The sequence below is a fragment of the Impatiens glandulifera genome, chromosome 2 (assembly GCF_907164915.1).
Source record: "Impatiens glandulifera chromosome 2, dImpGla2.1, whole genome shotgun sequence".
Taxonomy (NCBI): domain Eukaryota; kingdom Viridiplantae; phylum Streptophyta; class Magnoliopsida; order Ericales; family Balsaminaceae; genus Impatiens; species Impatiens glandulifera.
In genome coordinates, this window is record NC_061863.1 from 48126337 (window position 1) to 48198097 (window position 71761).

Below are 71761 nucleotides of genomic sequence, written 5' to 3' on the forward strand. Positions count from 1 at the left end.
CATATTCTTTCTTCTTATGATCATTCAATGTACATACTGAAGTTACAATTCTTGGATAAGGAATATGAAAAAGTAATTCTTGCATTTCATTGTTTCTTTAATAATTTCAGGAATGAAATACCATCACATTTACATTATTCCGCAAATGGAACATACATAAACATGTTTATTTAATCAATGCATGGTACAATAATTTACATAAAGAATCACATGAGAAAATAAACACATTGCTTAATAATAGTCAATGAACATTTCGTATGATCAAACCCTCAAATATGGTGTAGAGGTCCTTATTTTCTAGTCCAAATATCTCTTCAGCTTTCCTTAGTGTCTCCTAAGTTTAGACATTAACAAAAAATCAAAACAAGTTGTCCCTACAGTTATAGATACAATTCTTTCACCATCATTCTCACTCATTTTGATCGCCTAAACAACAAAATCAAAACAAATCATAGTCCAAACTTTTATCATTGTCAAGAGACGCAATTTAGGTCGCGAGATGCATTCGCGAGACGCAATCGCGAGATGTATCCGCAAGATGCAATCGATAGCTATCAAATGATCAACAATCGCGACCGCTCCGCAAGGCGAATCAACATGAGACCGCACCACCGAATCCAACATCATCAACACCTGCATTCAATCAAGGCGAATCAATTAAACACAAAAATATTAATCTATAAATGATATAAGGGTTAAAGAAAAGAGGAGAGAAAGGAGGCTCCTCTTCGTCACAGTTCAGTTCGCAGTTCACCGTTTGCAGATGTCTTCGCCATTCTGTTCGTCGTTCACATACGAAGAGAAGAGAAAGGCGGCTCATCATCTCCGTCTTAGGGTTTAGGGCGAAGAAGAGAGAGAATGATAAAAATCAAATGAAAAAAAGGGTTTTTATAGGATGGGTTGCGAGACGCACGTGCAGTTGCGTCTCGCGAAAGGACAATTGCGTAAAAAAAATGAAGTGGTCACCAGCGCAATTAATATTACGCGCTGTTCACCAGCACAATTAAGGCATTTTTTAGGGTTATTTGGTCAAATTTATTTTACTAGATGGCCAGAGTGTTTTTAAAATAACTTGTACTAAGGGCATCTCCAACCCTACTACAAAATGGGTTTGCAGTAGCTCATTTTGCTCCAACCCTACGGCATTCTCAGCGGCATTTTGCAGATCCGGCAAATATGGAGAGAGAAGCCGGCAAATTTGGCGTACTACTATTCATCACTGCAATTATGCATAAAATGTAATCATGTCCTCCAACTTTTGTGTTTCTTTTAATTAAGGATTTCTTTATTTATTTTTATATTAAACATTTCTCTAATTTTATATATTTATAATCTTTAATATATAATCTTTTTATATTTATATATAATTTATTTAATTATTTAATAATTTATTTATTTAAATTATATTTATGTGTATGAATTGTTAATTTATAATTAAATTTTGTTTCATAAACAAATAAGAAAAGATTGGGGTTAAATTTATAAAGTTGATAAATATATAGATAATATTAGTAAAGTTAAAAAGTTGGTATAAAAAAGAATATTCTGAGAATATTCTTTTGAGTTTGGAAATGAGTTTTTGGGTTGGAGATGGATTACTGTTTGATGTGATGTTTACTGCATTTTGGAGTTGGAAATGGTGTTGAGGGTTGGAGATGGTCTAAGAGATAAGGAAAATTTGACGAAATGACGTCCCTAATACCTATTTCAAATGAGCGGGTGACCAGCACATAAATTTTATTGCGCTTGTGACCACTTTATTTTTTTCTGACGAAAATGCCCTTTCGCGAGACGCAATTATATTTCACGTGAAAAGTGCTCTTACTATTTAATATAATTTCTCTCATTTCTCCCATTTTCTTTTTTTTTTCTTCTTTGTTCTCTCTTTTCTCAATCTTCTCCTTCTTATCTCTAAAACCCTAAATGCCGAACATCCAGACGACCGAACTCCGATGACAGAATCCCAGCAAAGGCAACCATGAGCACCAGGATGATGTCCGATACTGGTATGCTTCCTTATTCTTCGCTCATTGTTGTTTATTTCATTATTGAACGCATATTGGGGTTTTGGGTTTTTTAATTGATTCCCCTTGATTGAATTCAGATGTCGATGGGGTTCCTGTTGATGATGTTGGATGCAGTGGTGCAGTTTGATGTTGATTCGCCTTTCTGAGCGGGCGCGATTGTTGCTCGCTTGATAGTTATTAATTGCGTCTCGCGGTTGGTTGCATCTCGCGATTGCGTCTCGCGAATCCATCTCGCGGGGTTCAATATGTAGTTTGTTCATAATTTTGCTGTAGAGTTCATTGTTATTATTGTTGCTGAAAATAAAGTTTTATGATAGAGAAAAGTATTAATTGATCTAAGCTTAGGACAAGAAAATTGTACAGAGGTGTTTGTTGACAACCAAACTGAATTTTTTATCTCGAACAATCCTGTTTTTCATGGGAAACCAAACATTTCAACATCAAATTATTCTTTTTTAAGGAAGTGCAAAAAGAGAAGTACTGCAAGATTGAACTTCAGTTAGCAGACATGTTCACAAGGCCTTATTATTGAGGAACAAGTTAAAGTTCTTAAAGGAGAAACTTGACATCTACATCAACTCAAGCAATGATGAGTGTTGAAGTTATTTGAAACTACTGTTATTTCCTCTTATTTTTAACATTTCAGATTTAGTTTGTGAGGTAGTGGGTAATTTCTATAAGAATTTCTTGTAAATCATGTCTATGTATTTTCCTATTTTTAGCTTCACCATAGTCATTTAGTTGTATTTCAACTTAATGAAAATTTACAATGTTTACTCTTCCATCTTTTTTCCACTTTAAAAAAACATTCTTAATTTAAAATAACCAACATACTCATAAAATAACAATATATCTACAGTCAAACATCCATTTTCGATGATTATATATGAATAAACAAACTACAGAATGTTGACGACTTAATACAAAACAAGTTGTCCCAACAATTACAAATACAATTCTTTCACCATCATTCTCACTCATTTTGATCACCTAAATAACAAAATCAAAACAAATCATAGTCCAAACTTTTATCATTGTCAAGAGACGTAATTTAGGTCACGAGACGCATTCGCGAATGCATTTGCGAGACGCATTCACGCGATGCATTCGCAAGACACATTCGGTAGACGCAATCGCGAGACGCAACCAACCGCGAGATGCAATCGATAACTATTAAGTGATCAACAATCGCGACCGCTCCGTAAGGCGAATCAACATGAGACCGCACCACCGAATCCAACATAATCAATAGGGACCCCATCAACACCTGCATTCAATCAAGCCGAATCAATTACACAAAACATTCATCTATAAATGATATAAGGGTTAAAGAGAAGAGAAAGGCAGCTCCTCTTCGTCGTAGTTCAGTTCGCAGTGTCTTCACCGTTGTGTTCGTGTTCGTCGTTCACATATGAAGAGAAGAGAAATGCGGCTCAATATCTCCGTCTTAGGGTTTAGGATGGAGAAGAGAGAGAATGAGAAGAAACAAATAAAAAAAAAGGTCGCGGAAGGGTAAAATGGTGTTCAACTAGAGTAAATGACCATCAATGTAATGTTTATTAAGCCCTAGTCACCAGCGCATTTACCCCTTATTTTAGGGTATTTCATCAAATTTTCCAGAGATGACTCAACTTTGTGGCACATTGGATTACAAATTAATCGATAATTTAAAATGATTTTAACCTTTAACAAATTCAAAATTTACTTATCACTAACCATATATTTGTTGGTAAATTTGAACGAGTTAGTGACAAATCTAATTATCAATAATTGAACTGAATCAAGATAACTCATAAATAAATGGGGGGAAAATAAAAAAAAAAATTTGTTAGACTGCTATTCTTGTAAGTACAATAATTGAGTCTTATTAAATTATTTTATTTTCACAAACAAGATTTATTCTTTTTAAGTTTGTTTTAAGAATTTTGATATATTTGGTTGGTTATCTTTACCCACCATAAATTATTATTGTATTTTCTTATTTACAATATATATATCACTTTTAAAATAAAAAATAATAATAATATTTATGATTATAATTTAAATTATAAGATTGATATTAAATGAAACAACAAATTATATTACAACTTAAATACTAATAATATAAAATGTTAATGGACCATGATTAAAAAAGAATATTGAAATTTATATTACATAGTCTCTAGAAATAACCTCAATAATATAATTGCTAATGAGAAAGAGTATTAAATGTATATATATTATGACAATCCCCAGTAGTTGAAATATGGATTTTATTATACATATTAATTTGACAGTTTCCTTTGACAATGACTTTGATTATAAATATTTTTAAGCAAATAGGTTAGAGGATCTCCATCTCCGATGTGGGAGAAATGAGTATTTTTTCTTGTCGTATCTCGAGACAAAAGAAAGTCAAACTCAGTAGAGAATGAATAATCAGCCAGCCGCAGCAGCAGAAGAAGAAGAATCTGTACGCAAAGTTTTCACTTGTTTATTCTTTCTTTCTCCATCGCCGCCGCCGGAAATCTCGTCCCAGATCCAAAGGAAACACTCGCGTAAACTAGACATTATGTAATCAGTGAAGAAGGAATGGGTCTTTCTTCATTTTCATCCTCAGTTTTCAAATAATCTATATCCCCCCTGCATCCACCTTCCTTGATAATCATTCATTCAAAAGAGATGGCGGAGAAAGATTCATCTTCTTCTTCATCATCTTCATCGTCCTCTGTATCGGATGTCGGCGCTTGGGCGATGAACGTAATCAGCTCCGTCAGTCTTATAATGGCAAACAAACAACTCATGTCTGCCGGCGGCTATGGTTTCACTTTTGGTTAGTACTTTCTAAATTTACTATTCCATGGCGGATTCTTCATCCTCTTTAATTTCTCTCTGTTTATCTCTTCCTCTCTTCAGCCACAACATTAACGGGTTTCCACTTTACAATGACGGCCTTAATCGGACTGATTTCAAAAGCTGCCGGTTATTCCGAATCAACCCATATCCCCTTTTTTGAACTTTTATGGTTCTCTTTAGTCGCCAATATGTCAATTGCAGGAATGAATTTCAGTCTCATGCTTAACTCAGTTGGGTTTTATCAGGTACCATTGAAAATCGTTTTTCAATTACTTTACCCACCCTGTTTCAGTTTAAAACACCATTCTTTATTCTCTAGATTTCAAAATTGAGCATGATTCCTGTGGTTTGCGTAATGGAATGGATCCTTAACGGTAAACATTACACTAAACAAGTCAAATCAGCCGTCGTTATCGTCGTCGCCGGCGTCGGCGTTTGCACTGTAACTGATGTCAACGTTAATGGAAAAGGTTTCTTCTTCGCCCTTGCCGCCGTTCTCTCCACTTCATTTCAACAGATCGTGAGTATATTCTCTTGATCATTACGATTAAAACATGAATCCATGGATTGATTGATTGTTTTCGTTTTGGGTTTTAGTCAATTGGATCTTTACAGAAGAAATACTCGATCGGATCATTTGAATTGCTAAGCAAAACAGCACCAATACAAGCCATTTCTCTCATCGTTTTCGGTCCATTCCTTGATTCATTCCTGACGGGTCGATCTATATTCAACTATCGTCTCTCTTATGGAGCTCTCGTAAGTTTTAAATCTATGATCTTTCATTGTTTAAATCAAATCAAATTATTGAGTTAATTAATTTGTAAAAATGAAATCTTTGGCAGATGTTCATTCTGCTGTCGTGTTTGTTAGCGGTATTCTGCAATATGAGTCAGTATCTGTGTATAGGTCGTTTCTCGGCGGTTTCATTTCAGGTTTTAGGGCATATGAAAACAGTGTTTATTCTTGTATTGGGTTGGTTACTTTTTGATTCGGAATTGACGATGAAGAATGTTGTTGGAGTGGCGGTGGTAGTTGTCGGAATGGTATTGTATAGTTGGGCTGTAGAGGCCGGAAAACAAGATGATGCTCTGAAAACCACCGCCGGCAAACAAAACAGCTTATCGGAAGATGATGTAAAGCTGTTGAGCGAGAGGATCGAGGAGGACGAAGATGATGATGATCATAAGGTAGTTAAAGATATTGAGCTTGGCCAATCCAAATAGTAAATGTTTTTGAATTAACATTTTGTTTCTTCTTCTAAGAAGAATTATTGGTGATTATAAATTATTGTGTAAGAAAAATTGCAATTCAAATTTATTATTTTGCCCTTTTTTAATATCTTATGGTATATTCAAATCTTATATATAAATTAGAGGTGAACAATAAAACAAATATTATATTGTTTAAGAGATTAAATATCTTGTTTCAAGTTTTGGGTTGTATTAACTTTTTAAGAAAATAAAACATAAAAATATATTAATTAAATTTATGATATTGAATAAGTTTTACTAATATACTAATTTGAGATTAAGAAAATTTGTTTTAAAATGTTAATATGAGAATGTTTGGATAGTTATTTTTTTAATTAATATTAAAGTTGATTAAAATTAGTTTATAAGTTATTTAATATAAATAATTAAATTTGTAAAGTCAAATATTAAAAAAAAAAAAATAGACAAAATATATGATACATCAAACCCTTAGAATATTAAGTTTTTATAAAGTTAAATTTTTATAAAGTTAAAATTGTTTATGAACTCATAAAATTGAGAATTTATTATAAAATAAATAATATTAGTAGTAAGAGTTATTATTTTAATTTTATTTTAAATATTTTAAATAAAAATAAAAATAAAAATTATAACTCATGTTAGCTTCCTATTCCTAAGTTAAAATAAAATATATATATATATATAATTAATTAAATATAAAATTAATTTTAAAAAATTACAATATAAAAGAAGTTATATTTATGAAATTAATTATATTAATTTATTTATTTGAATAAATAATATATTTTTTTATAAATTTTAAATATTAATTAACTTACACTTTTTTTTAAGTAAAATGGTATAATATTTATAAAAGTATAGAATTTTACTTTTAAAAAAAATTATAATTATAAGAATTTAACTAGTTTAAATTTTCAAAAAAAATTAATAATCAAGTAACAAGATTTTAACCACACTGTTTTAATAAAATATTATTTTAGACAGAAATTAAGAAATTGTCCTATTTTTATTTTGGGAATTTTTAAAAATTATTCCCGCCTTGTCCTGTTTGTTTTGTTCGATTTAGGAGAATTCTCGTGGGACACCGTTAATAAAAAAAAAAAAATATATATATATATATAATAAAATTATATAAACGATTTTTTTAATATAATATATATTGTAATATATTAAAATTTTATATTATTATAAAAAATAAACTTATAAATTTAATAAATAGATATATTAATATATAATTAATTATGTTTATAGTGTTCGGAATCAGGGTAATATCGAAACGGAGTAAATAATTATCATTCCCGTTTGGTTTCGGTGAAAAATCGTCGGGATATTTGGGTTCAGTTTTCTGGATGGTTTCAAATTGTGATACTTAATTGTACCTCAGCTCACTTTTATACCATTCTTTTACCAAACATGAACTAGAATTTAGTTGTTGACACTAATATTTTATATCCGCAGTATTATATCTAAAACCAAACGAAAAACCATACGGAGGATTAGAAAAAGAATATGAACTTGTATAGAAAAATAAATAAATTTTAAACTGAACTGATTTTTTTAAAAAAAAATAATTATTATTTTTTAATTGAAAATTCATTGCTGAACATGAAGTTTATAAGGGTTGAATAGAAAAAAAAAATTAGAAAAAAACAAGTTCATTGCAAAATGGAATCAAATCAAATAAAAAATAATCTTTATCTGTAATTAAATTATATCTAACTGATTAACATTTGCAAATAATTTTTAAAAATTTCTATTTTTTTTTATATATATGGGGCAGCCTTGAGTTCGTTACAACTTGAAACAGCAGTTGCTTTCCTTCTTCTTCTTCTTCAAACGTAATCTCTTTCTCTCTTCTCATCCCTACCGATCTTCAAAAGCTTGCCGGAATAAGTCATCCGCCGTCAAATCAGCCGCCGTTTCTTTTCTCAGATGATCTAACGTCATGCCGCCGCCTTTAATGTCTGCTTCTAACTCTGCACGGTCCTTCCTCATCTCCTTCAGAAGCTTCCATTCACAATGCAGTAGTAGTACACCACCACAACACTGGTTTTCCTTACTTAAACAATGCAATGCCCGATCTCTCCAAACAATCCAGACGATTCACGCGTTTGCGATCACAATAGGCTGGTGGGGCTTATACTCTGAAGCTATAATTCTTCGTAACAACATCATGTCCGGATACATTGCTGCAGGTAAGTTAGGGTACGCACGCGAACTGTTCGATGAAATGCAAGAGAGAAATGCTGCTTCGTATAACATTATAATTGGAGGTTACAGTCGTAAGAGCGATGAAATGGAGGCTTGGGAGTTGTTTTATGAGATGAGAATGAACAGGTTTTGGCCTACGCAATATACATTTAGCGGGATCTTAGCTTGCAAAAGTTTGGATATAAACAAGGGATGTATCTTACATGGTTTGATTTTGAAAACAGGTATGCTTCAGATTAACGCTTTTGTTGGGACGGCATTGATGAACATGTATGGTATGCATGGTTTCGTAGAAGAAGCTTTTGATTTATTTGTTGATATGCCGAACAAGAACTTGGTTACATGGAATACCATGATATCTTTGTTTGGACGCAATGGATTTCCTCAACAATCCTTCTTTATGTTCAGAGATTTGTTAAGGATGGAAGAAGAAGAAGAACGCATCTCTGAACCTTCCTATATTGGTGTATTATCATCATGTTCACATCCAGACAACCTTGAAGAAGGACATCAAATACATGGATTAGTGATGAAAAACGGGTTTCTCGATACAGTTACACTCGCGAATTCTCTTATAAACATGTACGCTAAATGCTCGGGTCTCCAGATAGCAGAGAAGATCTTCAACGAGATAAAGCCTTATTCGAACGTTGTTTCGTGGAATACAATTCTTGGATTAATGGCGAAAACTGATCAAACTGAAAACGGGGTTAATTTCTTTTTAGAAATGCTACGGAATGGAGTCCGACCAAACCAGGCAACTTTCGTGAGTGCGGTTAACTTGTTTACATCCTTGTGTGCCCCAATATATGGAGAATTCGTCCACGCCAAGATCATCAAACAGATATCGGAGACTGACTTACATGTCGGGTCGGTTTTGGTTGATTTCTACGCGAAACACGGATTGTTGGAAGAATCGCGACGTTGCTTCGACGAGATATGTGAGAAGAATGTAGTTTCGTGGAACGGGTTGATCAATGGTTACTCAAACCGATGCTGGTTAACTTCGATTTCACTTCTGAAGGAGATGATTCTATCCGGTCCTCCACCAAACGAAGTTTCGTTCTCGACCCTACTTAAATCGTTTCTTCCGTTAACGCTGTTAGAGCAGATTCACTCTTCGATAGTAAAAAATGGGTACGAACAGAACGAGTATGTTTTAAGCTCTCTAATAACTTCATACGCGGAAAACAATATAATATACAACGACGCTTTCCATGCTCAGGAATCGGTTTTCGTATATAACGCAATTGCAGCTGTTTATAACAGAACAGGACAGTATCATAAAACACAAGAGTTGTTTACTCGGCTGATGGAACCGGATTTATTGTCATGGAACATATTGATCGAAGCTTGCTGTCGTAACAACGATCTATACGAGGTTTTCGATCTTTTCAAACAAATGCGAAAATCCGGACAGCATCCAGACAATTGCACTTACATTAGCCTCTTGACGGCTTGTACTAAACTCTGTAACCTAGCTTTGGGTAGTAGCCTACACGGTTTCATCGTAAAGAATGATTTCAAACTTTGCGACACGTTTGTTTGCAATGTTATGATAGACATGTACGGAAAATGTGGAAGTCCTTCGAGTTCTTTGAAGATCTTCGAAGAAACAGTGGAGAAAAATGTGATAACATGGACTGCGCTAATTTCGGCGCTTGGACTTCACGGGAAAGGGGAGGAGGCTTTGGAGAAGTTTAGAGAAATGGAGGCGGTTGGCGAGTTGAAGCCAGATGGTGTTACTTTCATGGCTGTGCTTTCGGCTTGTAGACATGCTGGTTTGGTTTGTGAAGGGATGGAAGTTTTTAGTACAATGGAGATTGAACCAGATATTGGTCATTATGTTGTAATGGTGGGTATGCTGACCATATGTGGTCGCTTTAAGGAGGCGGAAAGGTTAATCTGTAAAATGCCTTTTCCGCCAAATGCTTTGATATGGCGGAGTTTTCTCGAAGGATGCAGACGATGGCATGCTGTAAGCAGTTTTATATGAAAATTTTGGATTCAGTTATGTAATAAAAAGAGATGCTGCAGGGTTAAATGTTACAAATAGTAACTCTGATTCTTCTAATCTAGCATTTAAAAACTGGATGGTGTTAGAAAAAAGAGGATTATTAACACTTTCCATAAATTTATTGCACCTTTTTAAACATCTTTCATGCTGAGCTTTATGTTCTGGACTTTGACTGAAAGCTGTTGTTTATGGTCCTCGATATGTTTCAGTACCGATAGCAAATTTGCTCGATAGACTTCACATTTACGGTTAGCACATTCCAATTCATGACTTAGATCTTCAATCTTTTTGTCCATGTCGTCCTACAAATAAGCAAATCATACATTAGATTTTAGAGTTTCCTTTAGTCCAATAGAGAGTCAAAGAACTAACCTCGGTTAATTGCTGGCAGGTGGTTTTTTCATGATCGCTCCCAACAAGAACAACCTCGTAATTTGTCCTGCTGCCATTACTGGCTTGATTCACCCTAAGGCGTCCATTAATCATACTTGTTCTTGTCTCGTTACTTGTGGCAGCAGAAACTCTTCTAGCAGCCTCTTCCAGAGCTAAGAGCGCAACATTATATGATTCAATAGACTGAGCGCCTTCATCCACGAACTTGAATGCCTGATGACGTAAGTTATTGTATCTAAACGTCTGAGATTCTAAGTAATTATTAAACACGTCGCTAGCACGTTCGTCTAAGGTAACCGTGCTCTTGGCATTTCTCGTCCATCGTTTCAAAATGTAATGAGACGGAAGAGTTAAAACATTCGTCACCCGGAAAACTGTCAGCACGTGTCTACATAGAAGACCTGAGAACTCAAACATCTGACAACTGCACATCACTTGCATCTCAAGAACATTAAACTTAACAAAGTGAGATTTGTAATCCTCCCCGAATTTCGCTACTTGATAAGTGGTTACCTCTCCATCCGCCACTTTGGAAGCCATGAAGGTAAGCGTCCCAACCAACTCTTCTTGAAACCTAACGAATAACTTTCTTGTGTATAATTCAGACGCTTGCTTCTCCATAGGAGAAGGTGTCTTCAGAACAGGGGAAGAGTTCAATGTATCGTAATCGGCTTTCACTTCTTTCTCATTCCGACTCTCCAACGCCTTCTCGTATAGTTTGAAGAACTGGCTTAGGTTTGTCGAGGCATTCACATACCCATCGAAGTACGAGTTTATACTAGTAATCGACATCTCTGCAAAAAACGTATCCCTTAGGTAAACAGGCACCCATTGTCTTCTGGCAGAGTAGATAGTCTCGAGCCAGTCGTGATCTCGAAGTTCAAACTTATCCACAATCGACAGCCAACAGGACTCGAACTCTTCGACAGATTCACTCAGATTGACACACTTATGTAAGTCAGCCTCAAAAGTTGGATGTTCCAGAAACACATTGGACATTTTCTCCTGACATTTCTTAAATATGTGCCATTTACAGAAACGATGCCGGGTATCTGGGAAAACCTGCATTATGGCCGACCTGATTATGGTGTCGTAATCAGTTGTTATCGAAACAGGATGATGACCGGACATTGCAGTTAACCATGTTCTGAATAGCCAAACAAAGGAGGCTTCCGATTCGTTTACGAGGAAAGCACAGCCAAACAGAACAGGCTGCCCATGATGGTTTATCCCAGTAAAAGGTGCGAATGGAAGTCTATACCTGTTTGATCTGTAAGTTGTGTCGAATGTTACCGTATCACCAAACGATGTGTAGTTCATCCTCGCCTTCGGATCAGACCAAAAGACATTACCTGTATACTGTTGTTGTTCATCATCATCGCCTTGAACAGCATAGAAGAAAGAAGGATTATCAGCATGCATTTGCCTCAGATAGTCTAATAGAAGCTGGGTATCTCCTTCTAAACTTCTCTGTCGATTATTTCTCATGTAATTCCTACAATCTACTTCAGTAAAACCGACATTACTAATACCTCCATATTCTCTAATAAGAGCTGACATAATCTTCCTAGGACCCATTCCAGCAGCCTGTAAAGTATCAATCAGAGTCTTAGCCGGACCCGAGATTTGTCTATGCGACCGAAGACAATGAACCTGGTCAGGTGGAACAAGCTCGTGATTATGTTCCTTAACGAAACCAGACACAATCCACTTACCAGAATCTTGTATCTTAACCGAAAGCGATGCTTTACAACCTACACGAGTAATAGAACGAGGACGTTTGATCTCTCTATCCTTTGTTCGTTTCTCATTCAGGTTACGAAAACCCTCCTTAGCACAAACGAATGATCTCTGTATGATTGCTCCGTCTTTTCTTGACCTTCTTGAGGAGCTTACACGAGTACTGAAACCAACACGCCTTGCGTAATAGTTATAGAAAGCTTTAGCAGCTTCTTCTGATTCAAATTCCATTCCATCAAAAGGCTCAAGATCGGGGTCTCCTTCAGGTACGTAAATTCCATTTCCTCCACCACCACCACCACCAACTACAATACCGCCGGTAGGAGAACTATCCACCATATCTTCATCGACTGTTATGTGTTCACTTTCCATTCCATCGTCTACGCTTCCAACCCCGCCGGTACCTATGCCTATGTCGAATTCGATTATCTCGTTCTCCATTATCTCTTATCACAGATCATTACCGTAACAAGAAACAAAAGCGATTGAAAATGTGATTTGGCGGTCTAGGGTTTGATTTGCGATGCGGCTAGTGGTGAAAAGAAATTGGAAAAGTGTAGAGAGATTGGTGGAGATCGGAAGAAGTGTAATCAGGTTTTGCGATTTCAGAAATTTGAAGTTATTTTGGTGAAGAATTGGGAGTGTTTGAAGGTAGAAGAAGGAAAGAAAGAAAATGGGGGAAGAACGGGAAGGGATCCTCTGCTGTGGGATTGTATGTTATTATTTACGCATAATACCTAAACGAGAATCGCTCCCGTCTTTTATTGGTTGGTTCATTATCTTACCGTGTGCTTTCTGATTATATAATTTAATTTAAATATATAACATATATTTATTAAATTTTTATATTTTATAAGAATTAAATTTATTTATTTATAATAATATACATTTTTAATATATTATAATATATTATATAAAATATCAAATATAAAAAATTCTCAAAATAGAATAGGTGAAGATTTATTAATTAATAATTAAAATTTGGAATGGAAAGCTTGTGCAAAAAAAATAAATGCACCCGGAAAATTATATTGTGCTCCACTTAAAATTTTTTGGAAGAAATTGCCCTGTTGCTGCGAGACGTAACCGGATGCATGTGAAAAGTCCTTTTGCGAATCATTCAAATAAGGTTTGGGACGTGACGTACGTCCGTCAATACCCTCTCGATTCCATCATGCGTCTTCAAAATTTAAGATAAAAAATCATTCAAATGATTGAAATAATATAAATAATGTCTATAAAAAGTCTTGAACAAATTATCTCTCAAGAATCATGTGTAACTAGTGAATGAATGTTTGAATAACTTGGCCTAGTTAATAGATGTATTAAGAGAGTTATGTGAATGTTTTATGCAATTAACCCAAACTAATTAATTATATCTAAATTAAGTTTTTAAGGGAAAAAAATCAGCAAACTATTAAATTACAAACGAAATGCAGTTGATTGTGACTTTTACCTTCAAGTAGGGCAACAATCTTTATGTTCTAAAATTACTAACCTTACTTGAACCTAAAATACTGATACTTGATTCAATGTTGATCCTTAATCGGAGGACCTGATGAACATTGTTTAACTCAGAAATTAACTAAAATGTTTTTGTTTATGACTTTAGACATAACATCTACATTTGATGCATTTAAAACCATCTGCATTCGGTTTTATGTTCTTGAGAAGAGCTAGCATAAACTACTCTACCCTTCTAGGATAAAATTACATAAATCAGAAAAGACAACGTTACCCTTAAGTTTATAATATCGATCGGTTACAATGAAGATTGTTTTAAGGCTAGTACCCTACTAAGTCCAATCTCATCTTTCTTCTTCACCTATAAGCCTAAATAAAGAAGATTATATATGAATTAGATGATGAGGTTTATGAAGCTCGAAGTACTTCATTGCAAAGAATTATTTCAGTGATTGGTATTATAGTAGATAACAAATGAAAATTCACCATAAAATGCATCCAACAGTATACAATATTCATGTAGTATTCTGAGACAAAAATAGAAGATTGAACAATATATATATCTATAATATAATGTTGAAATAACTCAATTTACCATCATAAATAGGGAATTCATATTGGACCTCCGATAATCTGTCGATCAAGACGTGCATCCTAGAAATGCGAAAAACGTCAACTATAACATGTCTTTTAAACTTATTATAGCACTGAACAACGAATACAATACAAAATTGAAGCCATCCTTATGGCATCCATCTCCTTCGAAATAGATAGGCTAATGCGGCAAATCCTACTCTAATGAAATTCATTCGTAAATGAATTATTTTTTGTAATGAAATATGAGTAAGAATTAATTTTTCCAGATGAAACATGTCATAAAAATTCAAAATAATTACGAGTAAGATGGATCTATACAGGGAACCACGAAAAAAAATATATTTTATGGTAGAAATTTGACATCAACACTAATTTCTTAAAAAAATTCAATGTAATACACTATTTATTTATCTAATTATTAAAAAATTTCAATATAATACACTATTTATTTATCTATGAAAAATGGTAAAACTTACTTTTATTCACTCATTTTATTCAAAATTTTCATCTGATAAGTGGTGAATATTTAACTTAAGATCCTGAGTTCGAGCCTATTAGACGGCAAGTTCTGCGTCTGATTAAGTGTGTTTGCGCCTTTGCGGGCTACATACTTAATCCGTTGTCCCATTTTTTTTATTCAAAATTTCCTCGTTATTTTTTTTTATGTTTACCATAATATTTTTTAAGTCCACCACTCCACCCCAACTTTAAATCATGAGTCCGTTCTAAAGTTGGGTATCGTGCATAAACGTTCGTATTCAGAAAGTCGTGTCGTTCCGTGACTAGAAAAAAGAACGAATTTCAAAAGTAACCCCTAACTACGATAACATACTACACCGACAACATGACAAGGTCAAACTGCGTCTGATTAAGTGTGTTTGCGCCTTTGCGGGCTACATACTTAATCCGTTGTCCCATTTTTTTTATTCAAAATTTCCTCGTTATTTTTTTATTTTTACCATAATATTTTTTAAGTCCACCACTCCACCCCAACTTTAAATCATGAGTCCGTTCTAAAGTTGGGTATCGTGCATAAACGTTCGTATTCAGAAAGTCGTGTCGTTCCGTGACTAGAAAAAAGAACGAATTTCAAAAGTAACCCCTAACTACGATAACATACTACACCGACAACATGACAAGGTCAAACTGCGTCTGATTAAGTGTGTTTGCGCCTTTGCGGGCTACATACTTAATCCGTTGTCCCATTTTTTTTATTCAAAATTTCCTCGTTATTTTTTTATTTTTACCATAATATTTTTTAAGTCCACCACTCCACCCCAACTTTAAATCATGAGTCCGTTCTAAAGCTGGGTATCATGCATAAACGTTCGTATTCATAAAGTTGTGTCGTTCCGTGACTAGAAAAAAGAACAAATTTCAAAGATAACCCTACCTGCGATAACATACTACACCGACAGGCGACAACATGACAAGGTCTAACACCCAAACAAACAAAATCACACTCATGATTGGTCTCGATTGGATATTGGAAGAAAGTTTGAATAAATAAATTTCAATCCCATGTTAAATTTCTATTAAAAACAGATTTTGATAAATAAAAAAGTAAATTTTATTTTAAAAAAAAAAAAAGAAAGATACAGTACACATGTTTAAACTGAAATGAATAAACAAATATTATATATAAAAAGAAAAAGAAGTAGCGAATCTTGTTTTCAGAAATTAAGGTCACGGCGAGAAGGGTTTGTTTGTTTGGTTGGAATCGTCGGGACCGGAATCTGCCGTAGTCGTCGTCTTGAGACGGAAAACATTCGCTGCCTCCATTTGAAGAACATCGAACGTTTTCGATTCTTCCAAGAAATACACAGTTTTTGATACAGGTATCTATCTATCTATCTTCCTTCATTCCTCTCTTTCTTACCATGTCAGATGCAGTGCTGCTCAAATCTTTCTTTCTAGCTTCGTCTTCACGCTCTTCTTTCTCTTGAGTTTGCAAAAAGCCTCCCATTTTTCTTGTTGGGAAGACTGCAGTTTGGATTGTTAGTTTCTTATTTGTCTTCGATAGGGGGTTTTTGGGTTATGTTCTATCTTTGTCAATTAACTAATTTCCCCCTTCCTTATTTGAAAAGCAGTGATGTCTGATTGCGTTGAAGACGATAACAAAGTTGAGGAAACGCTGGATGCCACGATGACTGATGTCCAAGTAGAAGAAGTAAACCCATCTTCCTCTAACGCTGACGATAATGCAAATGACGGAAATGACCCACTAACTCTTTGTGGGTCGAATGAGCTTAGTGATGTTAAGACTGAAGAACCCATGAAACCTAATGGTGGACCTTTAGATGATTCTAAGAACTGTTCTGGAGAGCTTCCGGAGGCTGGTAAAGCTCCTGTGGAATCTGATTTAGCCAGTGATGAGGTGGAGAACAATGCTGAGCGGACAGAGGATGGATTGAGTGAGAATTTGAAGAATCAAAAGACGGAAATGGAGACTGAGAATATGGATAGTCAATTGAGCGATGGTGAGGATGTTAATGAGACAAACATTGATGATGTAAATGGAAAGACAGTAAGTGATGGTGCGCCTGAAAGAGATTCGGTCATTCCTATTGCAACAAAGGAGGAGGCATTGAGCAATGATCAAGACGATGAAGTAAAGGAGGAGGAGTCGAATCGCACTGTTTCAGGAACAGAGTTGCTAGCAACTGGGGAAATGGAATATGAATTTTCAGAACAAAATAAGGATGCTTTAGAACATAACGATGAGATTAGAAGCTCGGGAAAATCGTTTCTTTTGCCAGCTGATTGTGTTGATGCTGATGAGTCAGGATCGGAGGAGGAACAGACTGAATTCATGAAGGAGCTAGAAACATTTCACAAGGAGCGGTGCCTAGAGTTTAAACCCCCAAAGTTTTATGGAGAGCCTTTAAATTGCCTCAAGTTAGTCCTTTCACAGCCTAAGTTTTGAGTTTGGCAGCTACAATTACTTATTACTTTAGTAATTTTTTTTTAGGTTATGGAGAGCTGTCATCAGACTTGGTGGATACGAGCAGGTCTCCTGATTAACAATTAATTTGACTTCATTTTATTATCAATGGTCTTGCTTAGATGGTTGCTCTTGTCTCTGGCATTTGTAGGTGACGTCTTGTAAACTTTGGCGACAAGTTGGAGAATCATTCAAACCCCCAAAGTAAGCACTATAAATTGAGTTATGATCATTTTCCCATTGAATGTACTTTCTAGAGTCGCATGGTTATTGTTCAAGGAGTATCACATCCATGGTGATATGAGATATGGGTAATTATAGTGTATACCTAAGAGAGAACGACCATGTACGGTAAATAATCGATCTCTTATGTGAATAGGGCAGAAGGATTGGAGGAGATGATTAAGCTTTTCCTTTTTTATGCTCATTTGGAAACACTTTCAGTTTCTGGATCCACTGAATCCGGATTCAGATGAGTAATTGCAAATAAATTTGTGAATCTGTGTCCGACTAATTTTTGTTTTCAAATGTGAGATGACAGACAAAAGTGTTTCCAAACGGGCCATTGTTTTACAACCCTTTACTAAAAGTTAAGACTGAAATTGCCTTCTCTTGTACTTGTGCAGGACCTGCACTACAGTGTCATGGACATTCAGATGTTTCTATGAAAAGGTTATTTGATGTTATATCAGATTTTACGCCTCCCTTTTGTTGCATCATCTGTTGCTATTTTCTTTATATCTGACTTACTCAGCATAATAGATTTGATAGTTAAATGACATAGTTGTTTTCATGTACATATTTTGCAGGCATTACTAGAATATGAAAAGTTCAAGTTGCAATGTGGGGAACTTCCTTTTTCTGATGGACATTATGGTGATGCTCCCACTGTTGGTAACCAGGTGACTTGATTTGGATGTAGGAAAAGAATTTTATTTGTTATATAGCTCGTTTTGTTCCTGAACTTGTATCAAAGGCTCGTTTTGTTCCTGAATTTGTATCAAAGGCTCATTTTGCTGAACATTTTTAAACGGCTCAAATTACTTCTGTCATTTCTTGCTTAATTCCGTTGAATTCCTAAATCATCTTTACACAATTGGTGCAGCTTCAAGGTATTATCCTCTGTCTAAAGAAGCAAAACAAGCTTTAGTTGCAAGTTCATGAAGCAAAATGAGTTGTTTTCCTTGTATTGATTTTGTGCCCCCCTTTCGGCCATTGGTATATGTGATGACACATTCTTGTACACTTTTTGTATGGAATTTTATTTAAAGCAGGTGTCTGTTAATCAAGCATCAGGATCTGGTAGGGCAAGAAGGGATTCTGCAGCTCGTGCTATGCAAGGTTGGCACTCTCAACGTCTCCTTGGAAATGGTGAAGTTGGGGACCCAATTATAAAGGTTTCGGAGAACCACCAATGACTATATTTCGAGTCTTGTTTCAAAAGATATCTGGCTACACAGTGAAGCTGACAATGCATTTTTTTTGTTGTAGGATAAGAATTCAACTCCATTGCCTAGACGTGAAAAGCAAATTAAAAGCATTGGTATGATTATTCCTCAACATCTAAATATGTTATTAGTGGTTATATCTGAAACCCTATTAAATTCTTAATTCAGGTTTGCTTAAGAGGAAAAAATCTTCGCCAGTTGATCGATCTCTGAAAGTGGCACGACTAAAGTCATCAAAGCCCCAGTAAGTTCATACTTAAAATGGCAGGCCTTTTGACGTTTAGACAATTGTAAACCTCTAATTCATACATGATCTTCTTTTGAACAGAGTTGATTCGTTAGTTGTGGACATTGGCCCCCCTGCTGATTGGGTGAAGGTGAATGTACATAAAACCGTAAGTTTTCATTGGCAACTGTTCATATGGCCTTAAAATTGTCATTTAGTTATTTTAAACCAATCTGGAAATATAAACACAGAAGGACTGCTTTGAGGTATATGCTCTGGTTCCCGGGCTTTTGCGTGAAGAGGTTAGTAAAAAAAGAAGTCTGTATATAGCTTTGAAATGTATTTGAATAAAGTGAACCAATTTGTTCAATTGTCGAATCAGGTGCGAGTGCAGTCTGATCCTGCAGGACGTTTAGTTATATCTGGTCAACCCGAACAACTCGATAACCCTTGGGGTGTCACACCTTTCAAAAAGGTTTGTGTACATTCTATATCTTTGTAAAGACAAATATATTTCTTTGTTTTTACTTGATGGTTGGGCGCTTAGCAAGGTTAGGTTACTGTTGTGTTTGCAGGTTGTGACCCTGCCATCTAGAATTGATCCTCATCAAACTTCAGCTGTAGTAACTCTGCAAGGGCAGCTGTTTGTGAGAGTCCCGTTTGAACCTTCGGATCTTTAGCTGCTGACATCATCTCCAACAAGAAGAAGACACGGCAAAGACCTTGTGCTAGTAGTAACACTAGTATATACACATTTGAGAGTTTTGTGGTTCAATTTGTCTATCTAATTTAAACAAAATTCTAGTTAGTTATAACTTAGATATTATGCAAACTCTAGATAGTCTAACGGTGCATTGTTTGCTTCTTTAGGTTTGGTCATTTTTCAATTCACTTGTGTCACAAAACTTGGGGATTCTAACTGTTAGACCTTTTATATATAAACAAAACAAATTTACCGTTTTTGAGCATGAAATCTGTTTAATTATTCTCAAGATTGATTTTTTTTTTCAAGGTATTAATTCATTATATATATATATATATATATATTAAATTAATTATTGTGTTTGTTATATTTATTTATATTGTATTTTTGTATCTATATGTCAATAAGCATGGGTCTGAAAACCGTTTCTATCGTCAACCCGTATGTGTGGACTCGTACAAAAATAATCGAATACATACTAATTAAACTCAATATTTCAGCCAAGCAACAAATTACACCAAATATCCTTACAATAAGGCAATAACAACGACAACATTGTCAACCTCGAATGTTTAAATCTAAACATATAAACTAACAACCACAATATTTAAATATCTAAATCATACTGCTCTTCTCACGAAACTTCGCATCTACGACTGCTCTTCCTTTCATGAAATTGAATGCCCTAAGAACATCTCAACTGCAGTTAATGATACTCAAATAGACAAATTCTTTCAATTTCAGAATCTGGAGAGCTCTCATTTAGAACATTATATGAAACTATGAGTTCAAGTAATCACTATGTTATGCTTTAGTTACAAGAGATGTAATTCTCTGCACCCAAGCCTAGAATAACTTTATACATATCTTTATCTACCCATGTGACAAAATGCTTGCTAATATCAAGCAACATTCATTCTAATTCATGGACTACTTAAAAGACCTTAAACGCTGTAAACCAAAAAAAAACAATGCCCCTTAAAAATTCATAATAAAACCTTGGGCATGACACAGATGATATTGCACTGTTTAATTCGAATATTTTCCAAGATTTACAACAATATAGATGACATCAAGATTAGTAAAAAAGGCTAGGTTACTCATCAAGATCTTGTTGATAGTTTAGGCAACAACCATCATATAAACTCATTTCAGCTAAATGGACATAAGGTACAGTAGAAAAAAAATGCATTACCAAAACCCCTATTCTAACCAATGAAAAACTAACAAATAACTGCTCCAATGCAATGTATTTTCCATGTGCCAATAACTTGCTTGATCTCAAATTTATCTCACAAACACCTTACAAAGATTGATATAAAGTTTCTGAAGACATTTCATGAAGACTCGAGAGCTTCAAAAGGTTTTCTTCAACAGCTTAAAAGTATAAGCTGTTTGAAGAGATTGAGCAATATGGCACACTCTAGATGATCTCTGATATAACAGCAGTTGGCAAATCAATATTTCATGTAAGTCCTCTAATACTTCAAACTCTGACATCTATAATAGATCATTCAGGTAGAATCATTTGTGTGTATGCATTGGAGTTTGTTGCAATCATTCATATTCACTTGCTAACAATTGTTTTTGCTCTAGTGTTCATACCACATTGCTCAACATTTTACTAATGTATTGGTAAACAAGTTCAAAGATAAATAAACATTTCATACTCACTTGCCGACATAGTTGGGCAGCTCTTTCTGCTTTGGCACACCTGCATTTCGATTCCTGTCTTCAACCATCTGTAGCAGCTCATTCAGATCTGGGTTGGGGAGATAGAAAGGGAAAATATTTTATGTAGGACTAACCTTTCGAACCGGAAATTTTCAGTTCAGGTTAGATAGGTTAGATTTCTGGTTGAACCATCCGGTCGAACCAGATTCTGACCGGTTTGAAAGGTACCCGTATTGAAGTCAGAATCCAGAACGGTTATTCACCCGTTTAGCGATCCGCCGGTTGGACAGCATATTTTAAAACCTTGTTAATAAGTTAATAATAAAAGATGAGAAAATGGAAGAAAAATATAATTGATGAAAAAAAGAGATGTACATGATTTTTATTGTAAAATAAGTAGTGTTACATTCACAAAATTCAAAAGAGAAAAGAATCCAAACAAATTAACAAAATAATGCTGAGCTGGTTAAGGAAGAATATATAAGTTATAATACGGTATAGTTTTATAATCATTTTTTCATTAAAATGGGTCCTATACATGACTGAAACAATGATTTTAAAGCTCCCTGAACTTCTCCAGAACTATGCTCGCTCCGAATAAGATCTACTAGAATCGGGAATATTTGCGTAGCATGCCTTCTAAACAAACCGCGTTCCGAATTGCGAAGTGCTTGGAGAGTTGAAACAATCAATGGAGTCCTGGCAGCCAACTCTTCCCTTTTCACAGAACTTAGTGGGAGAGTCCAGTGAACAGTTGGTGGTGTCTTCTTCTTATTATTAGCTGTTGTTTGTGATTCAGAAGAACAGTTCAAGTATATCTTCAAAATAGTTTCACAAACTGAAAAGAACCGAGGCTCCAAATTCATCTCCTGAGATAAAGAAGGATTGTTGGAAAGTATATCGTTAAGGAAATTCAGGTAACTTTGGTAAGATTCGTTCTCAAAGTGAACCACCGGTGGCTCAGATATTTCTAGAGAGGTGCATGCCCTCTGCAGTTTTATCTGCAATCTTGACTCGGAATTGAGGTTGTGGGCGTGAGATGCTATTAGTGAATATATTTCTAGCACCACTATGGTGTTATTAGGTAACAATGATTGATGATACTTTGCACATAAATCTGTTATAACCTGCAAAATGTGTATGATATATATAATCAATAATCAGCGTAGAGGAAAAATGAAAATTAAATTATATGAGAATAGGTCTTGAACTGAAAAAAAGAAAAATCAGCTTAAAATAAAACAACCTATTATGAGTATAATATATAAAAAAAAACATTTTCAAATATATGCAAAGAAGTAATCTAAGAGAAAGAAGATGACCTGCAATATGAGAAGTTGAGTTGATATATGACTCTTTGACCTGGAAACAACATATGCTGCAGTTTGTAGATTGTCATCCTCGGGGTTACCGTTGGTTAAATCAGTGCTAGGATACAATTCCAAGTCCTTGTAAGAATTGGAAACTTCAGGAACCTCTAAAATATCCATGGTTTTCAAAAGATTCAAAAATTCAGGGAGGGGAGAAGAGGCAGCATCTTTCAAAGCAAGAAAGATGTCACCCCATTCATTTTCTGTTAGCCTGTCTCCCAATTTACTAGCCAACCGCATCAAAGCTGCTACCCCTGTGTTTGCAGGACCTTGTCCAGGGATTTTTATGAAACCACCCAAAATCGATACCACCAGAGAGAGTTGAGATCTCATTACATTGAAAAAACTAATAAATAGGTCCACCAGACACTGAACTGCCACCATGCAAGTTTCTGAGTCCCATGTAATTCCTTCAGGCCGTGAAGTTCCTTTAGTCGGTGATGATTGGTCATCACTGAAGTTCTGCATTTCTTTCGGGTTGTGCATGTAACTGAACATAGGGAAGACTACAGTGTTCAGCACACTTTCCCACAATTTCTGGGAAAATATATGGCCGTGATCCTCGAGAATTTTGAAAAGAACCTCCAAGGAACTTTTTCTGATAGCTGATCTAGGATCTGATGTAAGTGACGATAAACCTGGTATGAATTCAGAAAATAACCAAAAGATTCTCATAAATACGCCTGCAAACAAGAGAAAATGCAAAAAAAAAAACGACCACTTCCCTAAACTAACTTGGTGAAAAGGGTAAAAAAACCTAGAAAGAGTTATTTACATTATTATGTTGAAATGTTATGTATTATACAATGAGATTAAAATAATAATATGATATGATTAGATAATTAGATTTGATTAAGATATTATTACCTTGTATTAGAGCCTTAGAGGTATTGACCGTATTGTATTTTATAAATAGATAATCTTTATTATGTAATGAACAACCAATCTGAATAATAAAACTTCTTTTTAGTTTTTATAAATTATTATTATATTTTTTGTAGGTTATTGGGAATTTTGGCATCATATGATGAAATATGTGCTAAGGATGAAAAAAATAGCACTTAATTTGGTGCAACACTAATCCCTAATAAACCATAATAAGTGATACTATCAGACTTAATCTTTAAGAATGTGCACACTTCTATCGATATTTTTTCTAACAAAATTGAAGAGATGAACACCACTAGACTAGATAAATTACCTGTGAGCAAAGGAATCCAGTAGGATGTATGATCATGGTCATATGTGTACTTCTGTCCATCTGAACTGTTATCACCTTCTACCAAAATTTCTGAATCACCAACCTTGGTATTATCATTGCATTCAAGGCCCCCATCTGCTAGTTTCACGGCACATAACCGTAGAAAAGCAATGGCATTGAGACTAATATCACTGTTATATTTACTATTGGTAAAAGTTACGAGGCACTTCACACAATCAGTGAAGGTCACAGCATCAGTCTCTGTGATGTAAGGGAAATATTCACGTACTATCTTTTCCATTGTTTCAAATGCTAACAAGACAATATTCTTCCTATCATCAGCAGCAGCTGCTGTGAATACCTGCAAAAAAACAACTGCATAAATAAGATAAAGATCGAGCCAACTTCAATCCCTTCTCAACCCTAGGTCTGTCTCTTCATGAGTGAGGCTCCAAATTCAAGTAACTAGCTTTGCTAAATATGATGTAAAAACTAGCTATAAAGTAGTAAGATAATTAAAATAATATCCACAATCTTTTTACTAACCATAAATACACTCTTCCATCCAGACTTTACATTGTTGACACGGCTGAGAACCATCTGGGAAACACATCGAACAATTAACTCCCTAATTTCAGCTGAATTGCTCTTTTGCATAATTATCACAAACGGCCTAAGAAATTCATTTTGAAAATTGTAATTTGTCAGCTCCTCTCGCTCCAAGAACTTCATGGAAAGCTGGCGCAATGAGTCCATAACAAAGATTTCAACTGAGAGGTTCTCCGACAATCCTACCGTCACAAAAAAATCTGACAGAACACTCCATATGCGAGACCAGACCAATCTGATTCGGCTCATGTTGTAATGTCTGAAAAAAGAAAAATAACTATCATGTTTAGAGCAAGCAACAAAAGATACTTCAAAGGAACACAACTACTATTTGAAGAAAAAAAGTGATGGATAAAAGCTTACGCGACTTCGACTATTTTGATGAGGCTGAACACACGAGGATCTGTAGGAGATTGAAGTTCAGACATTGAAACCTTGCAAAGTGACCTCACAAAAGCCACAATTGCCTCACTGTCCAACCGTTGGCTATGTGCGAATATGTGGTTTAATTCAAAATTCCCAATTTGCTCAAGCAAATTCAAATTTGAGATGAAGTTAGTCATCTGTTCTTGAGTTACTAGTCCTAAAGTATTTATTCCATGAGTAGCACTGTCATATGAACCTCCTCTGACTGCAGCTGCCATAGCTGGATTCTGTAAGGTACCCTTCCTCTTCAGTGATGGATGGCCAGTAGATTTAAGCATTTTCTCCTCAGCTTCGAAGCTTTTTGCAGTAAAAATTGATGAATCAGATGGTACACCCTCTCCCAATAATTGTAGATGCTCAAACCGAGAAAGGCATGTTAGGATATGCTCCCAAGCTTCCTGAAGATAATTACCATCTTCAATGGCAATTGATATTATAGCCTGGCCAAGTTAGAGCATGAACTACAATATTACAGCAAGTAATGGAATGTTCCTAGAAAGTAAAATTCAACCAAAGAAAATAATAAAACAAGAGGTCCTCTCTCCCTCTCTCAGGGTAGGTGTCATTTTCTTTTTATCTTTTTTTTGGAGGGGGGGAATCGGAAGGATAAAGGGGTACAGAAATAGGCACCTTAACAGCATCGACATTTTTCTGTTTCATATCTGCAGCACAATGGAGATATGTAAACTTGGCAACAGTAGTGACAAAAGCATCTCTCTGTGTCTGCATCCCAGTTACAGAAGTAACATGTACAGCATGTCTGAAACCCTGTAAGCAATGAGAGGTAGCTGCTCTGACATCACTCTGATCAAGAGTCATACTGAATGCAGCCAGCATAGGTGCCCAGCAAACCTCCATCATAAACCTCAGTATTGCAGCATCCGCAACAGCATAATAAACAGATCTACAGAAAGAAATCAGACTCCCCATTTCATTATGTTATTCTCTAGGAAGAATACAAACTAAAAAAAACAACTTCTGAGATGTTCAAATGGTAAAATCCTACACCAGAATTTTAAGGTATTAAGAAAATTCAATCTTCAGAATGTTATTCTTACTCAGACTTTCCTGACTTTGCCTTAAACTGATCTTGTATGTGCTTTACGAGTAGCCCATTTGCACCCAGTGGTTTTTCTTCTGTCTGCTTCCAGACTAGATTGAGTATACTATCTAATCCCAACAATCTATTCAGACTATTATTGTTCTTGTTTTCTCGAGTAGAAGAATCAGAACTCATCCTAATCTCATTCTTCACAATTTGATCATATAAAGCACCCAAATACTCTTCAGGCAAGTCCTTGCCATCATTAATGCCTCGGTTATTCCGAATGAAGTCAGCTTTGGTCATCTTAATAAACAAAAGAAGTTAATGCAAGTTAAAATATACTCAAAAATCAATTCTACTGATTAAATAATAAAACTAGAAATTCATAAGTATGCCATGACAAGACGAAGTGTTTTTCTTCCTTTCTATTTTATTATAATATTTTCAATCTAGTGATATGCTCTAAAATTTAACAATCATATATCAAAATGTTGTGGAAACTGAATATCAGAAAAAAGGAAAATTTTTGAAAATACATCCTAGTTCAAAAATAGAAAAAAGTTACATGACCAACAGGGTAAGCAGGAAGATTACCTTTTCTTTCACCATATTATTATGTGCATCAGTATTAAGCATAATTACAGAGTAAGCAAGAACATAAGCAGTATCTGCACTAGAAAACGAATCAGGATTGCATTTGCAGAAGTGCTCTGCAAACTTTTCCATGATGCGGTCAATCTTCTGTGCCTCTCCTGGTAACCGAAAGCCTCTTAAGAAATATCTAATCGCTTCACCAAAGCTCAATCCTCCAAAGTTAAATGAATCTACATATGCATGCATTGTTTTTAAGGGAAACTCCTCCCTATCACCTAGATAATCTCCTATCATTGCTTCATTGAGACCAGCTGTATTTTTCAAGAAAGCAGCCACTGCTTCAGGAGAATCACCGATTTTTTTACTGTTTATCAAATAGGAAATGCCCTTAGAAGGTTTTCGATTGAAAAGAGAGACTCCTTTCTGCATCCACACAAGAAAGAAGTAACTTATGTCAAACTTGTTTGCCCATTTCTTGTCAAGGCAAATAGTACAGAAGTTAATATAATTAAAAAATAATAGATGAAAGCTACAACTAAAAGTATTTCATCATATTCAGAGCAGTAAGGGTATTACATTGTCCAACAACAAACTTACCAAACTATATATATTCTAGACTATCCCTTACTTTCTCATAATATGTGGGTAACATAAATCAGTTCTCCAAGAGAAATTGTAGGGGAAACAAAGAGAACCCTTTATATTCCAAATAGCTGAGAAACACATTTATTTGGAATTAGCTGCAAAGTGTACCCTAATTAGAGAGCCATACATAAATTTATAGTTGTTATCATTACTTGACCTGAAGCTCTAATTTGTAAGCTCGGCGTTGCTCCAGGAGAGCAGCATCTGAAAATTCTGAAGTTGCTTCTGTGTGTAACTCGGCATCAGCTAGAACTCCTTCCTCTCCAATGCTGATATTACGATTAATAGAAGAACCGTCTGAGAAAGAACCTTTTGGTGTACTAAAATCTTGGATTTTGAGTTGTTGGTCCATCCAAATGCCCATTGACTCAATAATTTTGACCAAGCACTTTACTGACTCAAGCCGGAAAGTAGCATCTTGAGCAGGAGATAGAGTAGTAGTTGAACCAGGAGGTGGACCTAGTGCAGTTTTCAACAGACCATTGACAGTCCTGCAAATATCTGATGGAATTAAGAGGTCTTCAATGCAACTGATACAATGATGATGACATGCTTGGAGATGAACAAAAATAATAGAGCACCGCATATTAGAAGGTGCTATTCATATAACTAAAGTGTTCAATAAAATGAAAGATATGTTAGAAAAAGACATTGAAAGATATCTGCGGTTGAACATCTAAGACTATGCACACCCAAAATCAATAGAAGAAAAACCTCAAAACATGGGTTACAAAATTTGCATACATTCACAAGTAAAATAATGTTAGGAAAACAAATTTGAAACTAGCTAGTAGCTACATTGAAGACATTGAGTTTAAGCTAGAAAATGAGCTCTTGCACCACTAGATACAGCCACATTAAGCACTTTTTCTTTGGTGATTAGGTAATGCAAAAAAATATCAATCTTACCTTTTCTTTTGTGTTACCACTGTTTCAGGAGAAATGGGTTTAAATTATATGATGAGCAACTTGTACCACTAAATACAGCCAAGAAAAAGCATGTTTCATTTGGTGGTTAGGTAGTGTGAAAATATTTTGTCTTACCTTTGTCTGTGTTAACATTGTTTCTTTCTCCCCACATTCTATAATTTTGATTTAGATGAAGATCAGATAGCATCCAACTACAGAGGAAATAACTTGGAAGAAAGTGTTGATGTAAATATGTATTTTAGTATCAGAATAACTCTCGGATTTTAAAAGCGACACCTAAGCAAGTTCCTCACTGAAAAACTATGTTAACAGAAAAGACTAGTGCTGTAACTTAATAAAAGGGTTTTTCCTTAGTTGTGAGGACTTCATTTATACCTCATCGAGGAAACAAGTTGACGATTCCTGTACTGAATAGCACATTATTCTTCATTAATATAGACATGAAGTCCACTATACATTTGTCGTACATTATGAAGTATCAAAGTAAAGTAAGTAATCAGTTTGAAGAACAATCAACCTAGATCCATATTTACTAGGTGATATTATCTTTCAAAGGCACACATTTTGTAGTAGTGAGAAGGGGAATTTTCAAGAACATTCAGATTACTCGTATAGAGAAACCATAGTTAAAAAGGCACCTAAAGTGAATCTGCACCAATAGTATAAACATCACAAAGGACATTATGCGGTTTTGGAAACTCCAATTACATACTGAGACTCTTACATGATGTTGAAGAGATGTATGCAATGTCAACAGATATGAGGTCCAATTGTGCAATAGCTTTTCCAACCGAGTTTGTGTTAGGAATGTAGTAAATATCACTATAAGGTTAATGCCATACTTGTAAATATAGATAGATGGAAGAATTGTAAATATTTAGAGAAAAATATATAAATAGGCTTAGATGATCTCTTATCCGATATGTTTGAATGATTTGAACATTGGTTTCTCTTCATTCAATGTATTTGATGCAACTATTTATATGCATTCTCTACTTACCAAATATATTTATTTACAAGTATACCACTAACCCTACTTACAATCATAACAGCATAGTGTATGAAATTACTAAACTACAAATAGCAATAAGCTGGATCAATCAAACTTTAAGGACCCCATAGAACTTTCATTCATCCGTGGGTAACTCCAAAGTTTAACAAAATGGCGCATTCAATTGGTGTTTAGGCACTATTGTTTAACTCGGTACTTGGACTGATATACAATATTATGAAGATAAAGAGACACAGACAAGTTTCATGCATTTCAATCACATCCTCAAGGCAAGAGAAAAGCCAAATTAATGAAACGAATACCAGCTACCTTTCAAATATATTTGGAGAATCCACATCGCAGTCATAGTTGACAAAAATGTCAATAACAATCTGGGAGTCCCCCGATATCTTTTCCAGAAAATTAAGAACAGTCATCTTCTGTAAGAAACTAGGCTGAAGCACATTCTCAAGGACACGAAGAATAAGCATGGGAAAGAAGATTCCAATTTCCGCTTTCAACCCTGACCGAAATTTTGATAATAAGCACTTGAAAATAGAGCATAGAATTAGGAAGATCGTCATAACTGAAAGTGCACTGTTCTTTAACAATGATAAGCAAAGGAATTGTTTGATAGCATTGAGGAACCTGCACCAATAATAAGATACATATATTAATAACTATTGGCATTTGTGAGAAAAATAATTAAGGATTTTGAACTCATGTACTTGCAAGCAACTAAACTAAACTAAACAACAGAAAAATCATTTGGAAATCTACACTGCAATTTATGGTACATATTATGTAAAGCACCTCAAAAAACTACTTAAAAGGCTTTATAATAAGGGCAAGCATTCATCAATTCCACCTTTCTCTCCCCTTCTTCTGCATTTGACTTCGCCTAAATATGTTCCCATAAATTCATTATTAATGCTTTTTCATGGAACTGTTGCAGAGAAAACACTGAACTTGACATCAGATCAAACTTCTCTTCCTCTAGCAAAACTTGACCTACACCAACAATGATTAAGGATGTTTTTCCATCAATTTGAAGGAAGTCCAAGATTGTGACAACATCAGTTTGACACAATGGAACACTGTATTGCAGCTTTAACCAAGCATCTTAGGAAACCATTTATGGGTATATATAGAAAACTAAAGCTGCTATAAAATATGACAGAAAGTAGATTCTACGGGCAATAGAAACTATATAGACCCAATTAAAAATCAAATCAATCGAGAAACTGAAGAACATTATGACACAATCACAGAAAGCAGCTAAATGAAGTCACGTAGAATAAGTTTTGGAGCTTCTTCTGACTTTTCAAAATTGTTCTATTCAAGAATAATTGTTTAGATTTGGTTTCCATATGGAACACAATGGCTTAATTCTCATCTCAATTATCTATCTGGGTAAAACTATAAAGAATTTTATGTTTAGTTTCTCCATTGGAAGACATAAGAGAACAGTCCAAAGATTCTTTTTCATAAACAGAAAGTTGCTGAAGAAAAAATAGCATATTATTCTGAAGAAACTGAAAGCACAATGTGCAGCTAACTAACAAATACGATGCAGAGAAATGTCATTAACGTCTCCTCATGCCCTTTATACAAACATCATAGATACTCCAGGTTCTGCATCTTTTCTTCAAATTATTCAACATTGGAATCTTGTTAAATGCAATCTGGCGAATAATACAACAGTGGACCACGCCTGCTCTCCAAACATCTTTGCAGCAAAAAAATAAAATATACATATCTCCAAGCACAAAGAAAAAAATTCCCCAAGCACTTCATGAGGGGTCTGTAAATGATAAACAGTTCAAATTCTTTTGCTGTTTAGTTTCCATTACATTTTTTCTTTTCCTACTTGGCAACTTTAGTCATATAAATTGTTGGAAATAAGTTCATCCAGATTTAAACTTCTGCTTGAAGAGTGCTTTCCTATTACTATCTCCAAAAAGACCAGGGCTCCTCTTCACCCAGTCATTGTTGTAAAAGAGGAATCATATTTCTAACTATGATAGAAATTGGCAGAAACTGTTCTTGTAATGTCTTCATAATCATTTCTCCATTACATAGTTTTACAAAAAAAGAAAAAAAAAGAAAAATGAAGACAGATTCTAGGACTGAAATACCAATCTCTTTCATATGGAAGATCCATGAAAACCCAATCATCCATTCAGTTCAACAATTACTTTAACTTACCTTTTCTAAAGAGTCCTTCCTCTTAAAATCAGACCTCATGGCACTAACAAGCATGAAGACAGTTCAACAACATTCCACACAAACCTGGGTTTAAGACCATCTCCCTCTAGTAGTAGAGTGTTTACCCATCTACACCGCAACTTAAAAGAGATGCTACCAATTCAAAATTTTCTGAAGACCAATCGATCTCAAATAACATAACACCTGTAAATGTTTCCATTTTTTCACCCATTCTTAGAGAGACGAAGCTCCTGCAATAAACTTCTGATCCTTAAAAACAGTGACAGAAGGGTGATAAGAGACGGCAACTAAACCAATGACTTCCCACCAATCTTAACAAAACACAACTCTAAACTACCTAAGTTAGGTTCTCCATAATGATCAGCATTGTGTCTCTCGTTTCATGCATCATACAGTTACATTAAGGATTGGAGAAGGATCACCGGAGAATATAAGAATAAAATGAGACTGAAAACATGTCCATCATACACATCAGAAGGTAGTGTATTTTCACATATGGACATTTAATAGCTGAAAGAGAAAGAGCAAGTTTTGCACCAAAAATAAATAAATAAATTGGAATATGATACAGATATTTTCTAGCAATTCATAGAGGACAGCAACGCAGGCAGATGAGTAATAGAGCTGAAATTAAAAACTTACGAATAACTAACCTCTCATTGCTGCGCCAAACTTGGCCAGCGTTGTCAATAATCACCTTTAGCAGTTCCAAAGACAGTACTTTTCCCCTCAGAAGAATTTCATCATCATTCTGATCTTGAGCAGAGAACTTCATTGATAATTTGCAAAGGTTCTTGAAAAGCAAGAAACCATCTTCTCTAATCTTTGTGGTACTACCAGCATCAGCCCCATCCATCTCACCATCCTCTGGATTATTCTGACTGCCATCCACCGGTGTAGAATTGGCCACAAGAGATAGTGCGAATATTTTTGAATCAGCGACACCTTCTTTCACTTCCACAACCTCGTTTATAAAATTCTGAACAAATTGGATGGAACTCCCTTCATTCAAGTTCCTATCTGTGAACTCCAATAGCTCAGCAACAGACACAGTCTTGAAATGAACTAGCATTGAATCTTCTTCAACCCTGGCAAAAATAATTACCATCATCTGAGCAAGAACTGCTTTCGCACAAATCTGATTCGTCCCATTTAACCCACCAAGATACACATTATAACAAATCCTAACAATGTTCAGAAGACAATCACCCCTGATCAACGTGCAAGGAGATCGAACAGCTGAAAGCAGCAGCTTCAACACAGCCAGCTCAATTGTCTCCTCTCCAAGACCACTACATTTACAAGCAGATTCAAGAATACGGTAAACAATTGAAGGAGATGTGCCCTCGGGAGGACGATCAATCTCGCAGCGAATGAGGCCAAATGAGAACAATCTGAAGAGACAGTCAAGCGCAGGCTCTAATACCTTAGTTGAACCAGAATCGAGAGCCATGAGTAAAGGTTGGAGTACGAATTCTCCATCGGAAAGAGAGAAACCGTATAAAGGAGAACATGAACCCGGATCGGAAGAGTCAGCGAGAGTATCTAGCTTGTCAATAGCCGATTTACAAGCCGCGACCAGCTGAGAATGCTTTCTCCATGCCACATTCTTAACGATTTTGTCTAGTGATGGCCCTAGAACCCATCCACAACGAGAAGGACCGCCTAAGGCCTGCGAAGCTGACATAATTCCTTCCTTTCTTCCTCTCCTCTCTTACTGCTTTCACTCCTCCTTCTGCTGTATTATAACAATCAAAAGAAGGATAGCAGCAGAGAGTTAGGGTAGCGCGAATTGGAAGAAGCAGAATATTCTATAAAGGATTATCGAAGTGTGGGATCAAGCGTATTCAGATTTTCGTCCTCTATGAATCGGCAATCGGTGCATCAAGCTAGCTATATTGCATCGTAATTCCATATTTCTTCAACCCAGGTTCAAGAACAAGATGCGTTTTTTCCTCTTTCTCTCTCTTAATTCTCTGGTAACCAGTTTCCATCGTATATTTGGAATGGCGAGAAAGAAGACTTGTTACCCATGTCAACTCATAATCATCATATGCATGAAGCTTGGTTAATTTCCAAAATCATATTTAAATCTAATTTTAAAATATAATTAAATTAATTTTTATTTATAAATACCTAATAGATAATAAGTTAGAAGGGGTATGAAATCGTCAAGACAATTAACTTTAATAAGAGCTCAATTAGTTTAAAAAATATTTTGAAAAATAAATAATAATAAATTACATATAAATTATGACAAAAAAAAAAACATTAAAGGGTTGGCTAATAAACTCATAGACAGCTCGGTTGAGCTGTTTAAAATAAAATTTCTGATTAAACAAAAGAGGAAATAAAAATATATGATATTTGATTATGTTTGAATAAGTGTAATTAAATTATATGAAAATTGACATGTTATTACAATATAATTCTTATGGTTGAATAAATCAATATAATGTTTTATATTGTTTTCTTAATTATCAGCTAATTAAAATAGTTTGATAAATGAAGTTGACAGACTTGACTTGAGAGGTTATTAGAGTTTTTTTTTGGACAAGTAGTTTTCAAGCTTTCAAATATGAATTAATACAAATCTATTTAATTTATAATATATATTGATTTATTTTACTGACTAAATTATATTTATAAACTATAAGAAATATATAACAATTTTGACAAATAAAATTAAGGATTTAGATTAACAGACTTAGGGTAAGTCTGACCAGATGGAAGGGCTAATGCCTAAAATACGGATGCCCAAGCCAAACCGAACACGAACGGAATGGCACACAACCTCTGCCAGGTCCATTGCGTGTTCGTGTCTGTCTTTGTTTTCTTCAACACAGCAAAAAACAAACAATCAATGTTGAAGAAATGATAAAATTGAAACTTTATAATTTCTCAACAAAAACACAAAATTCGAGAAAGAAAATTATCACAATAGGCGTCTCTCTACGATTTTAGTTCGGCTTACTCGTCCAGAGGATAGAATTCAGCCGAGCAAGTTGCAGTCATTAATGACTTTTATTCTGGATTCAACCAACTTAAGCACTTGCCTCACTCGGACTCCCTATAAATAGGACTCCCCGGTCAAGACAAAGAAGCCAAGCTCAACCGAAAGTCTTCAATCCTCTTTTAAACAAATCTGCCATTAAAACAATTTCCTATGATTGATTTACAACTCGTGGTAAGTTCATTATGACATGAACAAAAATTAAAGTATACATATTTAAGTGCATGTCTTCCTTAAATTTGATTTTAAAATTATTTAAAAATTTTATGTCAAAACAAAACAAAATAGAATCAATCAACCAAAATAAAATATCCAATTTTAATTTTAAGATTTTGAATAATCGAATGCTAATAAGAAAAATTGTAGGTATACAATACTATTAATCATCGATCTTGATTAATTACTTCTTTTTTTTTTTAGAACGGTTAAAATCATTTCATTAAAATCCCAAAAGTGAAAAGGTCAAGAATCAAAACTAGACAAATTTTAGCTAAGATTATAATATGATAATCAAACGACCCTAAAGAACCCGATTAGTAGCAATCAAACATATAAGAAATAGAGATTACAAACAAAGATTACAAATTGTATCAACTCCTAATTATCCCAATCAAGATTTTTATTTCCATATCAACCTGATGTTTCAACATATTGTCTTCCTCTTCCCCTTGTCCTTCCTCTTTCTATTTCCCTTCCTTTTGCAATGAACGGGGGATGAACTGAAGAGATTGATGAATACTGTATATTATCATCTTGATTTCTTTCTTTATATGAACTTGTTCTTATTTGATAGAAAAAATTATTCTTCAGAATTTCTGAGCTCTTCATTTTGTTGTTCTCAACTTGATTTTCGAGATCATTGTCTTTAATTCCTTCAGCTTCATCTTTGGAATCATCAACAACTTTAGATTTCTCTATATCAACATTGGCATTCTCTTCTTCCTCTTGATTAACCTGAGTATCTTCCTCTATGTTTTCATCAGCAACCACTTCAACTTTATTTGATTGAAAATCATCAACTATCTCTTCAACATGATTAGGTTGAGGATTCACCTCCTTCTTCGTATTGTTTTTTCTTGTACATAATTTTCTTTATCTTCTGTTTCTTGTTCTTTAACCACATTTTGCTCTTTAAAAATAGACACATTTGTATCGTTTTCCTGCATCTTTACTTTCTGACCATTATGAATTTTTTGATCTTCTTCTTTAGCCAAATCACATTTTGGCTTGCATTTTGGAAAATATTGCAGAAAGAGCATATGTCTAGCCTCCACTCATAAGTGATTTCCATGACAGTAGGTTTTCCTTTTCTGTCTACTATTGTCATATTTTTCGACAGTGTGCTTTTAGGATGCATCTCAATGCTAATTCTAGCAAATGTTAGGTGCTCTCCTTCTTCAGTAATTGAATCAATGTATAATGGTCTACCCAATAAACCTGCAGAATTGTACATATGTGCAGGTATATTTCAGAGCTTGAACCATATTTGTGCAGTTTCTTTTGGCTTACTCAATAGGTTCAAATCTTTGGACCATTTTTCTAATTTCATACAGTTGGATCCTATATATGTATGCCCATTTTCTAGAATTTCCTCTAGATTAGATCCCTTCTTGAATTTAAGGAAATATAAATCATGAATATTTGCTGAAATCTTCTCCAGCCTTTTTCATTCTCATTGCTTCAATAGTGCATCTTTAATAATTGGGAAGGATACTCTATTTTTCCCTATGTAGTTTCTCACAACTACATTTTATCATTCATTTATACAGTTTTTCTCTACTTCAATAGACAATTTAAATTCAAATGGAGAATTCAGTACCTCCACTTTTGTATGTGTATTGCCCAAGTAGATTTTCCCTTTATAAGAATGATATTTTGACTTTTTTGCATTGTTGTTCTTCCAGACTTCATTAGTTTTCCATGTCAAGTTGCTCCTGATAGTATATGACTTAGATTTGGGAGTCTTCATTAGTTCCTTCATTGTAGTAACTGGCCATTGAACAATTTCTTCATATTCTTCTTTTTTCAACAAATTCAAGTCTTGAAGATAGTGGGTGTTGAGTTGAATTGTAATTTATTGTGTTTTCTCCTTATTGATGACAATTTCTCCCCTTTTGGCATGCATAAGGAGCTTTATAATCTGATTCTTGAGCCCAAACAGATTAGCTCTTTCATTATAGCGTATCTTCCACACTCCTTCACTATCCCCTTGTTTTCCTGCATTATTTTCATTAGGAATTTTTCAGCAGTAATTGGAGCAGATTGCTTAATTGTGTTGGTATCCTGTTGTTCTTTAATAACTTCTTCAGAAATTCTTTCAAATTCTTTGACTGTTATTTTCTTAATTCTTTCCAGCACAAAATCCCTAACTTCTTTTGATTTATTACTTTTGTTATTTCCCTTCCCCATAATGGCAGAGATAGAGTAATAGAATAAATTAATTGCAGAAACCCTAAAAGATGATATAAAAAAACCGCAATCGATGACAAAATCTAACGGCGATTATAAATATATACAAGAAACCCTAGACTAGCAACACTTAATAAACAACGCAAGACAATACCGGGATGCCCATGTCGATCGTCCCGTGCCGCCTGTGCCTATTATGTCGTCTGTGCCGATCGTGTAGTGTCGTTTGTGCCGATGACGCTTCCTTTGATTAATGTAATTCCGATGTTGATTTGATGACTTAGGTGTAGGACAATATCGTGTCGTTCGTGCCTTTCTGCCTGTGCCTATCGTGCCGCTGTACCAATCGTGTCGTCTGTGTCGATCGTGCCGATCGTATCGCGAATCAAATCTCCAGAGTTTTTCTCTCTTTTCTGATTTGAGGATATTATTTTATTTTTTCTCTTATTATATATATAGTCATGATACTCATCTAAAACATATCAATCCTACTACTTAACATTCTTGTTCAATTTAGACAATATCATTTTCGCTACTTTCAGATCACAATCTGCTACTCTCGCAGCTCACATACTTTGCCTAATCACCAGTTTGGCTTTAGGCTTCATTACTGGTGATTGAACTGTTGCATTTGATGATAATTGTTTGTGAACATTGACCTACTTCCCTTGAATTGGTTTCGCTTTAGATGAGTCAACACTAATCTGATAAAATAATTTTTGTTTTAGAATTGTAGGAGTTTCATTTTTACCTGCATATTCTTTTGTTTTATTTTTGTCTGAAATATTTCGGTCTACTTTCAAAATTTCTTTTCCACTAATTTTTTATCACTTTCTTCCTCTAATTTTCAGTTACTTTCATTCCCTGATTTCCCCCTTTTTTCTCCTCTGATTCTTCTTATTTTTCATCATCTAATTCTTCTTCTTCTTTATCTAATTCTTCATCTCTCCTTTCTTTCGATTTTCATTATTCTCATCCTCTACATCTCCATCTTTAGCTGCATCATTCTAATTTCCTAATTCTTCAGTTTTAACTTTCACATTTTGCTCCTAAACTTTTAATTTTTCCTATTATTCTTCAAATTTTTTTTGCATATTTATTACTAGGATGTTCAAAAGTATTGTCGAACGTATATTTGTTTAGCCTTCATTCATACGTAATATTCATTTATGTGGGTTTGCTTCTTCTGTCAACTACTATAATCTTTGCTGGTAAAATGTTTCTATGATGCACTATAATGTTCATCCTAGCACATGTGATGTGTTCGTTTTCCTCCGTTATTGGGTCCATATATAATGGTTTCCCCAAAAGACTAGTGAAATGGCTAAGTGCTTCTGCACTATACATATAAGCTGGAATGTTGTTTAGTTTGAATCAAATTTGGGTTGTTTCCTTCAGTTTGTTGAGTAGGTTAATACCATTTTTTCCAGTTTCATACAGTTTGACCCAACATATGTGTGTCATAGCTTCATAATATTTTATAGATCTGTTCCCTATTTGAATTTCAAGAAATATAGATCATGGATATTTGCCAATACCTTTTCTAATCTCATATTCTCACTTTGTTTTAGCAAAGCATCTTAGTGATTGGAAAAAATACACGATTTATACCTATGTAGTTCCCAACAACTATATTTTCTCATTCTTTAATGCATTTTTCCTCCACTTCAACAGATAATTTAAACTCAAAAAGGGATTTAAGAATCTCTAACTTTTGGTATCCTATGTAAATTTTGCATTTATATTTCTCTTAATCTTCATTTTTTTGTCATGTATTTTTCTTTCAGACTTCATTAATTTTTCAGCTGAAACTATTCTAATAGTGTAGATCTTAATTTTTGGACACTTCATAAGCTCTCTCATTGTTTCCACAGACCATTTAACTATCTTCTTGTATTCCTCTTGTTTTAGTAAGTTTTTTTTTGGGGGGGAAACTTATTTTAGGAAGTTTCAATCCTGAAGATAGTGAATATTGAGTTCGATAGTAGTTTGTTGAGTTATTTCCTTTCTAAGCACAATTTCTCATTTCTTTGATTAAAATAACAATTTCGTAATTTGATTCTTGAGTCTTTAGAGATTTGTCATTTCGTTGTATCCAACCTTTAATATCCCATCATTTTTATTTCAAACTTCAAACTTTCAGTTTTATTCTGCACTTTTTACTCAATTTTCTAAGAGCTCTGTTTTGACATTTCTCTATTTTGAATCCGCATGGCCAGGAAATTTCACGAAATGACCCTAAAAAGAGGCTATATTTCAAAAATAACTTAGCCACAAAGTATTTTTCAAAAATAACATTTTCCCTGAAAAAATACTCTTTTGCCCTTAATAAATTTTCTTATTACTTCTTTTCCCCTTGTTTTCTTCTCTTCTTCTTCCCCAACGCTTCATCTGCTTTCTCTCTTCTTCCTCCTCCACGCATATCCGACTCCCTTAGCAAACAAGCAACTGGGGTGCTCCTGCGACGCTTCCCGCGACTATCCCCGACTCAACGCTGGACGCTTTCCTCTGCCCGCGACTACCCAAGCAACACATGCAAGGCGATCTCTCCCCCTGATTGAGCACCGACAAACGCCAATGAGAAATAAGGTAGATCTGTTTCATAGACGCAATGTACACATTGGCGTAATAAAAATGCGGGGAGGAGGAAGAAGAAAAGAGAAAACAGATGAAGCGTTGGAGAAGAAGAAGAGAAGAAAAATGAAGAAAACAAGGGAAAAGAAGTAATAAGAAAATTTATTAAGGGCAAAGGGGTATTTTTACAGGGGAAAGAGTTATTTTTGAAAAATACTTTGTGGCTAGGTTATTTTTGGAATATAGTATAGGGAAATTTGACGAAATAACCCTCATAAAAGGGTTATTTCCAAATTTAGCATAGGCTAGATAATTTTTTTAAATTTAACCTTTTGTCAATGGGAAAAAGACCCTTTTGCCCATAAATTAAAAAAATAACCTTTTCTCTTTTCTCTTTCCTCTTTCCTTCTCTTTCCTTCCCTTTCTGTTTTCTCTCCCGGAGCCCCCTCTCCTTTTTTCATATTTTCGAAACAGGAAGCAACAAACGACCATCATCTTCTTCTTCTTCTCCTCTCCTCCGACGACGAAGCCGAAAGAACCAACTAAGCAACGAACGAACGAAGCAATGCGCATTCGTCTGCGACAGATGCGCATCCGCCTTCGACAACCTGCAACAGCCTTCGACAGATTCATTTTAAACCCAAAACGATTCAGTCAGCCAATAAACCTAAACCTAAACCCAAACACTAAACACTAAAACCCTAAACCATTCTTCCATTTCAACCTTCGTTGCCTCGGAGAAAACTCACCCTCAACCTCAATAATAACTGTAAACAAGATTATTGTGTTTTTACTGTTGCTTCGTTCGTTCATTGTTTAGTTGGTTCCTTCGGCTTCGTCGTCGGAGGAGAGGAGAAGAAGAAGATGATGATGATGGTCGTTTGTTGCTCCCTGTTTCGAAATATGAAAAGAGGAGAGGGGGCTCCGGGAGAGAAAACGGAAAGGGAAGGAAAGAGAAGGAAAGAGGAAAGAGAAAAGAGAAAAGGTTATTTTTTTAATTTAGGGGCAAAAGGGTCTTTTCCCATTGACAAAAGGTTAGATTTGAAAAAATTATTTAGTCTATGCTAAATTATGAAATAACCCTTTATTTCGTCAAATTTCCATAATATAAACCCTAAATTCAGGACGACATTATTATTGGATATTAAAGGTTTTTTATTTTTTATACTCAAATATTTAAATAATTTATATAAAATATAATAATTTAAAAATCTATCCAATATATATTTATAAAAATCGTTAGTTAGAAAAAAAAAAAAATATATATATATATATAATTATTTTTCTCTTTAAATTTTTTTTTATAATTTAATTATTATTTTTCTTTATATATAAAAACACTTATAATTCATATAATTAGGTTAGTCAAAAACGTATTATTTAATTATATAATATATATTATGTTTAAATATTTTCGAATATTTTTCATATAAATATATAATAATAATAATAGAAAAAAATAAAACTTTGATGAAAGAAAAATATTTGAAAATATTTAAACATAATATATATTATATAATAGTTATATAATTTCATTAAAATAAATATAGAATATACATATATAAAAATAAAAAATTAAAAAAATTAAAAAAGATAAAAAAAAAAAAAAAGTTATAATATATATATATATATAATAGAGAAAATATATATATATTAATTAAAAATGAGAAATTATTGATTATTATTCATAATTTTAATCCGTTTCATATATATGAAAAATTTAGGAATGAAAAATTAGCAAAGTAAATTTAAATTAAGCATTATTATTATTATTATTATTATTATTATTATTATTATTATTAATTTAACAAAGCCTTAACAAGGTTTCTATTAAAATCTACTCTCAAGCCGAAATAATTCACCCATTGTTCGACACCATGGTTGATATACAAAAATTTCAGCAGCTAATTCATAGTAATTAAAGCAACAAATCGAAACAATTAATCTTAACGAGAAACAACCGCCGGACTCTCTGAGACTGTTTGGTCTTCGTTAAACGAGTCCCATTTGATATCTCTAAGTAACTGGAACCTTTCATCCAATGTGATAAAACCAGATTGGGGAGAAGAAACAACCACATTAAGCTTTCCTGCCTTATGGAGTAGAAGTATGGTTGAACCCATATCTGGTCCATGGAGCTTGCCGGTTAACAGAACTCTAAGGGGCATGAATAGAGATTTTCCCTGTCGTGTTTAGCCAGAAAAAAGAGGTGAAGAATGCGATATGATGAAAGAAGAAGATTAAGTTGAGAAAATAAAAATACCTTGCGTTTGAGTGATTTGCCAAAACTTTTAACCCATGTTTGCCATCCAGCATGACCATTCTCAAGGGCTGCTAAGAATTCGCCACTTTCATATGCAACCAACAGTTGGTTTGTAAATTCAGGAAGACCATCTTCCAATACAGGTCTTCCTTCTGGACTGCAAAAAACCCATGCACAACAAGAAGCAGAGGTTTTAGCCAAAATAAACCAACCAACTGTCTTCTTCTTCTACTTCTTATAATCAAGCTTTAAATTACTCCAGCACATTTGTAGATTGATTTGCTAAGATCAACAACTAATCTACAACTGAATCATGGCAAACACTTTTCTATGTTGTTTTATGAGTAGATCTCCATCACCAATTGCACGCACTTGTCGAGTTCAGTTCTAATATTTGGAAACTCCAACTGTTGTTAAGATTTCCATGTTTCTAACAAAAAAACACTCCCATATGATACAATTATCCCAACCCCTGATATGATCTGGATATCCAATGTGACAAACAAAGAAATACCCTTTCCAAATATAGGCATGATGAAACATGGGAAAAGAAAAGGCCTTAAATATATCACACTCAGCTCTAATGTTACAGTCACAGTCCAACGAAACAGAAAAATCCGATGTGGGGTTATTTGGAAACAATCAGATCCTTTCCAAATAATATTGTTTGAGATGAAAGTGAATTATTTGGGTCAAATGACCAAAATACCCTTGTGTTTTTTTAAATGTTATAAGGATATGTTAGTATTTTAATTCATGATTTGATAGAAGAATTAATTGTGTTGATGGGATGAATGAATTAATGAAAACTAGCCCCAATAATCATGAGATATAGAAACTTGAACTGTGAACTAAAAGGGAAATCTCACCTTGCTAATGTAGAATGTAAAGGATAGGATAGTAAACTATTAAGTGCTTTGTCAGCATCTGGTATCAAGTCAATCCCATCCTTCAAAAGCTGGACTGCCTCCTGTTTCCACATCATCGACATTTTCCCACAAAATAGGGTTTAGTTTTCTTACTACACATCCATTATCAAGAACAAACATGTAAGACTGTCTCTTACTTCAACAAACAGCCCGTCCGATTCAGTAAGAATTCCAGAGCTTTTCCAGCACTCACCAATACCCTTGGTTAACGTATCCGAAGGAAGAGACCTAAGGTATTGACCATTCATCCACCTATGAAACCCCCAAAACAAAACACTTTTAGTATCTAGATCTGGTTCATAAACCGCCAGTGAATTTACATTTGGTCACCTTAATTTGGTCGAATCAAATATGGCCCCGCTCTTGTTAACACGCTCAACTGAAAACTTCTCGACTGTAGACAGAAAGAAGAACATGGTGGGAAATTACTTTCCTTAGAAATGAGTTTAACTGATGGGAAAAAGAACTAACCAAGTTGTTCCAACGTAAAGAACTCGTTTTCAGTTCCATCACCCCAACCCAACAATGCAAGGTAATTCACCATTGCTTGGGGCAAGTAACCCATCTCCCTAAACTACAAAAGATGAATTCCATATATTATATAAAGCAGTGTATATTTCAATCATGAGCCAGGTGATATAGGAGAAATAGTTCTAAATTTCAATCATGTTTCACGGATCATATTGCTCGAGATAAACAGAATAACGTTTGAAATTAAGACCCAGCCCGCGCATCAAATTATGAGTGTAATTTTCTTGACATTAGCGAAAGTACAATTCGAGTAGCAGGTATTATCAGCAGGAGGAATGTCAGATCTTCTCGAAGATGTCAGAGCTCGTTAGGCTTATGTTATTTTTATTTATCTTTTTGCTTTATCTCGATACAATGACCTTTGTTTCAAAAAATGAACAAAACAAACCTGACCAACTGAAGTTGCACCATGACGCTTTGACAGTTTACTCCTATCAGGTGCGAGAATTAACGATACATGTGCAAAATAAGGCATCGGGAAACCAAGGGCCTGCCATTAATCGTCATGGTTAAGTTCTCCCAAAATTGATGTGAATATAGAAAGGAAAAAAAAAGTATTTTATCACCTTATATATGAGTGCTTGTCTTAGAGTGTTTGGTAAATGTTCTTCCGCCCTTATGACATGTGAAATAGCCATGGTAGCATCATCAACAGTTACACAGAAATTATACACAGGCTGTCCATTACTCCTCATTATCACAAAATCTCCAAGCGTATCAAGATTCCAACTTACCTTCAATTACACTAACAAACAAGATCAGAAACTAAAGAACGAATTTAAACATCCACCAGTTCAAAAATTCTAAGAACAACACTCACTTCTCCTCTAATAAGGTCATTAATCTTTAAACTTCCTTCCTTGGGCACACGAAATCGATACACATAAGGTGACCCCTTCGCAAGTTCTTCTTCAACTTCCTCCAACGGAGCATTTGCCCACTTCCCGGTGTATACTGGAGGCAATTGCTTTAACTTGGCAATCTCCTTCATCTTCTCTAGCTCCTGAAAAAAAAAGGTTAAATTAGTCTTACTTAGCAATCATGAGGACAACAAACAAGATCATTTTTTTCTGCTCTAATATTAATTACCTACCTCAGTAGAACAAAAGCAACGATAAACATGACCAGCTTCTAGAAGCTTCTCTGCATACTGCTTGTAAAGGATGTTTCTTTCAGACTGTCTATATGGACCATATTCTCCACCTAAACCAGGACCTACACACAAAATTTACCCATAACCAAATTTAGGTCTTTTCTTTTCCATTTCTAAACATAGTATTGTGTGTAGGTTTTATATTTACCTTCATCCCAATCAAGACCAAGCCAAGTAAGATCTCGCAACACAGCTTCCTCTGACTCCTTAGTAGATCGTTCCAAATCAGTGTCTTCAATTCGGAGAATAAATTTGCCTCCTTTGGACCTGCAATTTGCATAAAATGGAAACTGTTTGAGCCTAGTTGAAGAGGAAATTAATCAATACAGAGGAAATAGAAATGGGAAACCTGGCGAATAAGTAGTTGAATAGAGCAGTTCTGGCTCCGCCAACATGAAGATTGCCAGTAGGCGAAGGAGCGAAGCGAACGCGAACTTCCCCGTCGGAGTGAGAGGCCTTAATTGAGAATCTTCTCCGGAAAATAGATGAGTTGCTGGTCTTACTATGCAAGCGACACCAATTAGTGCAGATTGAACGGTTGGAACGGAGAGAAGACGGGGAGATTGATTTGTGGAGAAGAAATGAAGACGGGGAGACCTCAGGCACCATCCTGATCCTTAACCATGGAGATCCCACCATTGCCGTCATCATTTTGGCGAACCGGATGATGGTGGACTTTGCACAGAGAGAGATATAGATAGAGATTAAGATTAGCAGGTTGGCTTATAATGTTACGAGGTTAAGGAGTCCTGTTTTTTTATGAATTTTAAATAAATAAATTTACACATTTTAAATTTACCATATTAAGATTTTACTAATTTATATATATAAATAATTATAATATATATTTAATATTTTTAAATTAAATTCGCTCAACTTAAAAGAGGTTATTTTTTTTTAAAAAACGACTTAGTGTCATTTTATTAAAAATTTAAAAAAAAAATAGACATAGTTCGTTTTTTCATTCTAACACCCTGTCAACCTAGTTCGGAAATAAAAAAATAAAACAAGAACGTAAACATCTAAACTTACAAATCAAATGAATTACAACAAAACACAAACTTTAAGTTTTTATCTTTAAACCTTTTAAATCTTGTGATTTCTTCGAACAGAATTTTTCACTCGTAGTACAATCTCCATTCCCGCTCACCTTTGGGTATTAACCTCCACGTTCTCGCAAGCGCTCCATAATCGGCTACAATGTCATTCCAAACCTCGCTAGCACTTCTACACACTCTTCCGAACACCCATGCATTCCTCTCGACCCATAGATGGTATACAATAGAAGCAAAGCCCCACCTAAAGATACAAAGCCCCACCTAAAGATACCTGCTGGAATTTTATTGCCCTTGACTTTATCTTGGGCAACAACTTTCGTCTCTTCCAAATCTCTCGGAAAGTAAAAAAAAAAACCATAACCAACTTGAATTTCCTCCGCACTAACTTGGCAAGGCGTTGAACAAACGATCAATAGTTTCTACTTTTCCCTAGCATAATGAGTAATTAACATCTAGGTATATTCATGTAAGTTATTTGTGTTTGTTTAAATAAATTATTAAAATATTCTTTTGTATTTAATAATATTTTAATTTAAACGAGTTTATAATTAACTAACAATTTTACTTAAACTCTTAAATTTAATTAGCTTATTCATTACCATTATTTGTTGTAATCAAATAGTTCTTAGTGTAAATATTTAATCTTTCAAACATTTGGAAGTTAAAATATATTTCAGTGACAATTATGCACATCAAAGGATCCTGATTGGTTTGAATTTAATAATATGATTTTTAAGATTAATAAATAGCAGGGATATGCTTTTTTGTTTGTTTGTTTGGGTAATTAGACTATAATCTAGATTATTTTAGCTGGTTATAAGATCAATTTATTAGAGATATTACAAATAGTGATCATTGGCCTTTTTATAATTAAAATATTTATTTCTTTCTTTTTAGTTATCTAATTCTTTATATAAATATAATAGAAATGTAGTTTTATGAATGAATCGGATAATAAATAATTCACAACTCACATATTTATTTATGTTTTCATTGCAAGGAAGACATTCTATTTATTTATTATATAGTTGTTATTATAATGTAATAAATAATTATTTTGGTTATTCTCACGTCAATATCATTAATTAAAATATTATTAAATACAAACAAATATTTTAATAATTTATCTTAAACAAACACAAATAACTTTCTTTATCTAACAACTATAAACCAAATCTATGAAGATCCTAAAAAAATTCAAGATCAAACAAGCTCTTGAATTTAATTGTTGAAAAAAATAATACAATACAATCTAATAATGAACATTCTTATAAATAAAATTTAATAAATTATTAAAATTTGTTTTTAAATTACTAAAATTTTAAATAAAAACATTTTTTTTTTAATGAACATTCTTATAAATAAAATTTAATAAATTATTAAAATTTGTTTTTAAATTACTAAAATTTTAAATAAAAACATTTTTTTTTAATTAGAAGAAAACACGGTTCAAATCAAAATTGGTTTTAGAAAAATGAATCAAATAATAATAATAAATAAATATGTGTCCCAAACTTTGAACTCTTAACAAACAAAAAAAGTAAATAAAATATTTTTTCCAACTAGACTAAAAAGAGAATTTATAAATAAATTTCAAAATAACTCAATTGGAAGGGGTTATAAATGTTTACAACTCTGGTGTGGATGATTCTAATCCGAACAATCATAGGCTTAAATAGGGTACCCTTTTCTCACCAAATATTTATATACATGAATATGAGACTGGCACAAATAGGACTCCTATATACAAATCAAAGTACATGTGACAATCTCAAAATTTAACCTATTACAAAAAAAAAATAACTCTTCATTTCAGCCGCAACCATGTCGTTCTGAAAAATTATTGATGGAAGAAGCTTCCAAAATTATCGTGTTTTGTTCCCGCAAACAGTCATCAGGCAGCTCAATCCATAACCCTTCTTAGCCCTCCGCTTGTAGGCCTATAATGAATCAATTGGTTTCTCAAACTTTTACTCTAGAATGAATGTTAACAACAGAAGAGTAATAGTAGTGACTAGTGCACACTTACAGTCCGGATAAGACTTTAATTGTGTCATACAAGAACCATTGCAAAGTCACGACAGGTCCTACTAAGGCTATCCGAACTGGAAGACTTCTCGTGAACAGATTAACAAAGCCAATACTCTTGACAGCCTGAAACCAGCAGCATCATAAACCAATAAGAAAACCCTAATAATGACAATCATTTTAAGGGATCCAGGCTGCATTACCTGAAGAACAGTCTTGGATTTCCCATTATAAAGAGACGAAACAATATTGTCTGCAGGTGTTGAAATTACAGTACCCACAGCTCCAGCCGTGTATGAAGCAAGACATGTCACACCTAGCTGTTGAGCTTTCGAACAATCCTCTTTACTTTTATGCAAACCATTTCGATATATCATGTCTACAGCATGCTCAAATGTCGTGAACATCACCATAGAAACTAAAACCAATAAAACAAACACAATAATAGTTTTAGCAAAAGGCTCAAAATCATTCAACAGAAGAGTATACAAACTGTTTTTACATGGAAGATTGCGACACCAGAGTGGAAACAGACCCCGATAGAACCTGCAACAAAATAAAAGAAACAGAGGAGGTAAACATACAACCATATAAAACAAAGATGTAGATGTATATGATGATGATGATATGTATACCCAAATAGGCCATCGGTGGAATACAATCTTGGAAACCCGTCTGCCAGTCCCTTAGCGAAATGAGGTTGAGTTTGAAGGCGGACCTTAACAGCCTCAAAAGGGGAAAGTGCTACATCTGCAAACAACTGGGCAGAGGCACTGCTAACAAAGAATATGACAGTCCGGTTATGATCAACCAAGACTCCTGAGTAGAAGTTCTTAAAATATTCATAGAGACCAAATTTGCATCCACCTTGAACACCATATCCAAATAATTTGCCAGACCAACCCCTCCAAAGAGCAGAAGCTCCTTCTTCTCTCCATAAGGTGCCTAATCCTGATAAAATTCCTCTGTATTTGATTGGATTCACCTAAAAAGTCAGCAAACCAACATGAGACCCTAAAACCAATGATCTAATTGTTTCTGTTTCCACAACTCGAATCAAAGACAAAACTTACTGTTTTCGAATCTAGGTTACGTACCTGCATGTTCACTTTAAGGACATCGAGGGGAGTTACGGCGAGATGAGAAGTGCCTGCACTGAACATTCCGCCGATGGTACAAAGGCCATAGTAGCCGGCTGTGAACTCCTCGCAAACCCTTGTTCCATCCGCATGTCTCATTCTTTCGATATCGATGAGTTTTTCTCTATGATCCCGTGCCTTCCGCAAGTGGGGTTTAAGTCAAAGACCTAAACATTGGAAAAAGTGATGGAGAAGAAGGAAAAGCAAAATCGGCAAACCTAAATGTGGAGGCGGGGTGTGTATGAATGAATTCGAACGGAATCACGCTTACTTCTTCACTTGCTGGTTATGCAACCACGTCACAAGGTCATTCATATGGCCAATATTTCTTTCGTTGTTCTTCATTTCCTTGTTTCTTGGAAATCGAACACGTATACTCACTTACTGTATAAAGCCTGTGTTTTGTTTGGTTTTTCCACACCGAATGTCCTACCCTCCCTAGTCCCTACTCATGTTTTAGGCTTAGTTTGATTTAGTTTACTGAAGACAGCTTATAAGACAAGTATAATAGGATTCAACTCATTTAATCAAAATTATATATTATAAAAACAAAAATTAGTATCACATTCAACTTATTTAATCAAAATTATATATTATAAAAATGATTTACCAGTAATTTAAAAAACAATAATAATATATATAAAATAATATTATTTATATTTATTATGGCCATAATTTAAATTTTAGGTAATTATATTTGTATGTAAAAAATTGATGGAGTAGAGATATATATTTAAATTTATGCTTTATTATTATAATTTTATATTAGTATATAAAGATTTGAAAAATAGATGGAAGAGAATTAATAAAATAATTATAAGTAAATAAGAGAAAATGGATAAAATAATTAAAATAGATAAAATATATGAGAGATAATTAATAAAATGATTAGAGGTAGATTAAATAAATAACAAAAAATGAATAAAATGATAAAAAAAAATGAAATACATAAAAAGATATTTAGAAGTATGTTGTAACAGCTTAGATCATCTTCAATCCACCTACAAACTCAACTCTATTATAGATTTTAACCTTCAATCTATCTGCCATCTCAACTGCATTTTGGGTTCAATTTATAATTTTAGATAAATATATAGATAATATTAAAAAAATTAAAAATTATTATAAAAAAAATATTCTGAAAATATTTTTTTGAATTTGGGTTTTTGGGTTGGAGATGAATTATGTTTGATGTGATGTTTACTACATTTTTGTTTTGAAATAAGTATTTGAGTTAGAGATGACCAGGGGCGGAGCCAGGATGAAAAATTACCTGGGACTGACTCCAACTTGAATCTCAGATTTAACTTTTTATGCTCCGTTTTTTTTTCAATAAAATTTTCACGATTAATAGAAGATGGAGACTCATCATGCCCTCTCAATGCATACGCTTGCAAAGTGAGCCACCGAGTGCTTTCAATAGTTGTTGTAAGCCGTAATCTGTTATTTTATTTTTCATTTGAAGACTGTGCATTCAGTAATTTGTCAATATGACAAGGATGTTCATTAAATTATTAAGATATTCAACTGCCCTATTATGTGGTGAAATATTACATCATATATGCATAACAAAATATCATTTATCCCCATCATTAACTCGTTTTCAATATTTGAATCCATCTATTGTAAATGTAGGTTTTGGGGTTACTTATGTTCAAATAAGAAACATGAGAAACAAAAAGCGGCATCTTTCAAAGGAGAGTATTCTAACCAAGTAAATTTCTTAAACCAATGACTTTGGAACCGTCGATTTTGATTTCCAAATTTGGTCGGCGGGTACTCATCCTTAATAGGTTGATATGACCCCATCTTGATATAAGCTCGTCTAATAGGTTGATATGACCCCATCTTGATATAAGCTCGTCTAATTTCATCCATTTGATTAAAATGATATTTCCATATCGGAATACATAACTTGTTAGATTCTTGAGCAGGGATATCATATCAAATTCTTTATTTAAATACCAGGGTTTGATCACCTAACCTCAAGTTCAAAGTTTAGTTACATAGCCAACTGGGCTATAAGTCACATGTTAAATATATATATAAAATATTTTATTTTAAGTTTTTAATTTAGGTGGGGCTGGAGCCCTAGCCCATGCGTGGCTCGGCCCCTTGAGATGACCTTATAAGGCAAATGTTAGCTGTAACATTTAAAGGCTAAATCAAACGTGACCTTGGAGTATTGATGCTAATGCTTTTTCTTTTATTCTATTAAGATTAGATTACACTAGTTATCATTAACTTTTATTTATACTGGAATCTAATATTTTTAAATTATGCATAATTGAACTTTTTACACCAGTTTGTTAATTTATATTAATAATTTATTTATAAATATATAATTAATATAAACAATTCAATTAAAAAAATGTGTATTTATAGATACTCAACCTTTTTTTTAAGTATCATTATAACTTTTCAATAGTGACTGCATACAATTTATGTAATATTCATTTTAAACTTTAAAATAATCCTAAACAATTTACTCACATATCTCTAACCTCACTTCTAATATTTGCACAAAATATCTCATCATTACATATTTTTTACCTTTAATTTTTTTACTACACTCAAATTTTACTCATTCAATCTAATAAATTTTAAGTCTTTAGACAATATTTTATTTAATAGACTCCCTAATAAACACAATTATTTTATTTTAGATAAATGATTATATTCATAAATTTAAAATAATTAAATACAAATTAAATAAATATTTTAGATAAATACTTCTATTTATTTAAATTAATTAAACTCGGGATTTAATTAAATTAATTATATATATATTATTTTGAACAAATATTGTAATAATTTAAATAAAAAAAATAATTAAAAATAAAGTTCTATAATAATAATAAATAGAAAAAATGGAATAAATGATAAATTTAGGATAGTAGTAGAAAGATTTGGTCAAATTTAGACCTTTCTTATTTATTTTTATTTTTTTATCATTTTAATAAATTCCGTTATAATATTTTGTTGAATATAATACTCAAAGCTAATCTATATATATATATATATATAGATATATATATATAGATATATATATATAGATATATATAGATATAGATATATATATATATAGATATATATATATATATATAGATATATAGATATATATATATATATAGATATAGATATATATAGATATATATAGATATATATATATATATATAGATATATATATATATATAGATATATATATATATATATAGATATATATATATATATATATAGATATAGATAGATATATATAGATATAGATAGATATATATAGATATAGATAGATATATATATATATAGATAGATATATATATATATATATATATATATAGATATATAGATATATATATATATATAGATACTTAATTTAATTTTTAAAGTGTTATGTGGGGTCGAGAGTTATGGTTAATTTGAATATATATGTGGTTAAAAGTACTATATGTATGGTTTGAACTTGCAACCTAACAAAAACAAGTACAATCTTTTAATCAACTAGACTAATAACATTTTATATTTAAAATTCAACACCAAATTTGATAAACGCGGGATATTTTAACAATATAAGTTTAACTTTTTAACTAACTAATATATATATATATATATATATATATAATAATGCTTAACTTTTAAAGTGTCCGGATTACCGGGTCGAGATCTGTAGTTAATTTGGATATATGTGTGAGAGTAAATGAATATTTGTGTCGGATTGTGGGTTGACCCCCCATAAACTTAAAACGGTTAAAATTAAAATTAAAAATGCTATAAGTATGGTTCAAACTTGCAACCTAACAAAACTAGTACAACCCTTTAACCAACTAAGCTAATAATATTTTATATTTTAAATTCAACACCAAATTTGATGAACGCGGGACATTTTAATAATATAAGTTCAACTTTTTAACTAACTAATATATATATATATAATGATGCTTAATTTTAAAGTGTTCGGATTGTCTGGTCGAGAGCTGTGGTTGATTTGGATATATATGTGAGTGTAAATGGACAATTGAGTCAGATTTTGGGTTGACCCGCCATAAACGTAAAACGGTTAAAAATAAAATTAAAAATGCTACAGGTATGGTTCGAACTTGCAACATTCTAAAACAAATACAACCCTTTAACCAACTAGGCTAATAACATTTTATATTTTAAATTCAACACCAAATTTGATAACGTTGGACATTTTAATAATATAAGTTCAACTTTTTAACTAACAAATCTATATATATATATAATGATTCTTAATTTTTAAAGTGTCCGGATTGCCGGTCGAGATCTGTGATTAATTTGGATATATATGTGAGAGTAAATGGATACTTGGGTCGGATTGTGGGTTGACCCGTCCATTAACTTAAAACGGTTAAAAATAAAATTAAAAATACTATAAGTGTGGTTCGAACTTGCAATCTAATAAAACAAGTACAACCCTTTAACCAACTAGGCTAATAACACTTTATATACTTTAAATTCAACACCAAATTTGATGAACGCGGGAAATTTTAACAATATAAGTTCAACTTTTTAACTAACTAATCTATATATATATAATGATGCTTAATACTTAAAGTGTCCGGATTACCGGGTCAAGAGCTGTGGTTAATTTGGATATATATGTGAGAGTAAATGGATATTTGGGTCGGATTGTGGGTTGATCCGCCATAAACTTAAAACGGTTAAAAATAAAATTATAAATGCTATAGGTATGGTTCGAACTTGCAACCTAACAAAACAAATACAACCCTTTAACCAACTAGGCTACTAACACATTATATTTTAAATTCAACACCAAATTTGATTAACGTGGGACATTTTAACAATATAAATTCAACTTTTTAACTAACTAATCTATATATATATATATATAATGATGTTTAATTTTTAAAGTGTCCGGATTGCCGGGTCAAGAGTTGTGGTTAATTTGGATATATATGTGAGAGTAAATGAATACTTGGGTCGGATTGTGGGTTGACCCACCCATAAACTTAAAACGGTTAAAAATAAAATTAAAAATGCTATGGGTATGGTTCGAAATTGCAACCTTCCAAAATAAGTACAACCTTTTAACCAACTAGACTAATAACACTTTATATTTTAAATTCAAAACCAAATTTGATAAACACAGGACATTTTAATAATATAAGTTCATCTTTTTAACTAACTAATCTATCTATCTATATATATATATATATATATATATATATATAATGATGCTTAGCCGTGGTTACTTTGGATATATATGTGGTTAAAAATGCTATAGGTATGGTTCGAACTTGCAACCTAACAAAACAAAAATACAACTCTTTAACCAACTAGGCTAATAACACTTTATATTTAAAATTCAACACCAAATTTGATGAACGCGAGACATTTTAATAATATAAGTTAAACCTTTTAACTAACTAATCCATATATATATAATGATGCTTAATTTTTAAAATGTCCGAATTGACGGGTCGAGAGCTGTCGTTAATTTGGATATATATATATATATATATATATATATATATATATATATATATATATATGTGAGAGTAAATGGATATTTGGGTCGGATTGTGGGTTGACCCGCCCATAAACTTAAAACGGTTAAAAAAAATTAAAAATGCTATAGGTATGGTTTTAACTTGCAACCTAATAAAACAAGTACAACCCTTTAACCAACTAAGCTAATAATACTTTATATTTTAAATTCAACACCAAATTTGATGAACGCGGGACATTTTAATAATATAAGTTTAACTTTGTAACTAACTAATCTATATATATATAATGATGCTTAATTTTTAATGTGTTCGGATTGTCTGGTCGAGAGCTGTGGTTGATTTGGATATATATTTACAGAGTAAATGAATACTTGGATCGGATTGTGGGTTGAAAATTAAAACGGTTAAAAATAAAATTTAAAATGCTATAGGTATGATTCGAACTTGCAACCTATTAAAAACAAGTACAACCTTTAATCAACTAGGTTAATAACACTTTATATTTTAAATTCAACACCAAATTTGATGAACGCGGAACATTTTCACAATATAAGTTCAACTTTTTAACTAACTAATCTATATATATATAATGCTGCTAAATTTTTAAAGTGTCTGAATTGCCGGGTTGAAAGATTTGGTTAATTTGGATATATATGTGAGAGTAAATGGATAATTGGGTCGGATTGTGGGTTGATCCGACATAAACATTTTTACCGTAATATTTTTTTCACTGTTTTTTATATTATTACTGTTTTTTATTATAATCTTTAAATTATTCTACTTAACAATTATAATTATCCTTAAATTTTAGATTTTAGGATTTATGATTTGACAAAATAAACGGTTTAAATAATTTTAAAATATTTATAAAAAATGACCAAAATATGAAATCGTTTCTAACGGGCACATGAGACATAACGTCGAGTCCCTATTTCACGTGTAACTAAACACAAACTCTAAGGAATCTATTTTCTGAGGACGTTATTATTTTGCACGTCAATATATTTATTTTCTTAATTTTGTGGAAAAATAAGGTGACAACTCTTAAGTCACAAACTTGTTTCTAGCCAATTATTCGATTTTATTTGATTTAATTTATTTTGAAATTTTGAAAAATTATCTACATTTTATATTTATTTATAGTATCCAAACAAATATTTTAAACGTGTATAAAGAGATTTTATCTACTAATTATAACACCACCAACTACTCTATGATATTAATTAATACAGATGCTAGAATGAACTTAGAAAGTTAGGACTTAACATAATATATTATTTTTCAAAATAACATACATGTAAGGAGAACAAGGTATATATAATTTATGAGAAATGATAGGGGCAACGAAGGGTCAGCGAAAGTAAGACCACGAATCCTACTTGGCCTACCACATGAGCAGAAGAGACAAACGAATAAATTATCTAATAGTATAAATACAATCTCAAAGTCAAGACCCGCCATAATCCTTAAATTATTTTCTCTCTCAAACTTCTCCGGCTCTGGCGAAAATCATCACCCTACCAAAATCCTAGTTTAAGTATAAAACAATTAAACATTTTTTATATCAATCTTTTATTTTTCAACTCTGTATTACTGCAAACACTCTTCATCTTCCCCAACACCTCAGGCTCAAGCCGCCATCACCACCACCGTAAGTCAATAATCCATGCTTACTCGCACTCCACAGTTCACTCACTTTCAACTTATGGTTTCAAACACACAGTTACTTCTCATCTATTCTTGACACAACTACATATGCTCTAGTTGGCTTCATCGGATCTCCGACTCTCTAGCGTTTGTTCCTCTTTCGTTGCTCCTATCAGATCAGAAAGAAAAAAATCTCTCTTACATTTTTATCACACCAAACTAAAACAAAAAACAGCTAATTTTAGTTGGAGTTGAAGAAGAATTTTAATGCGTGGAGGAAATTAGAGAGGTGCTTGTAGCGTGCTTCTTGTGGATGATGTCAAACAGGGGATGAAGATGGTGAAATTGAATTAAGGAGGAGATGAGATAAAGACTGAATGAGAAAGAGGTGAAATCAAGATGTAAGAAAGAAGCAAGTTTTTTCATTAAATCAAAAGTAATAATGTTTTACATGTTTAATCCCTTTATATATAAGAGTAAGGGTATTTAGGTAATTATTGAATGTTTCATTAATTAATAATAAATATATTAATTATAAATGTTATGTTATGATTTCAGCCGTTATATTATCTTGTCTTCATCTTGACCGCATATTGCATTGTTATGATTTCAGCCGTTGGATTATCTTGTCTTCATCTTGACCGCATATTCCATTGTTGAAACTCTTTAGACATTTAGGTTTAGACATTTAGGAGACATGCCGTAACACTACTCCCTCCTTGAGATTGAAGACGACCGCGTCGCCTCCTACGAAGCCCCTTTGATTTCCATCTAAGATTGGGGAAATTCGTATTGATTATAGAAGCGTCTTCCTAGCAAACCTAGAATCTATCTTTCCCCTCACTTTGAACGAATAACTGGCGCACCGTTTCTCCATCTCTCAAGGTAAGTCTTTCTTCTAAAATCGTCTCTAGTTCAAAATCGATTCTTTTTAGATCATCTATGTTAGTCTTTGATGAATGATTTCCAATAAATTTTTTGAGCTGTGACACATGAAAAACATTGTGAATACGAGTATGAGATGGTAATTGTAAACGATACGATACCTGCCCGATTTTGCCTGTAATTTCGTAAGGCCCATAGAACTTAGGTTGAAGTTTTGTGTGTTTGTTTTGTGTGAGAGTGATTTGTCTATAGGGTTGAGCTTTTAAGAATACCATATCTCATATTTTGAAAAAATACCTCTTTATGCTTCTTATCATACTATTGTTTCATCCTGTTTTGTGCTCGTTGGAGATTTTGTTTAGCTAATTGGAGATGGTGTTCCCTTACTTGTAGAGTTATATCTAGATTGTGGTCAATTGCATCTCCAACCAAATATGGGACATGCACTGGTGGTTCCTGGTTATATACTAGATGATATGGAGACATGCCACTTGTAGAATGAAAATTGGTGTTATACCGCCATTCAACTAAGGGTAACCACTTACTCCATAAGTGCGGTCTTTGGCTAATCATGCATCTCAAGTAAGTTTCCACACATTTATTGACTATCTCTGTTTGTCCGTATGTTTGAGGGTGATAAGTTGTAGATAATTTTTGTTCTATGCCCTGTAATTTAAGCAATTCTTTCCAAAAAACACTTAAGAAAATTTTATCCATGTCGCTAGTAATACTTTTTGGCATACCATGCAGTTTGAATATGTTATCAATAAAAACCATAGCAATTGAATAAGCTGTATACGGATGTGTAATTGCTATAAAATGGGTCATTTTAGACAATCTGTCTATAACGAAAATTGCAGTTTTACCTTGTGATTTTGGAAGGCCCTCAATAAAATACATAGAAATGTTAGTCCAAACATGATTACGAATTGGAAGATATTGTAATAATCCATTGGGGAGATGTGAGTCATGTTTGTTTTGTTGACAATTACGCACATATTCCCAAATATTTTTTGTCATACCCTTCCAAAAATAGGCGCGTTGTATTTTCTTTGTGGTTATATTTACTCCCGAATGTCCTCCCACCGATGATGTATGAACTATTTCTATTATTTTATTTTTAAGATCCGTGTCAAATTCTATTACTAGTTTGCCTTTCTTTCTAAGATGATTGTTGATATAAGAATAGTAAGGGTGAGTGTCTTGATCTTTCTGAATATCAATAATAATATTTTTAAGATTTGGATCAGTATTCCATAATGATGAAATAGTATCTAGAAAAGGTGAATGAATAGTAGAAAGAGCCCAGCAATGACCCTCTACTCTTGAAAGAGCATCTGCAACAATATTTTCTTTACCTTTTTTTTATAGGTAACAGAAAAATCAAACCCTATAAGCTTATATAATCATTTTTCTTGACTAACTGTGTGTATTCTCTGCTCCAGTAAATATTTTAACGGTTCATGATCAGTTTTAACTATGAAAGGCTTAAATTGTAGATATGATTTCCATTTTTTCACAACCATAATTAACACAAGTAATTCTTTCTCATATGTAGGAAGAAGTTTATTATTAGGAGAAAGAGACTTGCTTATGAATGTTATGGGTTGCCGTTTCTGAATTAAGACAGCCCCATACCAATATTGTTTGCATCTGTCTCTATAATGAATGTAACATTAAAATCAGGTAATGCCAAAACTGGTGGGGTACACATTGCTGTTTTTTAATTTGTCAAAAGCTTCTTGTGAGATTTCAAACCATATAAAACTATCTTTTTTCAACAAATTAATTAGTGGTTTAGCAATTAAACCATAATTACATATAAATCTTCTATAATAGCTTGTTAGTCCTAAAAACCCTCTTAGCATTTTAATTGTTGTAGGAATATGCCAATGTTTCATTGCTAACAATTTATCAGGATCTGCTTCTACTCCATCAACTAAGATAATATGACCTAAGTACTCTATTTTTTTTAGGCAAAAGAACACTTAGATTTCTTCAGAAAAAATGTATGTTGTTTCAGAATATCGAAAACTAATCGAATATGAGTTAAGTGATCCTTCCAATTTTTTCTATATACAAGTATATCATAAAAAAATACTAAGACAAATTTTCGCAAATATGGTTTGAATATTGTATTCATGATACATTGAAATGTAGAAGGAGCATTAGTTAGACCGAACGACATGACTAGAAATTCATATAACCCTTCATGAGTTTTAAATGCTATTTTATGTATATCTTTTGGGTTCATATGAATTTGATGAAATCCAGCTTTTAAATCCAGTTTGGTATATATACAGCTAGAATGAAGTTCATCAAGTAATTCCTCTATAATAGGTATAGGAAATTTATTTTTAACTATCATGCTATTTAGTTTCCTATAATCTATACAAAGTCTCCAACTCATATCTTTTTTCTTAACTAAAATGACAGGTGTTGCAAATGCACTGTTATTTGGTCTAATTATACCTTGTTTAGACATTTCTACAATTAGTTTTTTAATTTCTGTTTTATACAATGCAGGGTACATGTAGAGGTTGAGGCTAATTGAGACCGCTCCCTCCTTTAGAACAATCTGATGATCTTACTGTCTAATGGGAGACAGCTCTGTTGGATCCTGGAATAAAAAGTTAAACTCATCCAAAAGTAAGCTTAATTATTCTATTGGCATCTCAAAACTTGTGTTAGTATAGATTGAAAAAAATTGAGGAGATAGCGAAACACAATTTGTCAATGATGTAGCTTTGTCAAACTTAATTTCTTTTTTGAAACTTGTCGTTTGTTTTCCCTCATTAGGCATAGTAGATGTAATACTATTGATCGTAAACCTTTTATCATGGGAAGAAAATGATATTGTTAATTGTTTGAAATTCCATGAAATATCTGACAATTTAATAAGCCACTATATTCCTAGAATCAAGTCATAACTAGTCATTTTTTAAATTCTCAAATTCGTGTTAAAATGGTAGTCTTGTATTGAATGTGGTATTTGAGAATAAAATTGTGTACTCTGTAATGTAGACCTATCTGCTACTCAAACCTGCAAAGGATTAGTAACTGAAACAGGGTGATTAATTAAAGACATTAAGTTAGCATTTATGAAATTATGTGTACTACATGAATCAATAAAAATATTGACTGCTACTTCCTTGATATACCCAAGTACTGTCATTGTTTTATAATAATTTGTTTCTGTCAAGGCATTCAATGAAACTGCAGATAAGTCTTATATTTCTGTATCCGTAACTTCTATTTCTTCGTCATTAGGCAGTTCAATATTTTTGGATGCTTCCAATGTATAAATAATTGCCTTGCATTTGTGTGTAGAGTCAATTTTTTTTGGACAATGATAGCATTCTCCTCTTGCCCTTTTTTCTGCTGCGACTTTATGATTTATTCTTTTGAAATTGAATATGTTATAATTATTGTTGAATGGTCTTTGGACGGAGTTGGGAGCAATGGAAGACCGTTGTTATACAAATGTGTTTGTTTAGCATAAGACGTATATGTTGCTTCTTGAACTCGGGCCATTGCCATAGCATCATTGATATTTGTAGGATTGAGTAATCTAACCGGATTAGCAATTTATGGTCTAAGTTCTCCAAAGTAGCAATCCATCATATAATCATTGGGCATTCTAGAAAGTTTGTAGGAAATTTCTATAAATTTGTCATTATGTGCTTCTACAGTTCCTGATTGTTTAAGGTTCATTAAATCGCTCATTGGGCATCAAAAATTGTTAAACCGAAATTCTTTTTAACTTCCCCTTTAAACATATCCCATGTTATTATCATATTATGGTCTAACTTTGATCTGTATTTTGTATACCACATTCTTGCTTTGTCGATGAAGTGTAATCGAGCAATTCTTGCCTTAATATTTGGAGGGGTGTCGTCAATCGCCAAAAATTCTTCCGTTGAATATATCCAGCCATCCACATCTTTTCCATCGAATTTAGGAAAATCTATTCTTGTTAGACTTTTATGAATACGATATGGTCTTGGTTGTCCGAAATTGTGTTGATCATGATAATTATTATATTTTTGAAATATAAAATTATCTTCTTCACGGTTATGATCCCTTCTTGCATTTATATTAGGAGTTTGAACGTTACTTGTATGAGCTCCTCTTATATTTGGATTAACGTTTAATGCTGGATTGTTATGATGCCCCCGATGTTCTCTTGGATTGCCCTGATTGCTGTTATTATTATTGTTGTTAATATGTTGTATCAATATTTCGATCGCCGTCTCGAATCCCTTTTATAAATTGTTGAATTTTAGATCTATTCGAGCATTAAGGTCATCGAAACTCTTTTTCTGAATACTTAAGCTCATTGATTTATAGAACAAAATCTTCTAAGCTTTTATAGAATTGTGTTCTTCCAAACATTCGTTGATGTGATCCGGGTTTTTCTTAGAATATTGATTCTCTATTTTCGATCTTTTTCCAACCATGACGCGAATAACCAGTTCTTGTTTCTTTTTCTTGTAGTGAAAGTGAGAAAAAAATTGAATTTCCAACGGTCATAAGATCGTTGGCTCTGATACGAGTGTAGCATGCTGCTTGTGGATGATGTCAAACAGGGGATGAAGATGGTGAAATTGAATTAAGGAGGAGATGAGATAAAGACTGAATGAGAAAGAGGTAAAATCAAGATGTATGAAAGAAGTAAGTTTTTTCATTAAATCAAAAGTAATCTTGTTTTACATGTTTAATCCCTTTATATATAAGGGTAAGGGTATTTAGGTAATTATTGAATGTTTCATTAATTAATAATAAACAGATTAATTATAAATGTTATGTTATGATTTCAGCCGTTGGATTATCTTGTCTTCATCTTGACCGCATATTACATTGTTATGATTTCAGTCGTTGGATTATCTTGTCTTCATCTTGACCACATATTTCATTGTTGAAACTCTTTAGACATTTAGGTTTAGACATTTAGGAGACATGTCGTAACAGTGTATTCTTTTGATGACAACGGGGAACAATCTGAGACGATGGTGAGGAAATCAAGATGAGAGAAATACGACCAGAAACAAAACGAAAACAGAGGAGCTTGAAACTAGCGCCAGTGATAGTGATTTGTTTTGGGGAGGCGGAGAATGGGTAGTTGGAAGAGGGGAGATATTGGCGTAGGTGAAGATGGCGATGATCGAGGTGGGGAAGCCCCGGTGGTGCGGTGATCATGAAAGTGATAGGCGTGGGAGGGGATTGAAGAGTTAAGTAGTTTTATGAAACAAATTTGGGTTTATACTATTATTGATGATGTGTAAAACAATGTAGTAAATAAATTAAATAACAAGTTAAATAATTTAACAGAAATTTAACTGTAGAGTATTAGATATATGACCAAATATTGTAACTTGAATTCTTAAAACGACAAGAAAATAGGAGAGGCTTAAATTAAAATAAAAATAAAAATTAACTACATACAATTATAAATTTAACATTTATCCCATAATAAAATAGACTAAATATAAAATTTTATGTCTATTAATTAATTTTATATATTTAATTGATTAAAATAAAGCCAACAAGACGAAGGAATAATCAATTTAAAACAAGTCCTTAAGGCTTAAAATAGATCATAATCCAGTGCGGCCAAAATCAACAAAGAAGGCTACAATAGGCTGGACGATCATCGTTGATCGTCCCTCTCTCATCCAACAAACATCAACCTAGTGCGTCGCCCGCTACAACGGAAGCAGCGCGCGATTTCGCGCCTCAGCGGATCAACAATAGAGGACTAACACCTGTCATGTGTCAATTGCTGACGGAACGCTCGAAGACCGCTTCAACGCACATTCACGACTCGACCTTCGTCTTCTTCCTTGCGTCGAACGGATAAGAACACCAACCTTCTTTGTTTTTTCAAAACATGGAACTCGCTCGTTTATTGACCAATTTGGTTGATTCAAAGACTGAATTGATCACCCTAGAATGTTAATCATTTCGCCTATCAATCTAGGTCGAATCATGACTTAAATGGAATAGAAATCAGTCGAGCAAAACAAAAGACATAAATGACTTTTGTCCCAAATTCGATCCACTTCACCGACAACCGACATTGTCACCTATAAATAAGATCTCATGACTGAGACAAAGGACAAGAATCCAACCATCAAGTCCTTAATCAATCTTTTTAAAAAATCTGCTATTAAAATTTTCAAACTTTCAAACTTTTTTTCAAATCTTGTACAGGGCTTCAAAGCTCAGTTCTGGTTTATCCAAAAACTTTGGCAACAGTATAGGAGTGTTCTTCAACCTGTTGTAAACTTATATTCACTTTGTAATTCATGTTATGAACTCCTTGATGAATTACATGGGGGAAATTAGCTCAAATGGGTTTCATAACCCTCGAAATTCCTAAAATGGCCAAAACCATAAAATATTGCCCAAATGGGTCTCTCGGACGAAAATACCCTTGATTTTATTTTGCGTAACACTTAGCCCTTCGTATAACCCTTCGCGTAACCCTTCGCGTAATCAGTTCACTTCGCGTAATCATTGCTTCGCGTAAGGCTTCGCGTAACACGTCCTATTAAAGGATTTTTTTTCATTTTTTATCTTCTTACTCTCTCTTTCGCGTAAAACTCTTTTCTTCTTCTTCCTTTACGTAACCCTTCATTCCATTTGTATTCATCATTCTAGTTGGTCTTCCTCTCGATTCCGATCAACTTCCTCGCCATCGCCGTCGCCACCGACGTTGCCTGCATTCTATCCGTGCATTTACAGGTTAGTATAGTATTCGTTTAGGGTTTAGTTAGGGTTTATAGTATTAGTTTATAGTATTACGCGAATGTATTTCTGGTTCTTGTTGATTCTTATAAGTTATTAGTTTTGTATAGTATTAATTTAGTATAGTATTAGTTTAGGGTTTAGTTCACTAGTTCTTGTTTATTCAAAGTTGGTTCCTTTTTCTGAATTTGTTCCTTTTCACATTTTGTTTTGTCGAATTTGAATTGGTATTTGTAAGATTGTCGAATTTTAATTGGTATTTGTTCATTTTAAGATTGTCGAATTGGTTAAGATTGTCGAATTGGTATTTGCAGTTAGTATGTTGTTAAATAGTTTTGTATGTAGTCTGATTGTTTGTATGCAGTTTTGTAAGTATTAGTTAAGATTGTCGAACTGGTATTTGCAGTTAGTATGTTGTTAAATAGTTTTGTATGCAGTATGATTGTTTGTCTGGTTATTTGTTCATTTTGTATGCAGTCTGATGCTTAATTATCATATGGCTTTTTTTGATTGTTTGTCTGGTTGTCTGGTTGTTCCTTTTCAGAAGATGGCTACAACAGTGAATGATTTTCCTGGTAGGGTTTCTTGGAAATCCACCCTAACAATTTCTAAGATTGTTGAGAAATTTAAGAGTCTTGGGCTAATGAAGAAGGCTTTGAAAATGCAATTTGAATTCTTATTGAAAGTCACAAGCTTGCAGTTCTCCGAGATCATTATTCACCAAATGCTGCTAAGGAAAAGAAGTTGTGACTTGAACTTAAATCGGATGAACATCAGGGTCAATGGTAAAGACATCTCCTTCGGCATGAAGGAGTATGCTCTTATCACAAGCCTCAATTTTGGTGAATTCCCTACTTTTGATGATGATGATGAGGAATGCAACGGACCTCTTCTAACCTTGCTGATGAAATATTTCGCTGCATCTTCTTTTGTTAGATATAGTGATTTCCAAGAAACTTTTCTCGAATGCTCTGACAAAGAGGACACTTTCAAGATGGGGCTGGTATGCTTGGTTTTCCATAAATATCTTGGAATATCATTGGGTACTATGCGTTGCACGTCTGCAGAGTGGCGCATAAACGTCTATGATTGCCAGTAAGGCATTTATAGTGAGAAACAGATGGAATCATTTACGACACCAATGCGTGAGATGCTTCCATATGTACTTCATAAGGCCCTGTCTCCTCCACAATTACTCCGGTTTCCACGGTTCACCTTGGACCCCATGGATTTTAGAAGAATTCCACACCCCGAAGTCCCCGAATGTGGGAAGCCTGAGGACTGTTTTGTGTTTGTAATGGCGTACATTGAATGGTTGACTGCTAACCTGGACATATGCGAAGTGACCTCAGATATCATGATTCGTTTGAGGAAGAAGTGGGCAGTTAGGCTATTCTATCAAATCATAGACTTATAATTTCATATATCTTTGACTGTTTGATGTAAATGGATCATATCTTGGAATACCTGATGTATGTGGTGTTTAAATTTGAATTTGTGATGAAACAGTTTGAATTTTTGATTTATATGGTGTTTATCTTGGAATTATGCATATGGTGTTTATCTTGGAATATTTGATATATTTGAAAACAACACAAAACAAAACATAGACTTGAAACAAACCTTACATAAAAGGATTGCCTTCGCGTAATGCTTCGTGTAATGGTTACGCGAAGCCAAGAAAACAACACAAAACATAGAACAATCACAACAATTCAAATGTTCAATCACAACAATTCAAATCCCAATCACAACAATTCAAATGTAAACCTTACAACACATATTCAATTCATACAACAATCACAGCAATTCAAATCCCAATCACAACAATTCAAATCCAAACCTTACAACACATATTCAATTATACAACAACTATTATGCGAAAGCTAATGAGAGTGAGCCATTAATTCAGCTTAAACCCTAACTGAAATTATAAGTTTGTTGTAACTTTGCATCCAAATGCAAGAGAATTATACTTACAACTCCAATTATTTATGATCTTATCATCCCTATATATGCAAAATCACTAACTGTATATATATACTCTTTCATTCAAAAGCTCTGTTGACTGTTAATCTCAATACTCAAAAATATGAAATAGTTAGAATTTGAGAGTGAGCCATTAATTCACTTCGCGTAATGATTCCCTTCGCGTAATGAGTCAATTCGCGTAATGACGGGAATGAGATGACGAAAATGAGAAAAACAGAAAGATACCAATATGAAAAGCTATAAGAGTTTGAGAATAACGTATTTTCACATTTCTAACCTAATATGACAAGCATTACATAAAAAGGAACGTTGACATACCCATTTTCAAAACCTGTAAATTGGGAAACTGCCAAACATGTAGAGAACGGCGGTGGCGAGAGAGTTGACCGGAATCGAGAGGAATACAAACTGAATCGAGCAACAAATGGTTTGAAGAAGAAGAAAAGGGCTTACGTGAAAGAGAGAGAGAAAGAAGATAAAAAAATCCTTTTATAGGAGTGTTACGCGAAGCGTTACGCAAAGTAATGATTACGCGAAGTGAACTGATTACGCGAAGGGTTACGCGAAGGGCTAATTGTTACGCGAAGGAAAATCAGGGGTATTTTCGTCCGTGAGACCCATTTGGGCAATGTTTTATGGTTTTGGCCATTTGAGGAATTTCGAGGGTTATGAAACCCATTTGAGCCAATTTCCCTTACATGGAGCACAAATCTTTTTTAAGTTAGACTTGCGCTCATATTTTACATTTCAATTTGGGTGTTCTTTAACATGACTTAATTCGTTAATTTCCCAATTTAGAAATGATCGTAATACAATTTATAAATCATCTATAAGGAAGTAAAACTAAACAAATCAAACTAAATAAAAAATTACCCAAATTTGAACTTAACATTTTCAAAAATTGGGTTTTTGTTATAGCCTCTAACCCAAAAGTTGTGATTTCAAAATCTCTTAGATCGTTTGTAAATGATATTAAGTGTATTTTTAAACTCGTCTTGATTAAATTAATGCATATTTGCATAAAATCAAGATTTTTCAAAAAATACTTGAAATTTCAATTCTTGAATTTGTTCAATATTACAGTTAATTATGATTTTATGATTAAAATCAATCTTAACAAACATTATGAAGCTTTTTTATAAACTTTGTTAATTAATCCAAGACTTAAAACGGGAAATCTCATTTTTGGCTAAGAAATTTAAGTTTAAAATCTCAGGCCTTAATTGATCAAATGATGATCATCATTCAATTCTAAATGATGATCATTTTTTATTCTAAATGATCTCACAATCATTCTCATCTAACTGGGTTGGAGTTTGAGAACTCCAAATGAAATTACAAAAATAAAATTGCTACCTATTGTCCAATGAATAAGACGATCGAGCATTTTTACCTCCAATAGTTGAAATTTTGACTTAACCTAATATTCGATCGATAAAACTACTCAGGCCTTGCTTCCGACTAGGGGTGTAAACAAGTCAAGTTACTCGTGAGTAGCTCGTGAGTTGACATAGTTGTTTAGAACACAAATGAGTGTGAGGTATGAGGTAGACCTCAGATTCGATTCTTGGGGATGACTTCTTTTATGTTTTGGAAAAGTTGGGACAATGGTTGGGTTTTAGATCAGCAAAATCACGTATCTTCTTAAAAATCAAATTATGCTCTCAAATAAAAGAGGTGATTACTTTAAGAATGATTGGAATACTCCACAATCAAAAGCTCCTCCAACCTCTCTCTAGATAAGCCAAAGAATAAGTAGGAAACTAGAAAAATCCTAAATTTGTTCACTCTCTCTCAATCTTACTGTGTCTTAAGAGAAAAATACCAAAAAACTATATTTATACTCTAACATATTTTTATAATAGAAAACCCTTACCCATTTTCATAATAAAAAACCCTGGCCTGTTTACTTACCTAGAAGTTAAAACCCGATCGCAATGACAATGAACACCTCAACAATTCTCCCCCTTCCGAGCCATGGGAGAATGTTGCTATAAACATTCATCATCGTGACGCCCATGTCAAACCATTCCGGCTTTGACACAACATATCACATGCTTTCCTCATGGCAAGACCTTTGTCATCATATCTGATTTATTCTCATTTATATGCATTTTCTCCAAGTATAACTCCTTCTCGAGCATTACACGCCTTTTTTTGATTTGTTTTAAACGTGAATGAAAACTTAGATTCTTACTCACATGAATAGCATTTTGTGAGTCATTAAACATCATAAATTTGTCTTGTGATATACTCATTTCTTTCAATAATTCTTTCATCCATCTCATTCCTTACAATATTTAGTAATTGCAATAAATTCAGCTTATGTAGTAGACAAAGCAACTCATTTCTGTAGATGAGACTGTCATGATACAACTCCTCTTCCAAAGATAAATAGATACCTTAAAGTTGATCTTATTGTGTCAATATCACCACTCATATCTGAATCAGAAAACCCTTCAACATGTGGTTTTCCAGTACCATAACACAAAGCGTATTCGGAGGTCCCTTAAAGATATCTCAATAGCCACTTAACCTCTTCCCAGTGTATCTTACTGGGATTTGAAAGGAAATGACTAACTACTCCAACCGCATGAGCTATATCCGGTTTTATGCAAACTGCATGCACCATAATAATTATTGCTGAAGCATATGGAACCTTGCATATTTCTTGTTTTTCCTCTTCATCCCTGGGAGATATTGTCTTGTTTATTTTCAAGTGTGTAGCCAATGGACAAATAATTAGTTTTGCCTTGTTCATATAGAATCTTTTCAGAATCTTCTCAATATATCTCTCTTGAGACAACCATAGTATTTTCTTCACCCGATCATGAATAATCTGCATTATAAGAATTTGTTTTGCTTGACCCAAGTCTTTCATCTCAAAAGACTTAGTCAAATCCCTTTTCAAGTTGGCAATCTTGAGATTGTCTTTCCCTACAATCAGTATGTCATCAACATATATGAGAAGTATAATAAAATCATTAGAAGTAAACTTTTGCACAAAGATACAATGATTTGTAGACGTCTTCATGTACCCATGGATGGTCATGAACGACTCAAACTTAAGATACTACTACATTGGTGCTTGCTTCAAATCGTATAGATTTTTGATAATCTTGCACACATTGCTTTCTTCACCTTTCTTATTGTAAGCTTCAAGGTGCTCCATATAAACATCTTCATCTAAATCAACGTGAAGAAATGCAGTTTTGACATCAAGTTGTTCAACCTCGAGATCCATACAAGCAGTTAGACGTAACACCACTCGGATGTAAGTTATTTTCACTACCGGTGAGAAAATCTCATCATAATCGATTCCATGCCTCTAGCCAAAACATTTGATAACTAGTCTAGCCTTGTATCTTAGCTTGTTATCATCACCTTATTGCTTGTACACCTAATTATTTTGTAATACTTTTTTGTTCTTTGGTCTTTCCACCAATTAATATGTGCCATTTTTCAACAATGACTTATCTCTTCATCCACATCAACTATCCATTCTTCCTTGTGAGCATTCTCAAGAGCGTTCTTATAGCATATAGACTCTCCACAATCAGTTAGAAGGACATACTATGTAGTCGGGTAATTAAAACTTGATTTTTTTCTCCCTAGTAGACTTCCTAAGTACCCTTGTTTGTTGATTTTATTTATTTCCATCTTCTTGTTGAACTTCAAAATCAACATCAATATTATTATTAGGATCAATTTCTGTATCATTTCCATGGCCTAAAACTTGACCTTGAGGAACATTATTATCACTATCCAAGTCTGAACATGTGGCCTTATCTCCTCAACATCATGAGGTAGCTCAAGACCAAAAAGAACACGTATATGTGCATCAAGTTTGTCACCGTCTTTAAAATTATGTACCTGAATAACCCAAAAATATGCATTGTCTGGTTTTTGCATATAAATTAGACCTCTCATCTTTTAGAATATGCACAAAGGCTTTACAACTAAAAATACGTAAATGGTCATAACTAACATCTGTACCTGACTAGACGCTTTTTGTAACAAATGAAATTAAGAGTAATTACTCATCTACAACAACTGTTATTGATCTATGGGTTGATATCAAAGAAAGATATCAAGAAAATAATAAACCACTAGCATTTCAGATACAGAAAACTATCAGAAATCTGAGACAAGGTTCATTAACTATAGAAAAATATTTCAGCAAGATCAATAAGTTATGGGATGAGTTAATGATTCTGAAGCCACTTGCATGTTGTAATTATGATCCAGGAGTATACTGTTGCAGCAAGATGTCAAAGATGGTCATACAATATGATATTTCCAACAAGCTCACACAATTTTCTAATAGGTTTAAATGAATACTATGACAACGCTCGAAAATAAATTCTTCTAATGGATCCAAAACCAAGTATCAATAAAGCTTATTCTATGTTGTTAAGCATTGAAAGACATCGAGAAGTTCAAAGTCACATGATAGAGCACAATGAAAATTTTTCTATGCTAATGAGAGACACTATCGATCAACATCAAAGAAATCATAATAATTCAAAAAGAAAAAGCAAAGGACAGAACAATGGAAAATGAACCAAATTCAGCAACAAAGATTTGTTCTGCCAATATTGCAAATCAAGCGGACATGTACAAGATGAGTGTTTCAAGATAAATAGATACCCAGAATGGTTCAAAGGACAAAAAGACTTAGGATCAGTTAAAAAATTATGTTAATGTTGTTAATACACCTTTCTCAAACTATGAGGAGCAACCAGAGTCTTCGAGTAAATGGAGCAATGCGGACATGATAACTCTTAAAAATCTTGTCAAGAGTTGTCTCTTAGAAATAAAAGGAAAAACACATATTTTGCAGGTATGTCTTCTATACAAGATTACTTTTATATTGGTGCATATAGTTTAAATGTGCATAGTCATAAAGAAAAACCTATTTGGATTATTGATAGTGGAGCTAGCTTCCATATATATACTGATTTATTATTAATGACAGATTTTAAGAAAATAACAAACGTTCATTTATTTTTACCTGATGAAACAACAAAATATGTTAAACACATGGGTAATATAAGACTTACTAATAAATTAAAGTTAATTAATGTTCTACATGTACCTGATTTTTCATACAATCTAATATATGTATCGAAAATTGCAAAAAAAATAGCAATATTAGGTGTTAATTTTCCTCTTCTAGATGTTTATTGTAAGACTCTAAAGATGGAAACATAGTAGGTAAGGGACATCTATCTCAAAATCTCTATTTGTTAAAAAATCTAGATACCAAGTATGTTATTAAGAATAAAGTACATAATGTTCTATTGATTTTTAAATAATGCATAGAATGTTTGGGCATCCTTCTCATACTGCCCTTAAACATGTTTCTGATGTTAGTAAACATAAACATTTTCATTGTGATATTTGTTCATTGGCTAAATTACAAAGATTACCTTATAATATTAGTATATCTAAAACTACACAATATTTTGCACTTATTCATTTGGATATTTGGGGTCCCTATAAAGAAACATCACTTATTGACTGTCCTTTTAGGTAAACAATAATGGATGACTATAATAGATGTACATGGACATACATGTTAAAAACAAAGCAGTAGTTATTCAAACATTCATAGATTTTCATGTCATGATTAAAATATAATTTAATTCTTCCATTAAAATTGTCCAAACAAACAATGGTAGTGAATTTTTAAGTCATGCATGCCAATCTTTTTTTAAAAAGCATGGTATTTTGCATCAGAAATCTTGCATCTACACTCCACAACAAAATGGGTGGTAGAACGTAAGCATCAACATCTTTTTCAAGTTGCACGATCACTAATGTTACAAGCACAAATGCCATTTTTTGCCTTTTTCAATTTTGATAGCTACATATATAATAAACAGAACTCCTTCAAATGTTTTAAATTTGGAATATCCATTTTTTTTCTACATAGACAAAAACCAGATTACTCTTGTCTGAAAATATTTGGTTGACTTTGTTATATAAAAAACAATACACCACACAAAAACAAATTTGAACATAGAGAAATGAAATGTATCTTTCTTGGTTATTCTTCAGGTCAAAAGGGATATAGAGTTTTTGATGTTTCAAATGAAACAATAATTGTATCAAGGGACATTATTTTTCATGAAAACATTTTTCCATATCACACTCAGAAAAGTATATACCAAAGAAGACAAAAAATTCTCTAAGTACTGAAGACTATTTTTCTAATTCCGATTCAAATTCAACTTTTTCTAAAGATTCGGATTCATATCTTATTATTAATGACATTGATGCATCACATATTCCTGAAAGTGAAACTGCAGAAATACATACAAATCCATTTCAAAACACATCAC

At 33.3% G+C, this 71761-nt stretch overlaps 7 protein-coding genes across 9 annotated transcripts; 3 read left to right on the top strand and 4 right to left on the bottom strand.

The window, feature by feature from the left end:
- The first annotated feature begins 4466 nt into the window (after positions 1 to 4466).
- LOC124927378 (UDP-rhamnose/UDP-galactose transporter 2-like) lies at positions 4467 to 6139 on the top strand. The gene is made up of 5 exons (XM_047467785.1): positions 4467 to 4839; positions 4923 to 5107; positions 5182 to 5382; positions 5460 to 5621; positions 5708 to 6139. Exons 1-5 carry the CDS (start codon positions 4689 to 4691, stop codon positions 6086 to 6088), a joined length of 1080 nt encoding a protein of 359 aa, XP_047323741.1. The 5' UTR covers positions 4467 to 4688; the 3' UTR covers positions 6089 to 6139.
- Positions 6140 to 7879: 1740 nt separating this feature from the next.
- LOC124923873 (pentatricopeptide repeat-containing protein At3g58590) lies at positions 7880 to 10326 on the top strand. Its single transcript, XM_047463855.1, has one exon. The coding sequence runs from the start codon at positions 8043 to 8045 to the stop codon at positions 10302 to 10304; it is 2262 nt and encodes a 753-aa protein (XP_047319811.1). The 5' UTR covers positions 7880 to 8042; the 3' UTR covers positions 10305 to 10326.
- On the bottom strand, positions 10320 to 13156 carry LOC124923871 (protein FAR1-RELATED SEQUENCE 5). Its single transcript, XM_047463854.1, has 2 exons — positions 10698 to 13156; positions 10320 to 10627 (listed from the first exon to the last, which is right to left on the bottom strand). Exons 1-2 carry the CDS (start codon positions 12897 to 12899, stop codon positions 10457 to 10459), a joined length of 2373 nt encoding a protein of 790 aa, XP_047319810.1. The 5' UTR covers positions 12900 to 13156; the 3' UTR covers positions 10320 to 10456.
- A 3046-nt stretch (positions 13157 to 16202) lies between these two features.
- LOC124927065 (AT-rich interactive domain-containing protein 6-like) lies at positions 16203 to 20133 on the top strand. Of its 3 annotated transcripts, none has more exons than XM_047467407.1 (13): positions 16203 to 16357; positions 16607 to 17417; positions 17491 to 17530; positions 17615 to 17667; positions 18090 to 18135; positions 18273 to 18365; positions 18735 to 18860; positions 18955 to 19006; positions 19080 to 19155; positions 19240 to 19306; positions 19389 to 19439; positions 19520 to 19612; positions 19713 to 20133. In XM_047467407.1, the coding sequence occupies exons 2-13, from the start codon at positions 16612 to 16614 to the stop codon at positions 19815 to 19817; spliced, it is 1608 nt and encodes a 535-aa protein (XP_047323363.1). In that variant the 5' UTR covers positions 16203 to 16357; positions 16607 to 16611; the 3' UTR covers positions 19818 to 20133. The 3 variants fall into 3 exon arrangements, with proteins under 3 accessions (XP_047323363.1, XP_047323362.1, XP_047323364.1); XM_047467406.1 differs by having other exon boundaries at positions 16610 to 17417; XM_047467408.1 differs by having other exon boundaries at positions 16610 to 17417; positions 18738 to 18860.
- A 1733-nt stretch (positions 20134 to 21866) lies between these two features.
- On the bottom strand, positions 21867 to 33552 carry LOC124923883 (brefeldin A-inhibited guanine nucleotide-exchange protein 1-like). The gene is made up of 11 exons (XM_047463866.1): positions 32208 to 33552; positions 29656 to 29973; positions 27562 to 27895; positions 26760 to 27182; positions 26179 to 26468; positions 25751 to 26024; positions 25058 to 25560; positions 24632 to 24953; positions 24086 to 24446; positions 22837 to 23522; positions 21867 to 22641 (listed from the first exon to the last, which is right to left on the bottom strand). The coding sequence occupies exons 1-11, from the start codon at positions 33239 to 33241 to the stop codon at positions 22024 to 22026; spliced, it is 5163 nt and encodes a 1720-aa protein (XP_047319822.1). The 5' UTR covers positions 33242 to 33552; the 3' UTR covers positions 21867 to 22023.
- Positions 33553 to 41362: 7810 nt separating this feature from the next.
- On the bottom strand, positions 41363 to 45124 carry LOC124926261 (glutamate--tRNA ligase, chloroplastic/mitochondrial). Its single transcript, XM_047466456.1, has 12 exons — positions 44776 to 45124; positions 44575 to 44693; positions 44367 to 44488; positions 44094 to 44276; positions 43840 to 44007; positions 43662 to 43763; positions 43214 to 43316; positions 43073 to 43136; positions 42880 to 42994; positions 42683 to 42783; positions 41814 to 41970; positions 41363 to 41733 (listed from the first exon to the last, which is right to left on the bottom strand). The coding sequence occupies exons 1-12, from the start codon at positions 45075 to 45077 to the stop codon at positions 41497 to 41499; spliced, it is 1773 nt and encodes a 590-aa protein (XP_047322412.1). The 5' UTR covers positions 45078 to 45124; the 3' UTR covers positions 41363 to 41496.
- A 1980-nt stretch (positions 45125 to 47104) lies between these two features.
- Positions 47105 to 48841, bottom strand: LOC124926236 (mitochondrial phosphate carrier protein 1, mitochondrial-like). The gene is made up of 6 exons (XM_047466429.1): positions 48610 to 48841; positions 48148 to 48497; positions 48015 to 48058; positions 47716 to 47930; positions 47514 to 47638; positions 47105 to 47424 (listed from the first exon to the last, which is right to left on the bottom strand). Exons 1-6 carry the CDS (start codon positions 48748 to 48750, stop codon positions 47388 to 47390), a joined length of 912 nt encoding a protein of 303 aa, XP_047322385.1. The 5' UTR covers positions 48751 to 48841; the 3' UTR covers positions 47105 to 47387.
- Positions 48842 to 71761: the final 22920 nt, after the last annotated feature.

Excerpts from the sequence above, each read along its gene's own strand:
- LOC124927378 (XM_047467785.1), top strand. The coding sequence starts at position 4,689 with ATGGCGGAGAAAGATTCATCTTCTTCTTCATCATCTTCATCGTCCTCT. Across the intron at positions 5,108-5,181 it reads ACTCAGTTGGGTTTTATCAG|ATTTCAAAATTGAGCATGAT; the intron begins GTACCATTGAAA and ends TTTATTCTCTAG. Across the intron at positions 5,383-5,459 it reads CCACTTCATTTCAACAGATC|TCAATTGGATCTTTACAGAA; the intron begins GTGAGTATATTC and ends TTTGGGTTTTAG.
- LOC124923873 (XM_047463855.1), top strand. The coding sequence starts at position 8,043 with ATGCCGCCGCCTTTAATGTCTGCTTCTAACTCTGCACGGTCCTTCCTC.
- LOC124923871 (XM_047463854.1), bottom strand. The coding sequence starts at position 12,899 with ATGGAGAACGAGATAATCGAATTCGACATAGGCATAGGTACCGGCGGG. Across the intron at positions 10,628-10,697 it reads CCTGCCAGCAATTAACCGAG|GACGACATGGACAAAAAGAT; the intron begins GTTAGTTCTTTG and ends GCTTATTTGTAG.
- LOC124927065 (XM_047467407.1), top strand. The coding sequence starts at position 16,612 with ATGTCTGATTGCGTTGAAGACGATAACAAAGTTGAGGAAACGCTGGAT. Across the intron at positions 18,136-18,272 it reads TCAGATGTTTCTATGAAAAG|GCATTACTAGAATATGAAAA; the intron begins GTTATTTGATGT and ends CATATTTTGCAG. Across the intron at positions 19,613-19,712 it reads GTGTCACACCTTTCAAAAAG|GTTGTGACCCTGCCATCTAG; the intron begins GTTTGTGTACAT and ends TTGTGTTTGCAG.
- LOC124923883 (XM_047463866.1), bottom strand. The coding sequence starts at position 33,241 with ATGTCAGCTTCGCAGGCCTTAGGCGGTCCTTCTCGTTGTGGATGGGTT. Across the intron at positions 29,974-32,207 it reads GTTTGGCGCAGCAATGAGAG|GTTCCTCAATGCTATCAAAC; the intron begins GTTAGTTATTCG and ends TTATTGGTGCAG. Across the intron at positions 23,523-24,085 it reads CTGGATTCCTTTGCTCACAG|GTTTATCGTCACTTACATCA; the intron begins GTAATTTATCTA and ends AATTCATACCAG.
- LOC124926261 (XM_047466456.1), bottom strand. The coding sequence starts at position 45,077 with ATGATGACGGCAATGGTGGGATCTCCATGGTTAAGGATCAGGATGGTG. Across the intron at positions 44,277-44,366 it reads GTTGCTTTTGTTCTACTGAG|GAGCTAGAGAAGATGAAGGA; the intron begins GTAGGTAATTAA and ends TTTTTTTTTCAG. Across the intron at positions 41,971-42,682 it reads TTACATTCTACATTAGCAAG|TCCAGAAGGAAGACCTGTAT; the intron begins GTGAGATTTCCC and ends GGTTTTTTGCAG.
- LOC124926236 (XM_047466429.1), bottom strand. The coding sequence starts at position 48,750 with ATGAGACATGCGGATGGAACAAGGGTTTGCGAGGAGTTCACAGCCGGC. Across the intron at positions 48,498-48,609 it reads TCCTTAAAGTGAACATGCAG|GTGAATCCAATCAAATACAG; the intron begins GTACGTAACCTA and ends CTGACTTTTTAG. Across the intron at positions 47,931-48,014 it reads CTGGTGTCGCAATCTTCCAT|TTTCTATGGTGATGTTCACG; the intron begins GTAAAAACAGTT and ends TATTGGTTTTAG.